Source organism: Humulus lupulus, chromosome 9 (assembly GCF_963169125.1).
Source record: "Humulus lupulus chromosome 9, drHumLupu1.1, whole genome shotgun sequence".
Taxonomy (NCBI): domain Eukaryota; kingdom Viridiplantae; phylum Streptophyta; class Magnoliopsida; order Rosales; family Cannabaceae; genus Humulus; species Humulus lupulus.
The window spans coordinates 33699572-33771660 of NC_084801.1; the positions used below are offsets into that span (position 1 = coordinate 33699572).

Sequence of the window (72089 nt, forward strand, 5' to 3'; positions counted from 1 at the left end):
GCATCAATACAAGTATCAAAATTACATAATACAGTTCATTAATTATCCTAGCAATGAAAAATTTAGGTCATAATCAATATCTCAAAAATACCCATAACAAAATAAATCATAGTTTAGAAAATATAAAAAAAAAATTAAGGAGAAGGGTAAGGGTAAGAGAATCAAGCCAAAAAGATGTTCCTAAAATGGTCCTCCTCTCTTGAATCCTTCTCTTTCTTCCTATTTTTCTTTTTCTTCATTCTCTTCCTTCTTCAATGGTGGCTTCCTTCTATTTTTCTTGCCTCAGTCGTATATCAATATATAAAGGGTAAGGAACATGATGATGATGGAATTAGGGCATTAATTCCCTAGTTTTTCTCAAGCCCACATTAAGGCTTTGTTTCCTTTTTCCTTCTTTTTGTCTTTTCCTACTGTTTTCCATATTTTCCACCAAGAATATGTGGCAGTGTCAAGTGGGCTTCACGAACCCTCAGGAGAAGCCAGGGCATAACCAAGGCCCAGCGAACACTGAGCAACCAGAGACATGAAGGCCCAGACCTATCCTAGGTCAAATGACTGGCAAATAATCCAAGTGTAACGAGGACCCGGACCTGAGATGAAGGCCTGAACCAACTTCATGAGTGCCTGTAACCTCCATCCTCCAGGAAATAGATTGTTGTGGTTGATATCCCAGTCCAAGGGTCATATCTCACCATGTGGGATCCGGATAAAGCCTCCAGGTCCATCCTCGCATTTCAACTCACTATCAGGATACACCCTTCGATCTGCCATTGCTAACTGATGTCCGCTTTGGTAAATGAACCCGGACCATACGCCCTGGTAGAACTAGACCAATACTCCTTCTGGATGACGTGTCCCCAAGAAACCCGACAGTTGGTCTCCTCAACTAACCTGCAAAAGGGATATGCACGAAACGTACAATGTTCCTGGGGATTGGTACTGCCACTACTCTGACAAATCCTGTCCCCAGAATCCCCCTGATGGCTCACGTGCACCAGTCCGTATCGGCATACAAGAGATAGTTGTAGTGCTCTACCATGCTTAAGCCGACCCAGTGGGCCCAGATTAAACACTATGTATTTATATTCTCTACTTGTATTATAGCTCCATTAGAGGGTAATATTGCTTATATCTTTATTGGGCCTGGATTATTTCGGCCCAAACTATATGGCCACCTATAAATAGGGTCATTAGTGCACAGTAGGAAGGATCTGATCCAATCCAACTTTTCATGCATGCAGAAGCGCTGCAAAACTTGCTGAAAATGACCACAATGACAAGATGTGCGCATTGGTCCAGACTCCAGCCCAGCGCCTAAAGTTGATGAATCTTCCAATAACATTCATGAAGGAAGATGCCCAGAATGTCCACTTCCCGCATCACGATCCCTTGGTCATTGACACCCAAATCGCCAACAAAAGAGCCTCTCGAGTGTTGGTGGACAATGGAAGTTTCATGAACGTCTTGTTCAATCCAACCTTTACCGCAATCGGCTTAATAGAGGCAGACTTAGCCTCATGTTCTACACAGATATACGGCTTCAATGGAGACTCATTGCTCTCGGTGGGCAAAATACAACTCCCAGTCACATTCATGGTGGTGGATTGTCCCACTGCGTATAATGTGATTTTTGGGCGTCCCGCTCTGGTCAATTTTGGTGCCATTACCTCCATCTGCCACCTATGCTTGAAGTTCCTGTGTGATAACGGCGGAGTGGGGACAGTACGGGGAGATCAGAATAGTGCCCGAAAGTGTTATCACGTGTTCGCCAGACCAATCTTCATGGTCTACGAAGAGCCCCTTGAAGAGGAGGACGACGCTCTAGTCCCACAACTACAGTCAGCACTGGGGGTGGTCCAGGAAGACGATGAATTGGATCCTGAGTATAGGCGAACAGGGCATTAGAACCAATGGAGGAGATAGAAGAGGTGTGCATCAGTGACATCGATCCAACCAAAGTAATCCGAGTAGGAAGAAATTTGAATCTGGAGGCCAGGGCTGCTATAGTTTCCCGAGTAAAACAAAACCAGGACGTCCTGGCCTGGTCCCACGTGGATATGACCGGGATTGGCCATAACATCATATGTCACACCCTGAACATTGATGAGAACGCAACTCCATTCTGGCAAAAGTGAAGGCCATTGGGCACGGAACGGGCAGAGGCCCTCAAACTAGGAATCAAAAAGTTATCCTCAATCAACTTCATCCGGGAAACACTATATCCTATGTGGCTAGCAAACCCAATTTTGGTGCCAAAGCCAAATGGGAAGTGGAGAACTTGTTTAGATTTCACGAACCTCAACAAAATGTGTCCAAAGGACTGCTTCCCACTGCCATGCATAGATCAGATGGTGGACACCACTTCTAGATATGAGTTGCTAAGCTTCACGGATGCCTACTCTAGCTACAACCAGATTTTGATGCATGTAGCAGACTAGGAACACACCAGCTTCTAGACGGAAAAGGGTGTATATTGTTATATTGTTATGCCTATCGGGCTAAAGAATATTGGAGCCACATATCAAAGGCTTGTTAACAGAATGTTTTGGGACCTACTCAAAAAGAATATGGAAGTCTACGTAGACAACATGTTGGTCAAGTCCAAAACATCGGCCCAACGTTCAGATGGCCTAGCGGAGGCATTCGCCATTATCTGGAAGTACGAGATGAAGCTAAATCTGAAAAAGTGCACTTTTGGTGTGGCATCCAGGACATTTCTAGGCTTTATAGTAAGCTCAAGAGGGATAGAAGCCAACCCGGATAAGATCAAAGCTTTGATCAACATGCCATCGCCATGGAAACACAAAGGCATTCAGAGCCTGACAGGAAGAATAGTGGCTTTGAGCCACTTTGTGACAAAGTCCACGGACAAGTGCATCCCATTTTTCAACATACTTTGCGAAAACTAGAGGTTCAAATGGACAGCTGAGTGTGAAGAGGCTTTCCAAAAACTGTAAGAGCATTTAGCTCAAGCACCAATCTTGTCGAAGTCGATGGATGGGGAACCACTGTACCTATATTTGGCCGTGTCAGAACATGCCATAAGTGCCGCCTTAGTGCGAGAAGAGGGAAAGGTCCAACTCCCAGTCTATTACATAAGCAAAAGGTTGTTGGGCGTGGAGTCTGGATACCCTTTGATTGAGAAGCTGACATTTTTCTTACTGGCCACTTCCAGAAAGTTAAGACCTTACTTTCAGGCTCATGCCATCAAGGTACTAACGAACCATCCCCTACGAGTATTATAGAAACCAGAATCATCAGGAAGACTTTTGAAGTAGGTGATGGAGTTGAGCCAGTTTGATATCGCCTATGTTCCCAGAATCTCCATCAAGGGATAGGCCCTGACCAACTTCATCGTAGAATGTACCGGTATCACTCAAGACGAAGAGCCAATCAATCTTGTAGTGCCCATGTGAAAAATCTTCATTGACGGAGCCTCCAATGAGAATGGGGCCGGAGCTGAAATTATCCTAATATCCCCCCAAGGTCACCAATTGCAAAGCGCCCTACGTTTCCAGTTTGAAGCGTCAAACAATGAGGTTGAGCATGAGGCCATGCTAGCCGGATTACGCTTGGCTCGGGAAGTGGGGGTAGAGAACATTGAAGCCCATAGTGATTCCCAGTTGGTGGTAAGACAAATATCGGAGGAATACCAAACGAAGGGAGAGAAAATGGCCGCCTGTGTGGCACGAACCCAGGAGTTACTTCAACCGTTCAAAAGATACATCACCCACTAGATCCCCAGGGAACAGAATGTGTTTGCAGATACACTGGCAAAGTTGGTTGCAGATGTTGAAGCTGAACTCTCCAGAGTAGTCCCGATCGACCATCTATCCACACCCAATATTCAAGCCCCCACAACCATGAATGTAATTGATTACACTACATCCTGGATGGGGCTTCTCATCCAGTATCTAACCAGTGGAGAATTTTAATGGATAGGGCTGCCGCAAGGAAGCACCAATACCAGACCCCTAGATACGTTATGATGGATGGAAGACTCTATTGCAGGGGGTTATCCATACTTTATCTTCAATGCATATTCAGGACTAAAATGAGCGCGATCATGCATGAAGTGCATGTAGGATTTTGCAGAGATCATACGGCCGAACTCTGCTTGTCCAAAAAGATCCTAAGGCAAGGGTACTGCTGGCTGACGATGAAGAAAGACTGTGTGGATTACGTCTACAAATGTGAGCAATGCTAAAGGTATGCAAAGATCCTGCGAGCTCCTCCCACAGAGATACCTTGATGACCAGTCCTTGGCCTTTTTCTATTTGGGGAATGGATTTAGTAGGATCCCTCCCGACCGGGAAGGGCGGATTAAAATATGCTATTGTAGCCATCGACTATTACACAAAGTGGGTTGAGGCAGAACCAATGAACACCATCACCTCCAAAAAGTCCCTAGACTTCATCATCAACAATATTGTGTGTTGATACGGCCTCCCTCATAAAATCATGTCCGACAATAGGAAGCAATTTGATAGCATCCACTTCACCGACTTCTGTGAAAGACATGGAATCGTCAAAAGCTTCTCCGTAGTCGCAAGGCCTCAAGAAAATGGGAAAAGGGAGGTTGTGAACAAGATTTTAAAGGGGACACTAAAGAAAAACTACCAGCCTGCAAGATCAGGTGGCCAGAAGAATTGTCTCGCGTCCTATGGGCATACCGGACCACGGAAAGAATTTCGATCAGACATACTCCCTACTCAATGGTTTATGGATGTGAAGCAGTCATCCCAGTAGAAACTACAGTCCCATCTCACAGATGAGACACCTATGATCCCATCAAGACTAATGCCTTGCTTTAAGAATCCCTGAAGCTCATCGAAGAAATTTGGGAAGAATCACAAGTGCAACTAAAGATGTATCAAGGAAAGATTGCAAGGCACTTTAATTCTAAAGTTAAGAGCTGAAGGTTCGGGACTATTGATCTAGTCCTAAGAAGAGTTTTCCCTACGTCTCAAGATCTGAGAGTGGGGGTTATGGGACCTAACTGGGAAGGACCATATGAGATTCAAAGTGAAGTATGTCCGGGAACATATCTCCTAAAGCGGCTAGATGAAACAGAGGTCCCAAGGGCCTAGAATGCTGAACACCTCCGCCAGTACTACCAGTAGTCAGGAGGATTTATCCATATCTTCTCTCTTTCACATTTTTATTTTCAAGTAATTTACGCCCCAGGGGCATTTCCTAGTTAATGAAAATGGTGTGAACAAAACACCATAAGAAATGTTTTAAGAAAAGAATTCCAAGTTCGTCTTTAATTTGACACGAACAAGTGACCTAAGACTACACTCTTTGATCACTTGGGGGGTAGGACCATCTACACATTCTAAGAAAAAAAAGGATGCAATGCTCAAAGCTTAGTCCTAATCTTGATTTGTGTGGACTAGGGGCTCCAAAACTCAACTCCCAAAAAACTTGTCCAAACCTAACATGGTCTAGGATAGTTTAATCCTCATTCATTGTTTCCTTATAACAGTCTAGACCGTTGGAACCCGAACCTTAGATTCGAGACAAAGCATTTAGATTCCATATGAAGTCCATAACGGTCCAGGACATTGGAACCTCAACCTTAGATTCAGGATAAACCAATTAAATTATATTTGGTAAGTCCAAAACGGTCCAGGTCATTGAAACCTGAAGCTTGGTTTCAGTATAAATCAATTAACTTCCACATTTTTCCCATAATGGTCCTGGCCATTGGAACCAGGGTTCCACATTTAAAAAATTCATGCTTAATGTTAAAACATTTGGTGAATTTTTAAAGAAATAAATTAATATAAAGCGGGAAATAAAGAGGTGCAAGGATAAAAACCAATATAATAACAAGATAATAAGATAAACAATGGTCTTAAGTGCATCTGCACCCATAAAAAAAATTATACCAAAAAAAAAAAGTATGATCTACAAAAAGGGAAGTCCTAACTAAAATTACAAAGGCTCAGGCCTGGGCTTCGTTTTGATTTGGAACATCTAGAGCGATTTCATCCTGTGGATCCTCCACAAGGAGCTCTGCGTCCTCCTTCTCCTTGGCCTCAAATTTGGCACTCTTTGCAACTGGATCCTCATAGATTTAGAGATTCATATTTTTGTCCTATATCCAAGCCATATAGATGGCTTTGTCGAAAGTGGCCGACAGTAACTCATCAGCCTGCTCTTTCTCCTTGCAAGCCTTCTCACTCTGCTCCCACTCCAGTTGAGCCCGGACCTCCAAAGCCTGGACTTGGGCTTCGTGAGACTCCACCTTCTCCTGCTCTTGATGCAACTGAGCCTCAATCGCCTCCAAAAGTGCCTTGATTGAGGCTTCTAAGCCGCGGGCACTGGACAACTCTGTCCGGAACTTCTCCAGCTCCCTGGTCAAGTTGTCCATTACCTTTTTATGGTTAGCATCTTTCTTAGACAAGGCTTCCTCGTGCTGAGCTTGGACCTAGGCAATCACTTTGTTGAGGGCCTCCTTGGAAGCTTCTCGATGGTTAACAGCCCCCTCCAGCTCCATCTGGGTCGTCTCTAGCTTCATGGCCATCTCGGCCACCAGGTCCGCATTCATGTGAGCTAGCAATGCATCCTGGACCAAAACAAAGTTAGAAACAACACAAATAAGAGAACAAGAGCGAGACAAACAAGTGACTTACTGTTTTGTCCTGATGACGAATGGCTTGGGAAATGAAGAGGGCATCATTGCTAGCCAGGGTGGCGTAGCATTTGAGCTGGAGACAGGACATGGAAGTCCCTACTTGGGCCAGGTCCTTCCCCAACTTAGGCCGAAATCCAAGCTCGGCTCCCAACCGATCCACGATCTGTTGGGGAGCATTGAAAGCCTCGGGATGCCCAGAAAACTCCATGTTCTGGCGAGTAGTCAAGGCCTGGGCCACTTCGTCCCTTTTGTCACGGCTCTCGTCCCAAGCCCGGGACACCATCCTCATCCTCTCCTATAGGACAACCGACTCATCTTCCCCAGGAAGAGGCAGATTGATGGAAAGCACAAGAGCATCTAGGAGCTCTAATGTCATAATGAGACCATCTCCGGGGGAGTGCGCCTCGATCACAGTGGAGTCCCCCGCTGTCTTGGCCCGCTCTGCAAATTCCATGGTAGCGACGTCCATCCTCCTTTTATTCGCCCTGCCTCCTACCGAAGGCTCCTACTCCAAATTTCTGACTTGGAAGGGAGCAGGTAGTGGTAAATGCTGCTCAGGAGATGTTGTGGTGACCGAAGTGGCAGCTTGAGATATCTCTGGATCCCTCGTAACCGGTTATGTGGGCTCGACCAACAAATTGATGACCTTCATCTTGGTCGGGCCATTGGTAGCCTTCTTCATTGTTGCCTTGGCCCTGATAGCCCTGGCCTCGATCATTTCTTTCATCTTGTCCACGAGATCAGCCATGTCTGTTTCACCTGAAGTAAGAACGAAGTAAAAATTAGAAATGAAACGGCAAAAGATAAATAAAGTAGCATGACAATAAAAGAAACATGAAAGTCTATGTCCTCCGAGACAGACCCTTATCTATGAAATGGGCCCGACTTAATTCTCCTAGGGCAAAAACATGAATTTGATCCCCCATGTCGTCTAGGCCCAAAAATATATCATATTGGAGGAACCAGGACGAATGCATCAGGGTCAACGTGTAACGTCCCAAAAATACCTAATAAGGCTTAGGGCCTTGATTAGGGGGCCAGGATGGTAATATATGGAGTTATATGCTTATTTGTTATATTTAATTGTAATTGTGTGGATTATGTGATAGTATGGCAAGTTATGCATGTTTAGAGATATTAAATATGAATGTGGGCCCGTTTCTTATTAGAAGGGCAATCTTGGTAATTTGGCCAGTTGCGGGCATTATTGTATATTTATGTGATATATATGCGAGACCACATTATTATGTGGGTTTATTTGAGTTACTCGGCACGAGGCGATCCTAGGGAGCAAGTTAGTGAAAAAGTCACAACGGGACCCAATACCCGACTCTGGGCGAGTCGAGGGGTATTTTAGGTAATAGGCATTTGATTGGGTTATCGGATAATGGAAATGAATAATTGGATATATATTTGAAGTTAGTGAGCTTAGGAGGGAATACTAGGGAATTTTACCATTTTTCTCTCGGGGATGTTTTTGGTACCCCGAGCCTCGGGATTAGCTTAAGTCATTTAACCTTAGGAAACTAAAGATAAAAACACAAAACACTTCTCCAAACAGACTCTTTTTCTCTCTCACCTCACTCTCTTTCTCTCTAAGTTACTTCAAGCTAGTTCTTGGGAAATTTGAGAAGGATTTTGGCTAGAAACACAAGAATTGAAGGCTTGGGATTGGAATTTGGAAAGCTCGTGGTTAGAGGATCATTATTCACAGCTAAGGTAACCATTTAATCTCTCTATTATAACTAAATTTCTATAGAGTTTATGCCTGCTTTAGAGTGTTCTTGAACTTTTAAGTTTGAGAATTGGCCTAGTGTTTTGGATGAGTTTTAAGGTTGGGTTTTTGTTGTGTTTTGTTGCTGGGAAGATGTTAAAGCTATTGTGGGGATTGAACTATGGTTTTGGGGTGAGTTTGGGTTAGTTTGGATTGGATTTAGCTACTGAAAAGTATGAAGATTCTGGGTTCGAGGGGCCAAGTCGCAACCTTGTTCTAGAGGGGCCGTGAATCAGTCTGAACTAAGAGCCTTGGGAGGCCTCTGTCTGGGGGGCGTGCTGCGACCCTCTAGGGAAAGTCGCGGCCCATGCCCTTTGATAGAGGGGAGAAGCCTTGCTGATAGGATGGGCGCACTGTGACCCTTAGGGCCAGGTCACGGCCCGCCTGGGAATTTTTGGCCTTGGGAAGCTTTTTAAAATGGGAACCTTTTCCTTAGGGCTCAGGATCGATTCCACTACCTGGTTTAGTGGAACTCGACGCCCCGGAGGCTAGGACTCGGTCCAGAAGCCTTTATTTGCTTGTTATTGATGGAATCCTATATTATGGTTGTGACTATGTTATCGCTAGGGGCTCAAAACCAGGATCGTGCTCAAGGTTCGTACTCATTTACGCTTACTCTGACCTGAGGTAAGAAAACTACGCCCAATACATGTTATATGTGATTAGGGCTTGGCTCGACTATTATCAATTATCATGACTAGGGCTTAGGCCCCAGGGACATTTATATTTAAGCTATTGCTTCACATGTTGATTGATATTTTCTTAAGTGCTTCATGATTGTTGTATAAATTCTGTGGTTAGGGCATAAGGCCCCGTAAAATAAGTGTTATTAGCATTGTGAGAATGATTATTCGATGGTGTTATGTGATTAACATGCATATGCACATATTTTTTTGGGATATGCCTATCCATATCTATTTCTGTATTGAGGTTTGTAATCCTGGATCAGGGCTTGACTAATTAGTCAAGGATGGCAATAGCACGCTGCGCGCTGGTCGAAAGGCTTAGGCCTAAACCGGTAACGTACTATTACGTTGGTCGAGTCGATGGTAAACCAAGGGGCTGGGCTTGCTTTATGGCTAGTGATTCAGAGCTAAGGGCGAGGGCCCCAGGTGACTTTATGGTCACGTTGCTAGGGCATAGGCCCCGGGGTTGGCTCTAAAGCCAACTGTTTAGGGAAGCAGCCCCAAGTTGGTCCAATGACCATTTTTTTGTAACTAAATAACTGTATGTGTAGGTTATTACTGCTGGACGTGCTAGATAAGTTCCTAGAAGTTTACATTATCTGTTTATGCATATGTTGGTTTTCTTGCTGAGCCTTGGCTCACAGGTGCTTTGTGGTGCAGGTAAGGGGAAGGGAAAGGTTGACCATCCATGAGTTGGAGAGCTTCGGTGGCGGCGTGTACATATGCAGCTGCTCGACCACCACGGCCGGGGATATCTCAGAGGAACTAGGGTTATAGCCCTGTTTTTGCCGCTCAGGCTAACTGAATGTAATTTTTGATGAATATTCACCTTTATAAAAGTTTGGTTGTAATATTTTGGGATCCCATAAATGTTTGAATCTTTTCAAATAAAATTCAATGGTTTATTTGACCAAAATTTTAACCTTAACCCTTGACATTAATTTTAGTTACACGTTTTAAGCCAAATGACTTGGTTAGCAAGTCTGACACAATTCAAAGTACACAGTGTAATAGTCCTTGATTAGGAGGACGTTATAACTTGGTATCAGAGCTGTCAAGGTTTAAGGGTTCCTGAAGACTGGCCGGGCATGTACACTCGCCACTAAAGACAAGCTCAACTCAGGGTCCAGTAACTATTATGTGTTTATATGTTTAAATGCTTAAACATGGTATGAATGCCTTATCTGTGTGCTTGTTTAGGAAGCATGAGATAATCTGATAGGGCATGGCCCTTGACTGCTGCATGAATGATAAAGAACGTGCTTATTAGCATCGTTACTGCTTGTGGATGCAAGGGAACCGCTTATTGGCGTTATTATTTGTATATAGGCCAGGAAATGCTTATTAGCACCGTTAATACTGGCAGGGATCAGAAGAACATGCTTATTAGCTATCTTAGACTTGTGTAAATGTTTTGATATGTTTATGTGTATTGTTAGTTACTGATGGATATCAGGAAGTGCTTATTAGCACCATGAATGAATATATTACATGATGGCATGCTTATTAGCATTGCACTTGTTTATTATCTGTTGATCTTGGACCGTCAGGCGGCAAGAGGTATAGTTGTTACTTACCTAACGACCGACTTGATCTCTATAAGGTGGATTAAGTAACAATATGAATCCTCAAAGTTCAGAGATATTGGCTGGCCAGGAGTTACAGGCCAGTGAAAGGAATGACCAGGACCAGGCCCCACCGCCAGCTCCAGAAATTGGCAACAAGAGATGTGCCTCTTGAGACAGCAACAGGTTCCAGCAGGGAACCTATAGCTCGTGGTATCAGCAATGATTCAGCCAGAGATTCCAGTAGTTGTACAGCCCTAGGCAGGGGGGAGATAGGTGGGAACCCCTGTATGAGAGGTTCAGGAAGCAACACCCTCCAGTCTTTGAGGGTGGTTCAGATCCACTGAAGGCTGAGTAGTGGATGACTATGATAACCACCATCCTGAATTTTATGAGGGTATGTGGTAATGAGAGAGTGGTCTGCGCCACTTATATGTTTCGGGAGGATGCCCGGATATGGTGGGAGGTGGTATCCCAGACCAGAGCAGTTACCACCATGGAGTGGGAAGAGTTCAGAACCTTGTTCAACGAAAAGTACTACAATGATGTAGTTAAAGCTGCAAAGGCTGAATAGTTCAGCAGGTTACTTCAGGGTAACATGATAATGACTGATTACGCCCTATAGTTCGACAAGTTGGCAAAGTTTGTTAGGGATCTAGTGCCCACTAATGGCACCAGAAGAGAAAGGTTTCTTCAGGGGCTATAGCCTATGATAGCCCGGGAATTTCGTATTACTATTGTGCCATAAGTGACTACCTATGCACAGGATTTGGAGAAGGCGCTTATAGCTGAGAGCGCCGAGAACAAGATCTGGCATGACAATGCAGCCAAAAGGGCTTCTAGGAGGCTGGGACCTGCATTCTCAAGTTTTGGTAGGGGCGGAGGCCCCAGGGATCAAAATAGGAAGACTCCAGACAAAGCTTCAGCTCAAGGGCCAGATAAGAGGCCACGGGGCATATAGATGGGCCGCCAGAGTGGCGGTGAGACCTGAAGAGCATTTCTAGAGTGTGCTAGGTGCAGGAGGCTCCATATTGGAGAATGATGGGTGAAGGCCTCTTTTTTTATGGTTGTACGAGACATTTGAAGAAAGACTGCCCAAGAGCTAGAAAGGAGGAGTCGAAGAAGGTGGATAGCGTGACGCCAACTTGGGTGTTCACCTTGACCCAGGCAGAGGCCGAGGCTAGCCCCTCGGTAGTCACAGGTTAGCTTTCTAGTGCTGGAACCTTCTATATTGTTCTTATTGATTCGAGTGCTACGCACTCTTTTGTTGCTAGTAGGGTTATAGATGGGTTGTGTAGACCATGCGACTTTTATCCTGTGGGGTTTGGTACGATGTTGCCTACTGGGGAGTTAGTAGTTTCCAGGAGATGGATTAGATCACTACCAGTTATAGTGGATGATAGGGAGTTATCATTTGACTTGGTAGAGCTAGAAATGACTGAATTTGATATAATTATGGGTATGGATTGACTGGAGAAGTATGGGCCAACAATAGATTGCAAGAAGAAGATTGTAACGCCCTGGATAGTCAAGACTGTTACACTGTGTGTTTATAAAGTGCCAGACTTGCTAATCAAGTCATTTAATTAAAATCGTGCTACTGAAACTGTAAAGGAACTATGGTTTAAAATGTTTTGGTCTCAAAAGCCACATTTTCACTAAGAAACATTATTTGTTTACACGGGATCCCAAAAATACAAGTTTAAAGATCGTTTACAAAAGTTATAAGATTCAGATACAATAACCAGCCATATTAAGGCAAAACAAGCAGTTAGGTAATCCCTGTCCTGATCCACTCCTCGACCATGGTGATCGAACGGCTGGCTATGTACATTCAACCCCGCAGCCCTCCATCTCAGGATTGGTCCAACCTGCCCTTGCCTTTACCTGCACCACGTAGCACCCGTGAGCCAAGCCCCAGCAAGAAAACACAACAACAGAGCATAAGCAATCAACAGTCAAGTCAACATCACATACTACTCCACATAATCTCAATCATGTAATCATTCAGTGTAGTCAAGTATTCAGCATACTAACATGTCATCTCATACCACATATCAATTCACAAGTGATAACTAGGGCTAGCACCCTCAGGCCGCTCCCTCCATTATCCCACTGATCCCAGCCCGCTTAAACCGAGCTCAGTGAATATCAAGCTGTCCTCGGCTACCAGTGGCCAAGTTGCGCCTTGTGCGCAAATATAATGTACGGCACTCTTAGGTCGCTTTCACATGTCCCATGGCATAATACCATCATTGACACGATACAAGCATCGGGAGCACTTAGTCCCATCACAAACATATAACCAGGTGCAGTTTTCTTACCTTTCAATTCAGTAGCTTTGATCCCTCGACTCCTTGAGCACGTTCCCCCTCGAGCCCTAGCGCTCACCTAAACACAATCATGGGCCAAAGTTATCATCAATCCTCAAGTCCAAAACTCAGCCCCGGGGCCAAACCCGAGCCCCCGGGAAGTCCTAGTTCCACCAAATAAGGTGGTGGAGTCAAACCCCAAACCCTAGGTCAAAAACCCTTGCAAACAACCCTAAAATCCCCTTCAGAAGGCAGGGTAGCGCTACAGCGCTCATGGGAGGGTGCTACAGTGCTACAAACAGAAGCAAAACCCCATCAGCAAACCTGGCCTAGCGTTACAGCGCCCAAAGGCTAGCACTGTAGCGCTAGTCACAGACTGGCCAACCCCAAATTTCTCTTCCTGCGACTTCCTCGAACCAACTTCAACCAAAACTCTTCCAAACCTTTCCCAAACTCAAAAAAAACCTTATAACCATCCTCCACTCATCCCAAGCACCCCAAATACCTAGAACTCAAGCACATGCATCCCCAAACTCAAAATTCACCATAACCACTCCTAGGCACTAAAACTCAATAAATACCAGCTGAACAACAATGTTAGAGTTAAGGGTTTATACCTTTGGTGGAATTTTGACCTCAAGGTGCCTCTAGACTCCCTTGGCTTGCTCCTCCTCAGCCTTAGGCCTGAATTCCCTAAAGTTCCATCCAACTTAACTTAAACACCATAGCTCAAAACCAGAAACAGAAACTGAAGAACTCCAAAGTCTTACCTCAAGTGTTGATGAACCCTTGCTAAACCTCTGCCAATTTCTCAATTCTAGGTTAGGATCTTTGATGCTTAGTTTATCCCAGCTCTCCTCTAAGCTTTACTCCAGAAATCCTCAAGAAACAGGTGAAGGAATATAAACCGACCTAGAGAACTCTCTCTGTTTTCTCTCCTTTCTTTTCCTTTCCTTTTCCTTCTTTTTCAGACTTCTACATTTCTCTACACTTCCCACTAACATAAAGCCTTGGTAATACTTAACTCCTGTAAGCCAAATGACTATTATGCCCTCCCTATTAAGTCTAAACCCTTTAATCCACTTAAGGGCATTCTAGTCATTTATTCAATTCCCGCTAACTCCTCGGGTGTCTCTAATATTTCCCGCTTAATTCCCAATACCTAACTAATCACCAATAATATTCCTCAATGTCAAAATAGACCACAGTATATTCCCTAATTCCCATTTATACCCCTAAGCTCACACCGAGCCGGGTATAAATCCTCGCCATGGCTTTTTCGCTACTTTGCTCACTAGGATCGTCTCGAGTCACAGATCACAGATATATCCACATAATAATGTGGTCTCGAAAATTATCACATATATAAAAGCAGTTATGCCCATAATGGCCAAAATTACGATTATGCCCTTCTAACCTAATCAGGGCCTATATGCATACTAATACACATAGTCATGCATCTCAAATATTCAAATAATCATATAACATGTTTTAAATCATAATCATGCATCTTAATCATTAAAACCACACATAATTCCCATTATGCCCTCCAGACACACTAATCAAGGCCCTTAAACCTTACTAGTGAATTTGGGTCGTTACAAAGATGGTAACCTTTGAGCCAGAGGGTGAGGACCCCTTTGTATTTGTTAAGACTGTGCATGGACCTCGCATACATATTATATCTGTACTTAGAGTTAGAGACCTATTGCAAGGAGGATACATAGGGTTCTTAGCTGGCGTGGTGGATACCAACCAAATTGTGCCAGTGGGACCAAAACAAACCCGATTAGTTTGTGAGTTTCTGGACGTGTTTCTAGAGGATCTGCCAGGGTTACCTCCACATTGGGAGATTGAGTTTCTAATTGAATTGGCGCTAGGGACAAAGCCAGTGTCTAGGGCACCTTACAGGATGGCTCCAGCTGAGCTGAAGGAACTAAAGGTTCAACTACAAGAGTTACTAAACTTGGGTTTTATCAGGCCCAGTTTCTCCCAATGGGGCACACCGGTTCTCTTTGTGAAGAAGAAAGATGGTTCTCTGAGGATGTGTATCGATTACAGAGAACTGAACAAGTTGACTATCAAGAACAGATATCCTCTGCCAAGGATTGATGATTTGTTTGACCAGTTGCAGGCCAGAACGGTATTCTCTAAGATAGATCTTTGATCTGGTTATCACCAGCTAAGGATCAGAGAGGAGGACTTACTAAAGACAGCTTTTCGCACCAGGTACAAGCATTATGAGTTTTTGGTGATGTCATTTGGATTGACTAATGCCCAGGCAGCATTTATGGATTTGATGAACATGGTGTTCAAAGATTACCTAGACCAGTTTGTGATCATCTTTGTTGATGATATATTGATATACTCTCGGACAGAGACAGAGCACGAGCAGCACCTCAGATTGGTACTATAGAGGTTGAGAGAACACAGGCTGTATGCGAAGTTTAAGAAATGTGAGTTTTGGTTGCCACATGTGACTTTCTTGGCTGACATAGTTAGTAAGGATGGAATTAAGGTGGATCCAGCGAAGATTGAGGCGGTCGGAGATTGGCCAAGACTAAAGAATGCTTCAGAGATCAAGAGTTTCTTGGGATCGGCGAGGTATTATAAACGCTTTGTGGAAGGGTTCTCCAAGGTTGCGTCATCACTGATAGAGTTAACCTGTAAGAATCAGAAGTTTGTTTGGTCAAACAAGTGCAAAGACAGCTTTCAGAAGCTCAAGAAGAGTTTGATCACCGCTCTGGTTTTGAGTCTTCCTACAAATTGAGACAAGTTTGTAGTTTACTGTGACGCTTTGAGGCAGGGTCTGGGTTGTGTACTTATGTAGGCAGGGAAGGTGATTGCCTATGTATCATGACAGTTAAAGGAATATGAGCAGAGATACCCCACACATGACTTAGAGCTTGCAGCAGTAGTCTTTCCACTGACGGTGTTAAGGTACTACTTGTATGATGAGAAGTGTGAGATATACACTAACCACAAGAGTTTAAGATACTTCTTCACCCAGAAGGATCTGAACATGACGCAAAGACGTTGGTTAGAGTTGGTAAAGGATTATGATTGTGAGATCCTCTATCACCCTGGGAAGGCCAACGTGGTAGCAGATGCCTTAAGCCGGAAGGGTCCGGGATAACTATATGGTGCCAGGCAGATATCAAGGAAATTGGCTGAAGATATGAGTAGAGCAGGGATTGAGTTGGTGATGGGCCACTTAGGCAATATTACTTTGCAATCAACTCTCTTGGAGAGAATCAAGGAGAAATAGTTAGATGACCCACAGTTGGGGCAGATTAGAGGAGATGTCCTAGCTAGAATAGCTAAGGACTATAAGGTGTCAGGTATGAGCCTGCTGAGATATAAGGATCGGATTTGCGTTCTGATAGACTCTGGGATCAGACGGGAGATTCTAGATGAATCTCACACTACTCCTTATTCTCTACATCCAGGCACCACGAAGATGTACTAGGATCTGAAAGCTTTATATTAATGCCTGGGATGAAGAGGGATGTGACTGAGTATGTAGCAAGGTACCTAACCTGTCAGCAAGTCAAGGCTGAGCATCAGAGGCTGGTGGGGTTGTTACAGCCTCTGGATATCCCAGAGTGGAAGTGGGAGGATATCACGATGGATTTCGTGGTAGGACTGCCCAAGACAGTGGGCCAGCATGATTCTATTTAGGTCATCGTGGATCGATATATGAAATCAGCTCATTTTCTACCAGTGAGGATGAATTACACGATTGACCAGTATGCAGATCTCTATGTGAAAGAGATAGTTCGCCTTCATGGGACTATGAGGTCTATCGTGTCTGAAAGGGACCCTATATTTACTTCCAAGTTTTGGGGAAGTTTGCAGAGGGTGATGGGTACACAACTGAAGTTCAGCATAGCGTATCATCCTCAGACCGATTGTCAGTCTGAGAGGACTATCTAGATATTGGAGGACATGCTAAGAGCATGTGTGTTGGACTTTGAAGGGTCGTGGAGTAAATATTTTCCTTTGATAGAATTTTCCTATAACAATAGCTACCAATCTACCATTGGGGTGGCACCTTATGAGATGTTGTATGGTAGGAAGTGTAGATCGCCCATTCACTAGGATGAGATGGGTGAGAAGAAATATTTAGGTCCTGACATAGTTCAGAGGACCACTGAGGCTATTGAGAAGATTGGAGCTTGGATGCTCGCATCTCAGAGTAGACAAAAGAGCTATTCAGACCCAAGGTGGATGAATGTTGAGTTCCAAGTGAGAGACTATGTCTTCCTTAGGGTTTCACCTCTGAGAGGGGTGAATAGGTTCAAGAAGAAGGGAAAGTTAAGCCCTAGGTTTGTGGGACCGTTTGAGATCCTGGAGAGGATCGGGCAGGTGGCCTATAGGTTGGCCTTACCCCCTATGAAGAGCAACCAATGTGCTAAGGTTGGAGTTATCCAGTGTTCACAATGTATTCTATATTTCCATGTTGAGGAAGTATGTGTCAGATGGAACTCGTGTACTGAGTTATGAGGATCTGGAACTGGAGGCAGACTTGTCCTATGAAGAGCAACCAATTCAGATTTTAGACAAGAAGGACAAGGTCTTAAGGAACAAGACTATACCTTTGGTTAAGGTATTATGGAGGAACATCAAGGTCGAGGAAGCGACCTGGGAGTGGGAGGTAGATATGCGAGTTTAGTATCCCGAGCTCTTCAGGTTAAAATTCGAGGACAAAATTACTGTAAGTAAGGGATAGTTGTAATGTCCCAAAAATACCTAATAAGGCTTAGGACCTTGATTAGGGGGCCAGGATGGCAATATATGGAGTTATATGCTTATTTGTTATATTTAATTGTAATTATGTGGATTATGTGATAATATGGATAGTTATGCATGTTTAGAGATATTAAATATGCATGTGGGCCCATTTCTTATTAGAAAGGCAGTCTTGGTAATTCGTCCAGTTGCAGGCATAATTGTATATTTATGTGATATATGTGTTGAGACCACATTATTATGTGGGTTTATTTGAGTTACTCGGCACGAGGCGATCCTAGGGAGCAAGTTAGCGGAAAAGTCACAACAGGACCTAATACCCGACTCGGGGCGAGTCGAGGGGTATTTTAGGTATTAGGCATTTAATTGGGTTATCAGGTAATGGAAATGAATAATTGAGATATATTTGAAGTTAGTGAGCTTAGGAGGGAATACTGGGGAATTTTACCATTTTTCCCTCGGGGATGTTTTTGGTACCCCGAGCCTCGGGATTAGCTTAAGTCATTTAACCTTAGGAAACTAAAGATAAAAACACAAAACACTTCTCCAAACAGACTCTTTTTCTCTCTCACCTCACTCTCTTCCTCTCTAAGTTACTTCAAGCTAGTTCTTGGGAAAATTGAGAAGGATTTTGGCTAGAAACACAAGAATTGAAGGCTTGGGATTGGAATTTGGAAAGCTTGTGGTTAGAGCATCATTATTCACAGCTAAGGTAATCATTTAAACTCTCTATTATAACTAAATTTCTATAGAGTTTATGCCTGCTTTAGAGTGTTCTTGAACTTTTAAGTTTGAGAATTGGCCTAGTGTTTTGGATGAGTTTTAAGGTTGGGTTTTTGTTGCTGGGAAGACGTTAGAGCTATTGGGGGGATTGAATTATGGTTTTGGGGTGAGTTTGGGTTAGTTTGGATTGGATTTAGCTGCTGAAAAGTATGAAAATTATGGGTTCGAGGGGCCAAGTCGCGACCTTGTTCTTGAGGGGCCGTGACTCAGCCTGAACCCAGAGCCTTGGGAGGCCTCTGTCTGGGGGGGGCGCCGCTTCCCTCTAGGGCAAGTCACAGCCCGTGCCCCTTGACAGAGAGGAGAAGGCTCGCTGATAGGAGGGGCATACTATAACCCTCGGGGCCAAGTCAGAACCCGCTTGGGCATTTTTGGCCTTGGGAAGCTTTTTAAAATAGGAACCTTTTCCTTATGGCTCGAGATTGATTCCACTACCCGGTTTAGTGGAACTCGAGGCGCAGAGGCTAGGACTTAGTCCGGAAGCCTTTATTTTCTTGTTATTAATGGAATCCTATATTATGGTTGTGACTAGGTTATCGCTAGGGACTCAAAATCGGGATCCTGCTCGAGGGTCATTCTCATTTATGCTTACTCGGACCTAACGTAAGAAAACTACACCCAATACGTGCTATATGTGATTAGAGCTTGGCCCGACTGTTATCAATTATCATGACTAGGGCTTGGGCCCCGAGGACATTTATATTTAAGTTATTGCTTCACATGTTGGTTGATATTTGCTTAAGTGCTTCATGATTGTTGTATGAATTCCATGGTTAGAGCATAAGGCCTCGTAAAATAGGTATGATTAGCATTGTGAGAATGATTATTCGATGGTGTTATGTGATTAACATGCATATGTGTGTATTTTGTTGGGATATGCCTATCCATATCTATTTCTGTTTTGAGTTCTGTAATCCTAGATCATGGCTTGACTTATTAGTCAAGGACGGCAATAGCGCGATGCGCGCTGGTCGAAAGGCTTAGGCCTAAACCAGTAACTTACTATTACCTTGGTCGACTCTATGGTTGATGGTAAACCAAGGGGTTGGGCTAGCTCTATGGCTAGTGATTCAGAACTAAGGGCGAGGGCCCTAGGTGACTCTATGGTCACGCAGCTAGGGCATAGGCCCCAGAGTTGGCTCTAAAGCCAACTGTTTAGGGCAGCAGCCCCAAGTTGGTCCAATGACCATTTATTTGTAACTAAATAATTGTATGTGTAGGTTATTACTGTTGGATGAGCTAGATAAGTGCCTGGAATTTTACATTATCTATTTATGCATATGTTGGGTTGTCTTGCAAAACCTTGGCTCACGGGTGCTTTGTGGTGCAGGTAAGGGAAAGGGAAAGCTTGACTAGCCATTAGTTGCAGAGCTTCGGTGACGATGTGTACATATGCGGCTACTAGACCACCACGGCCGGGGATATCTCAGAGGAACTAAGGTTATATCCCTGTTTTTGCCGCTTAGGCCGACTGAATGTAATTTTTGATGAATATTCACCTTTATAAAAGTTTGGTTGTAATATTTTGGGATCCCATAAATGTTTGAATCTTTTCAAATAAAATTCAATGGTTTATTTTACCAAAATTTTAACCCTAACCCTTGACATTAATTTTAGTTACATGTTTTAAGTCAAACTACTTGGTTAGCAAGTCTGACACAATTTAAAGTACACAGTGTAACGGTCCTTGATTAGGAGGACGTTACACAACATGTCCATGGTAATGGGGCGAGGAAGCCCCACGTTGCTAGTTTTTCTGGTTAAATAGTTCTAGTTTCATTGCCTATTCCTAACAAATCCCTCAATATGCGGGGCATAAGTCAAAAATGGAGGCGTTTTACCTTGCCCCAAGATGTTGGCTCCGAGTGCTCCAGTATTGGGTTGCCTCCCCTCGAGTAAGGCATCTAGCCCCTCGGACTCGGCCCGCTCCGCAAGGCGTGCACGTTCTGCCTTCAACCTCTTCGCATTTGCCCTGACCGCAGCCTCCATCGCCTCAATATGAATGAAAGCCAACTCTTCCCTCAGAGTAGGGTCCTTCTCACACTGCAACCCTCAAAGATTGGGGATGTCTATTGATTTATGGGTGGCAAGCAACCCGGCCTGTCAAAGATTCTCCATACTCACTAACCCCCCCCCCCCCCCCAGATCTTCGGCATTGAAGGTGGCATATTTTGTAATGCCCCGAAATCCCTAATGTGGTTTAGTGGCTAGATTAGTAGGCCGGGAGGGCCATAACTGTTTAATTATGCCATTAAATGAATATATGCATGTTTATGTGAATTATATTATAATATGATGTTATATGTGGGTCCACGTTTGAATATTATGATGCTTTGATAATTTGGCCCATTGAGGGCAAATTTGTGTATTTGGGTGCATAATGTGATTTATGAATGAGATTCCATTATTATGGAGATATATTTGAGCTATTCGGCATGAGACGGTCCTATATAGTGGATTAGTGGTTTTGTCATAACGGGGTCAATTATTGGGTAGTAAGAATGTTTATTTTATGATAAATTGGGAGTATTTGAGATCAGGATGAAATTCTGGAAGTTTTGACTATAATATCCCCGGGAGTGTTTTTGGGACCCCGAGAACTAGGTTTTATTTGAGGTTACTTAAGCTTGAAGTAGCTTGTCAAATAGAACGTACGTTAGAAAACCTCTCGTTCTTCCCCGTTAGCTCATTCTCACTGTTCGAAGCATTTTCGAAGATATCTTGAGTTCTAGGAGTCAGAATCAAGCGAGGATCGAGGCATAGCGATCCTAGGAAAGATTAGAAGCTTCTTGACCGAAGGATTTAACGAGAAACAACCCAATCTAAGGTAATCTAAGTTTAAAGTTTTGAGTTTTTAGAGTTTCTAAGCTTTGAATTAGACTTTGTGAATCGTTGAGTTTTTAGCTCGATTGAGCCTTGGGTTTTAATGGTTTTGGAGTATTGGGAAGCTTGGGAACTTGGATTTGATGATTTGATAATGTTTAGGCATGATTTTGGAGGCTTTGGGATGTTGGAGAACGAGTTTGGGCGTGTTCTGGGATGGGCGTCGCGACCCTGTTCTTGGAGTGCCGCGACCCTAGCTCGAAGAAGCAGGTGGGGGAAATTTCCTTTGCTGGGCGTCGCGACCCTTGCTTCAGTGGTGGTTGGGGGCCACGGCCCAAGGTGCCAGGGCCGCAGCCCTTGAGCAGGGTTGAGCCCGTTTGAGTGTTTTGGCCCCGAGAACTTGGTTTTAGGCCTCGGGATCGTTCCTACTACCTGGATTAGTAGGGATTGATGTCCTGGAGGCTAGATTTTGGTTTGGGAACCCTTGATTATCATTTTATTGATGGTGTCCTATATTTGGTTATGATTAGGTGACCGCTAAAGGACTAAAAGCTAGACCATTCTCAAGGGTCATTCTTCTATTCATTCTAGCTCGAATCAGAGGTAAGAAAATTGCACCCCAAATGTGACATGCATGGTTGTTCATGAGGCATGTTGATTGTGTAAATGTGGACATGGATTGATTATTGAATGCTTAGAAAATCTTGCTCATTTGTGCATGGTACTGACTAATTAGTCAGATTTGGCAAAGGTGTCAGTATCAACTGTGAAGCTGGGACTTATTAGTCAAGTTCAGCAGTGGTACAGGGCACTAGTCAAAAAGTGCTGACTCATAAGTTAGGACGGCCTTAGCATGTTCAACGCAAGCCAATAAAGATTAGATCTAACCGACATATGCATTGGATGACTCAAAGAGCATCAATGCCGGACCGACCTCAAGTTTGATGAATACTATAAGCGCTTGTGTGACTTACCCATCACTCACTCATCTGTTAAGTTGGAGACTTACCCATCAGTCTTTCATCTGTTTAAGCTAGTGACTTACCCATCAGTCACTCACCTATTAAGTTAGAGACTTACCTACCAGTCTCTCATCTGTTTAAGTCTAGTGGCTTACCCAACAGCCACTCTTCTATTTAAATTAGTGACTTGCTTGTCAGTCACTCAGTATGGTTTACTAGAACCTCAAGTGATATTCACTCATCTGTTTAAGAGCTATAAGCTCTGTGTGATTATAATGATAATCATTTGATAATGTTTATATTCAATATTGTGTTTTCTTGCTGGGCTTTGGCTCATGGGTTCTATGTGGTGCAGGTAAAGGGAAAGAAATGATCACCCAGCCTTGAGTGGAGAGCTTAGGTGGTGATGTGTACATAAGCGGCCGCTTGACCACCACGGCCAAGGAGTTCTCAGAGCCTAGGGGGTTTACCCTATTTTTGCCGCTTAGGTCGGCGGGTTTGTAATTTTGAAACAATAATGACCTTTTTGAGTTGTAAATAACTTGTATATGTTCTTGTGGGCCCATGAACAGTTTTATGTATTAAATAAAACATATCCTTTCCTTTTTGTTGGTTTTTCACCTTAGCCTGTTAATAACACTTAGAACACGTTTTTAACCAAAGGACTCGGGGCGGGTCAAATTTCCGGTTCACCGTAACGGTTCTGGGGTAACCAGGGTGTTACATATTTTTTCTTCCCCTCCAGGATGAACTTAGTCATCTGGGTCTGAGCATACGGACCTGTTCAAAGAAATGTGAATATCCGATGAAAGATAAAAAAAAATAAAAAAGACGAAGAGTGGAGTGGGACAGGAAAACTTACCCACACGCAGAAAGTCCATCACTAAAGTAGGATTCTTCTCCAGGAGGAACCCGGATGTCATAAACCAATAGTGACTGACATCCGGGGGGTGTTTCCAGGTTGTAGATGGAGCCGAACCGACATTACGACTCTTTAATCTGTAAAACCCATCCCACGTCTTATCCTTGGAATTCAAATGCGACTCCAACCGATAGTAGTATAGCACCTCCGCGGGGTTGGGCTCCGCCATCTTCTTCCAAGCGCAGAACACATGCCACCCCACGAGCAACTTGTATGCCCTGGGCAGGAGTTGGAATGGCGTAATCCCCACGAACCGAAGAAATCACACGAAATAGTCGCGAAGTGGGAGACTGGCTCCCGCACTAATATGGCCTGTGCTCCAAGCCCCAAATACACCCACTCTAGTGTGGGCCTTTTCCTCCTTCCGGGCTAGCCTATTGAAGAAGATTCCTGGAGTTAACTCCACCCCAAAGGATTTCTCCAACTCATTCAGCATCTGGTAATTTCATAACACGTTTGTCTCCGCATCCATTTCCCACGTGTTGCTAGTGGGAAGCTTATGCCCCTACAGGATGATTGGGCCTACATTTATTGCATCTTCCGGGTAAAGTGTGATGCCATGAGCCATGATCAGGGACCTAAAAGCGATAAGAAAAGCAAGAACTAAGCAGTTTGCACCAAAACTGAAGAAAGATGGTTAAGGCACGGGGATTCTCTTAAACTGCTTGGAGAGGTCCCCTCCGGATAGTGCTCCAAGAATAATTAAGGTCCGAGAAGCATAAGTTGGGAACTAAAAGTGAGATAACTTTGCAAAGGGAAACTAATTCACCCTGACGGTTTTAAGGCGTCTCAGTTCGTCAATTCAAAGCGTGAAACATTATTCATCACTATTATTCATCACTACTTAGAACCACCCTACACGGTAGTCACGGCCCTAACAAACAACATAATCACAGAGGCAACACGGTAATAGTAAACAATAAGGGAAAACAAAAAAGTGGCCAGGAAGACTTACTAGAAAATTTTGAACTTGAGATTTGTTGGTGAAAGGCGGGAACATCGGCAGAAACTCAGTCTAGAACTTGAGGAAGCGGTAGAACAACTCATTGATGCTCTCAAAAGGGTCGTCCGAGGTGAAGTTTTCCTCTTGATGAACGAAGAGCGGGTTCGATGGAAATAGTTAGGCTCGAAAATGCAGTAAACGTTGGAAAATTTTGTCTGCGATTTTAGACATTCAAGGTCTTTGCTCTCTAGTTTGTAAATTCAAGATCAGTAAAAATGAGGAAGGGAGCCCAGTGGCGTATTTATAGGAGAGAGATCTCATTTCCAATCCAATGATTCACATTGAATACCCCCAAAAAATTCACATCTGATGGTTCCGGATATGAAGGCACATTAACTAGCCCAATCAAGTGCTAAACCATCGATTTGTCAATCTGTGATCCACGCCTCTCTCATCTGACGGCCTACATTGAATATCCCAAGACAATCCACATGCGACGGTTTCGGACAATGCAGGTAGATTAAATAGTCCAACCGAGTGCTATAAGTGCCTTTTCACCTAGATGGGATGCTTCAGAAAACACGCTAACACCCATCAATCACCCATGACACCAAAGGAATTTCCCCACGTCTTTTGGGCGCGAGTGGCACCAACGTACCTTTCACCTGGAGACACGTGTCCAGATCATTGGGAATCTAAAAGGTTGGGGATTAATCAGTTGTCCCCCAAGGAAATGAACTGGGGCTTAGGTAAATGAACCGGGACGTAGGTAATTGATCCTAGACTCAGGTGATTGAACTAGGATGAAGAGGCAAGTCCCCACTGTGCAAACACGAATGAAGACTTGGGGGGTAAATGTTGTCCATATTTTCCACCAAGCACATGTGGCAGTGTCAAGTGGGCTTCACAAACCCTCAGGAGAGGCCAGGGCCCAACCAAGGCCCAACGAAACTAAGCAACCAGAGGAATGAAGGCTCAGACCCGTCCTAGGTCCAATGACTGGAAAATAATCCAAGTGTAACGAGAACCCAAACCTGAGATGAAGGCCCAGACCAACTTCATGAGTGCCTGCAACCTCCATTCTCCGAGAAATAGATTGTTGTGGTGGATATCTCAATCCAAGGGTCAGATCTCGCCATGTGGGATCCGGATAAAGCTTCTGGGTCCATCCTCACATTTCAACTCATTATCAGGATACACCCTTCTATCCGTCATTTCTAACTGATGTTTGCCTTGGTAAATGAACCCGGACCTTGCTAAATGAACTCGCACCATACGTCCTGGTAGAACTAGACCAATACTCCTTTCGGCTGACGTGTCCCCGAGAAACCCGATACTTTGTCTCCTCAACTAACCTGCAAAAGGGATATGCACGGAACGTACAATGTTCCTAGGGATGTGTACTACCACTACTTTGATAGATCTTATCCCTAGAATCCCCCAAATAGCTCACGCGCACTAGTCCATATCAGCGTATAAGAGACAATTGTAGTGTTCTACAACGCTTAAGTTGGCCCAATGGGCCCAGATTAAACACTGTGTATTTACATTCTCTACTTGTGTTATAGCTCCATTAGAGGGTAATTATGCTTATATCTTTATTTGACCCAGATTAGTCCGGCCCAAACTATATGGCCACCTATAAATATGGCCATTAGTGCATTGTAGCAAGGATCCGATCTGATCCAACTTTTCATGCATCCAGAAATTATGCTAAACTTGTTGAAAACCTCCATTGTTAAACTCTCTAAAACTCAATACAACCGACTCATGGACAAAGGCTCATTAACATCCCAACCCCGTAAAAACTTTGATATTGTTTATTTCATTCCTTTCTTACTAGCTCTGATTTATTAATATATTTATAGTATCCAAAAAACTCGATAAACACCTACCATGTCACAAATGGACCAACCAAATAATGAAGGCCCAAATCTCTTCATTTACTCTCCAGCCCAAGTCAAATGAATTCATGATTTATACTGCTAAGGTGGCAACTTCTCATGTTGACCCAATAATGGTTGTTGCCTGACACAATGCATCAGCGTAGCTGCAGCATCCTGAGAATTTCTACACAAAAAATTATCATTTAAATCACATTAGCTCATTTCCAATTCACTCAACTCTATTAAATTTACTAATTTTTTTACTTATTTTCCCTCATAAAATCAAAAATTAATTCTTAATCACAAATAAGAAGAAAATGACTATATTTTATACACAATAACACAAATCACTCATCTTTTTAATCAAATTATAAGTTAAAAGTATTAAAGATATTGTAGAGTTATCAACATGTTACTTTGGCTTTCTACAATGACAAACACCTAGCATAATCTTTTATGTATTGATTTCTTGAATGAAAAAATTCCATTTGCAAAAGTTTCATTTTTTATTCAAGACTTAATTTCCCTCATCTCATTCACTTTTCTCTGAATATTCCTCTCACTCTCACCGCCGCTACACCCCTTCTTTCAATCTCAGGACCTCACAAGAAAACATCAACTTCAATTGACACCATCTTCATTTTTTAAAACCTGAAGTTTTAAGTTGAGATTTTGTTGGTTGATAAGGATAGATGTAAACCCAATGAATGAAATTAGAGAAATGTTTATAATTTTTTGATGTTAAATAGATTGCAATCCTATGAATTATCATATAAATTCAAAAGCTTATGTCTTATGTTGCTTAGTTTTACTGAGAATCTAGATTTTTTATCTTCTTTTTTTCTTAGTTATGAATTGACGAAAGAGTGTGTAGATTATGATGATGCAAAGCCTGCAATTTAAAAGTTGAGAATAGTTCTTTTGGACGACTTGAAATTACATGATTTTTGTGTACAAGTATGAAGGATTTCTCCTTGTGGTGCACCAACCAGCGCGCAGTGGGAGGCCTCCACTGACTCATGTACGTACAGCCTTCAACTACTCTGTTTAACTTCCAGAAAATAGAGAGGTCTAATGTTTTTCTTCAAGCTTGTTGGCTCCACCGAGATATTCGACTGAATAGCATAATAAAAAGAATCAATTTGAGCTTGGGCAAATGTTGGCAATGTTTTTGGTCTAGTAGCTCGACAAGATCTTCTCAATGAACAATAGTTTTTCATAGATACCTCGGTTGACTCGTCGAAGAACAAATTAGGATGACCAAGCTGTAAAATTGAAAAAACAATAACAAAAGCATAAAAGTGAAAGAAAAAAAATACTCATACGACCATATAAATGAAAGTTTTTTACATAATCAAGCATTTTATGTAAATACCCTAAATATATATAGGGGAATTCTCTTATAGGGGCTTCACTTTAAGCCCTACCGGTAAGGCTCTCAGTGTTTACAACCCGTGAACAGTTTTCAGCATGATTTTTTTTTTATGGCCGTGTATATTGTAGCTATTTAGAGCATCCTGCAAATTTTCAGAAAATTATGAATAGTTTACAGTACCAAAAACTAGGTTTAAAGATGTTTACAGTACCGAAAACTAGGTTTAAACATATATATAGGAGAATTCTCCTATATATATATATATATATTGGACAATTCTTCTATAGGGGCTTCACTTTAAGCCCTATCGGTAGGGCTCTCAGTGTTTCTCAACCCGTGAATAGTTTTTGGCGCGACTTTTTTTATGACTGTGTATATTGTAGCTATTTAGGGCATTCTGCAAATTTTTAGAAAATTTCGAATAGTTTACAGTACCGAAAACTAGGTTCAAACATGTTGCACGCGTGACTAATTTTTTTTATGCGAGTGGAAAGCAACATGTTTGAACCTAGTTTTCGGTACTGTAAATTATTCGAAATTTTCTGAAAATTTGCAGGATGCTCTAAATAGCTACAATATACAAAGTCATAAAAAAATCACGCCGAAAACTATTCAGGGGTCGAGAAACAGTGAGAGCCCTACCGGTAGGGCTTAAAGTGAAGCCCCTATAGGAGAATTGTCATATATTTATATATATATATATGAGTGCACTCGTTACTACCCATGAATGATTACTTTAATATTAACCATTAGATTAAGATCAATGGTTCATATTTATAGTTGTTAATTAATATTTCTAAAAATAAATTTTAATTTTTTCAAATTTTTGGAAGGGTTACCTAATAAAAAACGTGTATTTATTATGAAAATATAATATTGTAAACTTTTCATTTTTCAAATGCATGTAAATTTCTAAATATAGCTAGTGTCTCTCATTGGTTGGAAACAATATTAATTATGACAAAAAAAAACTAAATTCGAAATTAATTTAGAAAAAATATATTTACTTGTTGGTGACTTGCTATACCAAGTCACTATGTTGCCACGTCATCATAATTGTTAGTACTCATTTATAGGTAGTAACCATTGAGAAGTCTTCCAAATATATATATACTAGTTTTTTTGTTCGTGCCTGAGACACGAACCTATGGAACCACTTTTTATAATAAAATAAAATATTAAAACTTAAGTAATTTAAAGTAAAAGTTTATTTTAATTATTAATAAAAATTTAAATATTTACTGCATATTTTAAAGAGTTTATATTTTTTTTATTCAGTGTTTTGTCTCATTACTTGTTTGGACTATTGTTTTGACAAATTACTTTTTGGATCTTGTTTTTTAAAAAAATAGTTCAAATAGACTCTGAACCTGATTTTGATGAAAAATAAATAAATATAACAATACAGTTGCTAGGAAAAATAATTGTGTTTTTATTATGAATTGTTATTTTAGTGAACTACTTATGACATATTTTCTCTCTTGCTCCTGGGAATTTTTAAAAAATATGGCTTTTATACTGATAACTCTACAAAATATGGCTTTTATTAAAATATGGCCAATTTTTCTACACATTTCACTACAAAATTCATCATAACACCCTAGAATTTATCCCTACTTGCCATATTATTATCAATTTAATTAATTTAAATTTATTATTTTAATAATCTCACTTTGGCTATAAATATGTAATTTCAATACCATTTTTGGGTGCTAATTTTTTTGTTACCATCATCTTTTCTACAATCTCTCTACATTTTCTCTCTTCCTTTTGGAAGACCATTTTGTGCCAAGTATGTATTTCTTTTGTAATATATTTTGGATTCTAGGTATGTGCTTCTAATTTTTTCCATAAGATTATTAAGATCATGATGAAGCAACTTGTAACTAGATAGTATTTATGTTGTATGTTGATTTCCCTTGTAATGCAACAAAGTTTATAGATTTTTCTTCTTCATATATGTCTTTCATCTTTAATATCTTATATTTTGGACTATTAGATAATATTACACTTTGTTCTTCATTTTTCAAAACATAATATTTTTTGTGTAAGATGTGTCATTAAATTGTACACAGTCAACGCTTAGAACAAAAATATTATGTTTTGCCTTATAAATAATGTTATTTGATTTTTTTTTCATTAGGTTGATTCACATTAAATACTTTGAAATTATATTTTTTGAAAAGTGAAGAAAAATCCTATCTTTTTTTAAATAATTTGTGCTTAAATTATAAATATATTTGGAAAATTATAGTTTGATTTATTTTAACTATCACTAAAACTTGGGAATCAATATGCTAATAAATATTATTAAACTTACATTTTGTGGATTCTATTATCTTAATAATCTTTCTTTTACAATTTATTTACAAATCATAATTGGTTTATTTTTCTATTCTTAAATAACTTTATTTTCAATCTTTTATTTTCTTGACATTAAATCTTATCAATCTTTAGAACTAAGTTAGAATTTATTTAATTTTGGTTTAAAAATAGTTTCTTTTTTATTTTAGTCAATTCCTTTGAGTTCGACATCGTGCTTACACAAATACTATACATCATATACGATTCATGCGCTTGCGAGTTATAAATACTTAAAACATACCTATTTTGGGTCCATCAAGTTTTTGGCGCCATTGACAGGGAGTTGCAAAAAAAGAAATGAACTTTTTCTCAAGGTTAGTGAATTCTTCTACAAATTATTTTAATTTTGCACTATATAAAAATATAAACTAAAAAAAATAAGAAGAAAATTTGGGACGATTCTACCACCCATAAAAAAAAATTACATATATATTTATACTTATACTTTTTATTATTTTTTTTTAGTTGACGGCACTTGTGCCTCCTAATTTATTTTTTTTATTTTACTTTTGTTGTAATATTTTTATTTTTGCTACATTTTTGTTAGTTGATGGCACTTGTGCCTCCTAACCCTTGTTGTAATTTGCTTTATTTATTTTTGTTGTTATATTTTTGTGCATATTTACTAATTGATGGCAATTTTTGCCTCCTAGTTTTTGCTTTATTTTCTTTATGGTTGATGGCATGCTATGCCTCCCAACTCTTGTTCAATTTTAGTTAACATCATCTATTTTGTTCTATTTTATTTCTCTTATCATATTATTGTGTAATTGTGAAAAAATACTTGAAAAAAAAAAAACCTAAATCTTGTCCTTTCACCATAAGCAATATTTGCTTAAAGGAAATTTGAACAAAATTCTCAATCTGCATCTACTAGTTAACATCGGGGAGTTGTTAGTAGTGTGCGAGTAAGTGGAATCAAATAGGCCTGAGGACAATTAAACCATAAAAATTATATTGTTATGAAATCTCTAAAAATTATAAGTATGCTTTGTGGTTGCGGTTTTAACTGATCTTTCACATCAGAAAATTATTTGCTTGAGATTATATTTGTTGTCTTGTTTATGTAAATTGTATGCATCATTGGGAACGTAGCTCTAAAAATTGTTTGGTAAAAAGACGTTTATCTTTATTTGAAATTAAAAGTGTTAGTAAAAATTTGAGCATCATGGAACCAATTGCTAATGTTAATAGAAATCTTGTTGATGAAAATGTTGTGCCTTAAAAAACATTGCTTGAATATTTTGCACCTATTTCATCTAATGCTCCTTCATGCATTGTTTTTCCTACCACTTTTGCTACCCAATTTGAGCTTAAATCATCAATCATTCAATTGTTTCCATCTTTTATGGGTTAGATAGAGAGGATCCTTACATGCATGTCAAAGATTTCTTAGAAATTTGCTCAACATTTAGATTGCAAAAAATTTCTGATGAGTCAGTCAAACTAAGATTATTCCCTTTTTCATTAAAAGACAAATCAAAAGCTTGGTTAAATTCCCTTCCCACGAGGTCTATAACTACATGGGATCAACTTTATAATAAATTCTTGTTGAAATTTTTTCCTATGTCTAAAACTGGTAGTCTAAGGAGAGAAATCTCTGAGTTTTTTCAAAAGGTTAATGAAGAGTTTTATGAATGTTGGGAAAGATTTAAATATTTATTATTAAAATGTCTTCATCATTGTTTTGAAAAATGGAGACTTGTAAAATATTTTTATGATGGTTTGACTCCCTCTAATTGTCAAATTATTCAATCTATGGATACCGGAAATTTTTTACAATTTCAAGGGCAAGATGCTTGGGACGCCCTTGAAGATTTATCTGTCAATTCACAACAATGGAATTATTTTGATCCTAGGTCTAGGTCAACTAATTCACCAAAAAGAGGAGGAAGGTGTGAAGTAAAAGATGAATTAGACTTAAGAACATCCTTAGACAAATTAGAGAGAAAGGCGGAAGCTTTAGCCATAAGCCAAACTATAGATTCTTCAATGCAACCCAGAAAAGATGTTTGTTCTATATGTTCTAATCCTTGCCATAATGCCCAATCATGTCCTTCCTACCAAGAGGCATTTTCTGAGGAGGTCAATGCTCTTCATGCTTATGGGAAACCAAATGATAGCCCATTTTCATCCACTTATAATCCAAATTGGAGAAACCATCCAAACTTTTCATGGAGACAAAACCAACCTTCAATTAATCAAGGGCACCAATACAACACGCAAAACCAAACTCATGCCCCACAAAATCAACCATATCCTCAACAAAGGAAACCTTCCTTAGAAGATACTTTACAACAATTTATACAATCCACTCAACAAATCCTACAAAACCAGTCTCAATCAATTACCAAACTCGAGACACAAGTAGGACAACTCGCTACTTCTTTAGCTGATAGAGAAAAATGAACATTTCCTAGTCAACCTATCCCAAATCCAAAAATTCAATATGAGATAGGAAAGTCTAGTCATAATGGGGAAGCCAAATCAATTTCAACTCTTAGGTCCGGAAAGAACATTGTCAAATCTGATTACATACCCGAGGTTGAAAAAGGAAAAGAAAAGAGTCAACATTCTAGTTCTAATGTCAATGACTCTTCAAAGGAGGATACTCCAATCCATCATTTCATTCCAAAAGCCTCATTCCCACAAAGATTACTTCCAATTAAAAAAGGCGGCCAATATAATGACATCTTAGAAGTTTTTAAGCAAGTTAGTATCAATATCATTTTCTTAGATGCCATTAAACAAATTCCCACCTACTCTAAATTTTTTAAGGATCTTCGTACTGTAAAAGAAACACTAATGTTCCTAAAAAGGTATTTTTAACTGAACAAGCTAGCTCCGTTATTCAATATAAGAGTCTTGTCAAATATAAAGATCCTGGGTGTCCCACAATTTCATGCATTATTGGTGATCATTTTATTAACAAGGCTTTACTTGATTTGGGTGCTAGTGTGAATTTATTGCCTTATTCTGTTTATAAGCAACTTGGTCTTGGTGAACTAAAAATTACTTCTATAACTCTTCAATTAGTCGATCGTTCTATGAAAATTCCTAGAGGCATTATAGAAGATGTTTTGATAAAAGTTGATCAATTTTACTTTCCTGTTGACTTCATTGTTCTTGATACTCAACTTGTGGAAAATGTGCATGCTCAAATTCCTATCATTTTAGGTAGACCATTCTTAGCTACATCTAATGCAATCATGAATTGTTATAATGGCGTTTGAAATTATCTTTTGGAAAAATGACTGTTGAATTGAATGTATTTAATGTTGCTAAATCTATTAAGTGTGAGGAAGTGCATGAAGTTAACATGATTGAGAATATTTTTGAAGATGATGGAAATGACTTGCTTGACTTTTGTGAAAAATATTTTGGTATGAGCTTACATGTTGATGATTCCATGAATGATGTGAGTTCTTTGTTAGAGTCTATACCCTTAAATGATACAATAATTGAACCTTTTTCACCCCTAGAGCATATTCAATCAATTTCTGAGTCTCCAAAGTTAGCCCTAAAACTTTTGCCAGTAAATTTAAAATATGTTTTTTTAGGAGAGTCTAAAACCTTACTTGTTATCATAGCATCTGCCTTAGATAAAGAACAAGAAGATAAATTGTTAGATGTCCTTAGAAAGCATAAAGAAGCCATAGGTTGCACCATTGGAGACATTAAAGGAATTAACCCATCCATATGTATGCATAGAATCTATCTAGAAGAGAACTCTAAAACCTCTCGGGAATGTCAAAGTAGGCTAAATCCAAATATGAAAGAAGTAGTTAGATAAGAGACATTAAAATATTAGACGTAGGTATCATTTACCCTATTTATGATAATCAATGGGTTAGTCCAGTTAAAGTTGTGCCAAAGAAGTCTGGGATCACAGTTGTTAAAAATGAAAAAAATGAATTAATCCCTACTAGAGTTCAAACAGGGTGGAGAGTGTGCATATACTATAGAAAGTCAAATAATGTTACTAGAAAAGACCACTTTCCATTACCCTTTATTGATCAAATGCTTGAACGTTTAGCTGGAAATGCATATTATTTCTTTCTTGATGGGTATTTGGGATATAACCAAATCCCCATTGTCCCAGAAGATCAAGAAAAGACTACATTTACATGCTTTTTTGGGCCTTTTGTCTATCGTCACATGCCTTTTAGATTATGCAATGCACCTGCGACTTTTCAAAGGTGTATGATTTCAATTTTTCTGATATGGTTGAAAAATTCCCTGAAGTATTTATGGATGATTATCCTCTGTTTGGATCTTCCTTTGATGAATGTCTGCACCATCTTTCTCTTGTCTTGATTCGTTGTAAAGAGAAAAATCTTGTGCTTAATTGGGAAAAATGTCATTTTATGGTTAAAAAATAAATTGTTTTAGGACATGGAATTTCTTCTAAGGGAATAGAAGTTGATAAAGCTAAGGTTGATCTTATTTCAAAACTTCCCCCACCTAAAACTGTGAAAGAAATTAGATAATTCTTAGGCCATACCGATTTCTATATAAGATTTATAAAAGACTTTAGCAAAATTTCTCGGCCTTTATTCCATTTACTTAGAAAAGAAAATGCTTTTGTCTTTGATAATGATTGTCATGTTGCCTATGATAAATTGAAAAATATTTTGACTACTGCACCCATTATTCCACCTCCTGATTGGAAAATACATTTTGAAATAATGTGTGATGCTTCTGATTATGTTATAGGTGTTGTCTTAGGACAAAGACTTGAAAAAATACCTCATATAATTTACTATGCTAGCAAAAATTAAAATGATGCTCAATTAAATTACTCCACAACCGAGAAAGAGTTACTTGCTGTTGATTTTGCATTGGAGAAATTTATGTCTTATTTGTTAGGGTCTAAAATTATTGTCTATTCTGATCATGCTGCATTAAAATATCTCTTGTCGAAAAAAGATGCTAAGTCTCGTTTGATCCGTTGGATCCTACTTTTAAGAGAATTTGACTTAGAAATACGTGATAAAAAAAGGGTCTGAAAATGTTGTTGCTAATCATTTGTCTAGGCTAGTTGTTAAAAATACTCATGAATTCACTCCTATCACTGAAACATTTCCTGATGAACAATTAATACATGTTTCTTCCTTGTCGTGGTATGCTGATATTGTTAATTATTTGGTTACTAATGAAATACCATCTCATTGGTCTAAGCATGATAAATCTAAATTTTATTCTGAGGTGAAAAACTCTATTTGGGATGATCCTTACTTGTTTAAATATTGCCCTGGTCAAATAATTAGAAGATGCATTCCAAATTGTGACCAACCTAAATTCATATCTTTTTTCATGATCATGCATGTGGAGGGCATTTTAGTGGTAAGAAAACAGTTGCTAAAGTTTTACAATGTGGTCTCTGTTGGCGTACTATCTTTCGTGATACATATATTTATTGTAAAGCTTGTGAGCATTGTCAAAAGTTAGGAAGTTTGACTAAAAGAAACATGATGCATATGAATCCTCTTCTTATTATTGATATATTTGATGTTTGGGGCATTGATTTTATGGGACCATTTCCTAACTCTTTTGGTAATCTTTATATTCTTGTTAGAGTTGATTATGTGTCTAAATGGGTTGAAGCTATTTCATGCCACACTAATGGCCACAAAGTTGTACTTCGTTTTTTAAAAGAAAATATATTTCCCCGTTTTGGTTCACCATGCACTATTATTAGTGATAACGGACTATAACGCCCTGGATAGCCAAGACCGTTACACTGTGTACTTATAAAGGTGCAGGACTTGCTAATCAAGTCATTATTTTGAAAATGCGTCACTAACATGTAAGAGCTAAGGTTAAAAAGGTTTTGGTCTCAAAAGACTCATTTCATATATTTAAACTGTAGTAAACATGGGATCCCATACCAAAAACAAAGTTAGAATAAGTTTACAGACTCCCAAAAGTACATGAGTATCCACTAGCCATACTAAGGCAAAACAGACAGTCTTCAGGTTCCACGTCCTTGCCTAGTCCTCAACCATGGCGGTCGAGCACCTGGCTATGTACATTCTGCTCGCTGAGCTCTCCAATCAGGGCTGATCTAACTTGCCCTTGCCTTTACCTGCACCACGTAGCACCCGTGAGCCAAGGCCCAGCAAGAAAACATCATAAACAACTCAAACAATAATAACAGACAAATAGTTCAATGTGCATGTATTCCCATCAGATAATCCTCAACAGATATTCAGCATATACAATCCATTTCAAGATACATTCTATCACACATACTACTCATATCACATATTGTTCAGGGCCAACGACTTAGGCCGCACCCTCTGTTTAACCCACTGACTCCGGCCCGCTTAAACCAAGCTCAGAGCATAATAAGTTGTCCTCGGCTACCAGTGGCCGAGCCGCGCCCTATGCGCTAGTGGAACCCTTGGCACCCTTAGGCCGTTGGTTCACTAAATGGCTTGCATGGCATAATACCATCTATTCAAGCATTTACAATAGGGAGCCCTTAGTCCCGTCACATATATTCAACCAGGTGCAGTTTTCTTACCTTTAGTCTGTGCAGTTATTGAATTACGAGCAACGCCTCTCAAGCACGATCCGATCCCGAGCCTAAGCTTTTATCACCTAGTCACAACCAAGGTATAGGGTTCCATTAATACTCCAATATAGGTTTCCAATTACAAAACTAACCCCCGAGATTCCAAATTCCACCAAGCACGGTGGTGAAACCAAACCCGAGCACACTAGACCACCTTCCCATGCCTAAAACCCTCAAAAACCCCTGTGTGCAACCAAGGGTTGCGGCCCCTGAAGCCTAGCCGCAGCCCTTCCCCAAAACAGAACCAACACCCACGCTGAACCACACACGCGCCGCGGCCCTTGCCTTGGGCGCCGCGGCGCTATCCCTTGGTCGAGCCTCCTTGGCTCTTTTGCATGCTAGGACCGCAGCGCTCTAGAACAGAGCTGCGGCCCTCCCTTTCGAACCCAGAATTTAGACCATTTCTAAGCCTGAAACCTCACCTTAAACCATCCCAAAGCTACCCCAACTCCTAACCAATTAATTCCCAACTCCTTTAGCATGATCTAAACAACATAACTCCTAAGAAAACACAACCTAGCACACTCTAATCTTCTCTTCTCAATCTCTTAAACCCAAGAGCTATAAACACCCAAACCAGCCATTCAAACCCAATTTAAAACCTCTAAACCAGGAGTTGAAACTTACCTTTGCTGTTGAATCACTTTACCAAGCCATAGCCAAGCTAAGTTCCCAAGTTTCCTTCTTAATTCTGCCTTAAAACATCAAAACCATATTTGTTTCAACACTTAACCAAAACCCAGCTAGAACTCAGAATTCAACCACAGAAAAGAAGACTAGATGCTTACCTTAATCCCTGTTTTAGTTCTTGATTTACTCCTGAGCTAAACCTCCAAATCCTCACCACCAAACTCAGAAATTCCAGCTTGTTCCCCTGTTTTTCTATGTTTTCTCTCCTTTGTTTTCCCTTGAGCGTGAAAGAGAACTGAGGTAAAAGCTCTTAGTCGGTTTGTGTTTTTTCTTCTAAAAGTTTCCTTATGTCTAACTCACACCTTAAGTTAATCCCGAGGCTCGGGGTGCCGGAACCGTCCCAGAGGCCAAAATGGTAAAATCCCCTAGTATTCCCGCCTAGACATCCTAACCTCAAATATATCTCCATATGTTTATTTTCATGACCCGATAGTCCAGATCACTACCCGCTATCTATAAATACCCCTGACTTCTCCAAAGTCATAACTTAAGTCCCGTTGTGACTTATCCCGCTATCTGACCCTGGAATCATCTTGAGTCGTGCTCTGCGAACCTGTCCACATAATAATGTGGTTCTCACTTATAACACATATTTATTTCATATCACATTACCACATAATATCATCAATTATCATACAAACTTTAATAATCATATAATTACTCATTTAATCACATTTATTCCATTAATGCCCTCCTGGCACGCTAATCAAGGCCCTTAAGCCTTATTAGCGATTTTGGGTCGTTACACGGACACACTTTTGTAATAAGTCATTTGAACATTTGATGAAACTATATGGCATTACACATAAAGTCTCAACACCATATCACCCACAAACTAGTGTCAAGTTGAAGTGTCTAATAGAGAAGTTAAGCACATTTTAGACAAAATTGTTAATCCAACTAGGAAAGATTGGTCATTAAGACTCACTGATGCATTATGGGCATATCGTACCGCGTACAAAACGCCCATTGGCATGTCACCCTACAGACTTGTGCATGGGAAGGTGTGCCACTTACCTGTTGAGTTAGAACATGGAGCATTTTGGGCTATTAAGCAGTTAAATTTTTCTTTAAACAAGGCAGGTGAGAAAAGAAAGCTTCAACTAAATAAACTAGAAGAAATTGGGAATGATGCATATAACTATTCAAAAAAGTATAAGGATCATATGAAATTTTACCATGATAAAAATATTTTGAGAAAAGATTTTTCTCGAAGTCAGAAAGTCCTTTTATACAACTCTCGGCTGCATTTATTTCTAGGAAAATTATGTTCTAGGTGGACCGGTCCTTATATTGTTCGAGTCGTTTTTCCACATGGGGCTATCAAAATTGAAAATCCTAATAATGGTGATATTTTTAAAGTTAATGGACAAAAATTAAAACCATTTTTAGAATTAAAAACTGATGAAGTGGATGAAATCCTCCTTGAGGATCCTATTTACCAAGTTATTTGATTGTGTGCAATTACTCTTGGTAACTTGTGTTTTATTTGTTTTGTGTGCTTGTTTTCATGTTTACTTTTGTGTGTTATACTTTTTGTTAAGTGTTTCTTGCTCTCTTGACGATGCACCACGATGAGGTACGACCATTTGTAAATTTTAATTTATATTTATATTTTGACACATTGAGGACAATGGTTAAATTATGTTTGGGGGTAATGAGTTTAATAGTTGTTTACTATTCATTATGTTGAATATGAGGGTAAAATTGTGTTAAGTTTGTTTTGAAAAAAATTTGTTTTATTATGTTTCGTACTGTTTTGTTTCAAAAAAAAACTTTATTTAAAAAATAAATAAAAGCTTTGGTGATATCTTTTAATTCCAATGATAAGAACCTTGATTGAGTATGATTGTAGTTCTCTTGAAAATATGAATATTTCTTAAGCTTTATTTCTAATTATTGGGTCAATTTTGCTTAAATTATATATATATATATATATAGATTTTTCATAATAGAATACTTCTAATTTTTATAAGTTTAAATGAAAAATAATTGTTCTTAAAAATATAATTTAGAAAGCAAGATTGACTATTTGATTAAATACATAAGCTTAATCTATATTCATAAGTTTCTAAGAGCTATTATCATTATGCAATTTTTGAGGAATTACTTAAGATATCACCAATAAAAAAAATTGTGTGTTCAAATTTTCTTTTGCTTGAAGACTAACAAAACTTTAAGTTTGGGGGTGTGATAACTCTACAATATAGAGTTATTTTACCACATTTTTTATGCTAGTTGTTGCTTAGTCTTTGAGTTTTTAAGTAACTTATTAAGTTTTTAAGTAATTTTGAATGTATTAGTCTTATTGTAATTTTTTAGATTTTTATGTGTTTTTATATATTTTTTATTGTAATATGTTGTAGTTTAATTATTTGAAATTAGTATTGTTAAGTTAGAAGTAAAAAAATGCACTTTTGAGCTTAAATGTTAAAGTGAATTAAGTTTTAATTAGTATTTTCATGGAAATGTTGTATATTTTATTATTGAAAATATTTAGTTTTAATTTAATTTATGTTTATTTTATAGGGAATATGTTGTATTTTTTGGCTCTTGAAAAACAAGAAAAATGAAGGAAAGGAAAAGAAGTAAAACTAGAAGAAATGAAGCAAATTTTGGTATTTTTTAGAGGGAAAATGAGCCCAGCCGCCCACAGTCCAGCCTCCAGCCTTCGGCCCATGTGCCTACCCCAGCTCTTGGACACACACCAACCCACGACCCAACCCGCCAGCCACACCCGCCTGCCCCAGCTCCTGGACCCGCTCTAGCCTTTGGCCCAGACGTCAGCCAGCCTCCACTCGGCCCAGGCCTAGCCCAGCCTTCAGCTGTCTCCATGCCCTCCTACACCTGCCACTAGCCCCACCTGCCATTTTTCTCTTTAGCCCATATTGTCTCCTTTTCCCCTTGACCCTCAAATGCCAATTGTTTACCCAATTTTTCTACACATTTCACTACAAAATTCATCACGACACCCTATAATTTATCCCTACTTGCCATACTATTATTAATTTAATTAATATAATCAATTAAATTAAACTAAAATGATTATTTTAATAATCTCCTTTTGGCTATAAATATGTAATTTCAAGACCATTTTTGGGGTGCTAATTTTTTTGTTACCATCATCTTTTCTACACTTTCTCTCTACATTTTCTCTCTTCCTTTTGGAAGACCATTTTGTGCCAAGTATGTATTTCTTTTGTAATATATTTTGGATTCTAGTTATGTGCTTCTAATTTTTTTCATAAGATTATTAAGATCATGATGAAGCAACTTGTAACTAGATAGTATTTATGTTGTATGTTGATTTCCCTTGTAATGCAACAAAGTTTATGGATTTTTCTTCTTCATATATGTCTTTCATCTTTAATATCTTGTATTTTGGATTGTTAGATAATATTACACTATGTTCTTCATTTTGCAAAACATAATATTCTTTGGGTAAGATGTGTTATTAAATTGTACACATTCAATGTTTAGAACAAAAATATTATGTTTTGCCTTGTAAATAATATTATTTGATTTTTTTTGTTTTATTAGGTTGATTCACATTAAATACTTTGAAATTATATTTTTTGAAAAGTGAAGAAAAACCCTATCTTTTTAGAAATAATTTGTGCTTAAATTATAAATCTATTTGGAAAATGATAGTTTGATTTATTTTAACTATCACTAAAACTTGGGAATCAATATACTAATAAATATTAGTAAACTTACATTTTGTGGATTCTAGTATCTTAATAATCTTTCTATTACAACTTATTTACAAATCGTAATTGGTTTATTTTTCTTTTCTTAAATAACTTTATTTTCAATCTTTTATTTTCTTGATATTAAATCTCATCAATCTTTGGAGCTAGGTTAGAATTTATTTAATTTTGGTTTAAAATAATTTCTTTTTTAGTCTAGCCAATTTCTTTGGGTTCGACCTCGTGCTTACACGAACACTATACTTCATATACGATTCGTGCGCTTGTGAGTTATAAATATTTAAAACGTACCCATTTTGGGTCCATCATATACCATAACTGTGCAAAAATATGGGAATTATACTTTTGCTAATTTGTATGGGAAAGTTTATTAAAGTAAAAGATAAAGTATGAGAAACACAATTACTAACTAACTAAATATGGAAGCTAAATTTAAAATCAAAACACATCAGCCAAACGGGGTACTATTGTAAAATTAGCATTCCACTCTTCTCTCTTTCTCAAACCCCAGCCACACAAACTCTTTATCTCTCCAAACCCAGCCACACAAACTCATTCTCTATCCAAAACCGAGTCGCACCATCCCTTCTAGCTCCAGCGTCCCCAACTGAACCCAACCGTTCGGAACCCCAGCTTCGCCCGAGCCCCACCATCCGAACCCAACTCCAACCGTTAGAGACCCCAGCTCCGCCCGAGCCCCACCATCCAAACCCAGGTGCGATTTCGCACCTCTGCAACCTTAAAGTAGAACCCAACTCTAGCCGAGAGCCCCATCTATCTGAGACCCCAGCTCTGTTCGAGAGGCCCATCTAAGCGTTGGCCCAAGCGCGACACCACCATCTCCACGGCGAACCACCTCCAGCTCCGGTCGTGGGGTCGATGCGCACTCAGATCCAAAACAACAGGGCTCACGTGCAGGGGATAGGGGGTTCTGGTGGTGGTTGGAGGCGAGGGAGGAAGTTTGTTCGTGGCCGGAGGTGATGCAGGGAGGTAGCCTAGACACGAACTTAGGCAGCGAAAATGCAGGCGGCGGCTAGGGTTCTTGGTGAGGGAAGAGAAGAAGATGGGAGAGAGAGAAAGGGGGTGGATATGATTTTTTTTTTTTTTTTCTATTTTCAAGTTTGTGGTAACTGGTTACCTTCCAGTTCTTTGTGCGTATATTTCTGGGCATAACTGGTTACCTTCATATTCTGATGTGTGTGTATATTTCTAGGTATTTTATGGTAACTGGTTACCTATATTACTAAAATCATAGTTACTTCTTCTTCCTTTTTTAATGAAGTATTCTTCCTCTTTTTCCTTCAAATTTGATGTTTTCTTTTCATAATTAATATGAGTAACTCGTCACCCCTCTTATGGTAACTGGTTACCCCTCTTATGGCAGAAGGTTACTCATCTCAGGGTAACTGATTACCCCTCCTGGTACATGTTATTTAACCTAGCTCTAGAATTTTTTTTGTGGAAATTAGATCATGTACCCATTTTAAATGATACACTTTAATTTTTACCCACTATTTTTAACTTTTATTTTAGTACCCAAATTTTCAATTGATGTACCCATTATACCCCTTCAATTACATGCTTTTTTTTTCTCCTTAAACACACTACAATTAGAATGTATTTACAATTTAACTATAATATGACACATATAATACACATTACAACAACACTTAAAATCATGTGCTCAAATAAGGGTAATTTGGGAAATCTCATGATAATAATGGGTAAAGTTCAACTAAATATATTTAGTGTCTAATTTTAGTTAACTACTCCTAAAAATGGGTATTTCTCAACTTTTCCCATTTTTTTTACATAACTGTCAAAGATCAATAAAGTAACAGATTACCTTACCCAAGATTTGAAAAAAAAATGTACAATCTAAAAAAAGGAAAAAAAAAATTTACAGTAAATAAAAAATAATAATAAACACAATTCATATTACAAAAAATAAATAAAAAAATTGCAAAACAACCAAAGAAAAATTTAATATAAAATCAGTTATATAAAAATAATATAAAAAATAATAATCAAATTACAAACATACCTTCCAAATTAATAAAACTTTATTAAGAGTAACACTATGACATAAACCAACTTTTATACAAAATATAGAAAAATAAACCCATAAAAGTAAAAATTCTTACAAAAAGCCATAGACTAATTTTTTTTTTGAAAAAAAAGAACCATATTTTTACACTACTAAAATCTCATATAAAATGTAATTTACTCTTAAAATATTATGTAACCTACAATAAGACAAAATAGTTGATGGTGCTAATTTAATTTTTTTTAAATTAAAAAGATATTTACACTCACTTAAAAATAATAAACAAATTTCTTAAAAATAAATCCATAAGATGAGTAACTATAAATTGAATTTTGAATTAATTTAATAGGAATATTGCTCTTGTACTATTATCAATATATAATATAAATGTAGAAACAATAGTATTTAAAAAGTACAATATTACTACATATAAGTAACTATAATTTTAAAAACATATTTTTTTTTAAAGAAAAGTCGAGCTGAAGTAATTGATTACAAGAGAGTTACTCAAGAAACCCTGCAAAAACATTGATTCTTGTACTACTAGCCTTGTTTGTGCTTAAATTACATCAATTTCTATATTTGGCCTTCAAAGTTTTTATAAATAAATTGGTAATTTTTCAAATTCGTGCTGTAAAAGTTCACTTTAAGAAACTTTAAAGAGTAAACTATAACCAGTAGTTTAACAAAAGGCTACAGCATCATATACCTAAAAATGATCTAATTCAAAAAAAACAAAATTAGTATCGCAAGCTAAGACAACAGAAGAATAAAATAATAACCAATCAAACGAGTCCCTGGCACTAAAGTTACATAATCTGCTCCGCACGTAATATGGGACTTTAGCTATAAGATTACACTAACAACGAAAACACGAATGACAGAGTCGAATTAAACAACATTCTAATATCCAAACAAGAATGACTATTGTACAATCATTACTACCAGAGAAACTGCATGCTGAAAATAAGAGTACGACTCTAATTGCGGCCATACCCATGTGCAGGAGGTGGTCTCTTATTTGCTCTCTGGTGCAATGCAGAGTATGGATTACCTGATTGGTGTGGCTGACCATACCCCCTGGCAATGTTCGGTCCAGCTTGTGCTGGTGAAACCCACCCACCACCACCACCGGCTGTCCATTGCTGTTGATGGCCTGTCGCTCCAGCTGATTGGTAGTTCTGATACTGGTTGTAACCACCAGGATATGTGTTGGCACCAACAAATCCAGGTGGAGTTTGTGCCATATGGCCATTAGGGTACATGGGACCAACATTAGGCGGAGTTCCTGACTGGTACAGTACGTGGCTAGAATTTGTGGAATGCTGAGGAGCCATACGGTTATTTCTCTCATAGTATTGGGATTGAGATCCATTGTGGGGATGGCGGCTACCAGATGATGTGTGTCCGTCATTATACCAACGTCGATCATTGTAATGATGATCACTGTGAGGACTACTTCGGTTTGATGATTGGTACTGACCTTCAGGAGGGTGAACATCTCTAGGAGTAGGCATTCTAGGATGTTCCCGATCATGGAACCTGTGAGTCCTGTAGGAAGGCTGCGGCGTATGGTACTGAGCCCCAGCATAAGATGGTGAGCGACCATGATTTCCATATCCATTGTAGTCTGCCTTCGCCTGTAGGCTATTAGAAACCAGCCGATGAGCTGCTTCTCCTAGTTGTCGTCCGGAATTGGTTCCAGGATGATTATTATACCTGAAAGAATATAGTGATCCCAAGGTTGATATCATATAATAGAAAAAGACATGATTGACACAAAATAGAAGATACAAAAGGTTATACATGATTGACACAAAATAGAAGATACAAAAGGAGACCGGGAAGTAGAATTTCCCATAAGATGTACAAGTGCATAGCATCTCTATCAAAATGATCAAGAATAAATACCTTCCATTATCCGGACCCCTTCTCCCAGAATCTTCATGCCATAACACAGGTTCAGGTTTGAGATCTCCCAATGAAACAATCTGAGAACAAAACATCTCGGTGAGGACCATAGCAGCCATGACATTAAGCCATTCAAAATAGCATAAAATAATACGATACAAACTACAGTACTGAAATACAAGACAAATTAAACTCTGCAATTCCCTAGACATTGCCCACTTCTCGAGACATGGAAAGAAAAATCTTCCAAAATACAGTACTAAATAATTATAAAAAAACTAAATAAAAACAGCATATTTCTTGTTGTAAAAAATTAAATTCGTATTCCTTAAGTAACTCATTCACAGATGAATATTTTTATCAGGAAAAAAGAAAAGAAACATTTGAGCCCATTAGAATAGCAAACACAATACATGAACCAAAGTTTGCATCTTGCTTGGAGAGGGAGAGAGAGAGAGGGGGAGAGAGAGAGGGTGGTAAGAGGAATTTGGTGTCTATCTTAATATTAATTTTGTGTATCAGGGACAAAGGACTGCAGAAGCAAGTAAACACCCTGGTTAACTTTAGCGCTCCCACGGCAGCAGAATTTATATGGTGTAAAACCATAAGTCATTAACTTGAAAGCAAAATGAAAGTACTTTAGGAACTGCTGATGTATTACCAAATTTCAGTAAATCCCTTTCAAATCAACATCTTGTAATTAAAATGTTCCAACGAGAATATTAGATTATACAACAACCTCTATAACAGGCTCTATTTGTATGTGAATTATAGATTGGGTTTGGAAAGGAAGACGTTTTTCATTCACCTACAGCCTATGTATGTGACGAACAATGTACCTTCTTTGGAAATGTAACACCTGCAGGTGGTCGAGTTATATGCTTATGCGGATCAGGAAGTATGTATATCGCACATCTGCAAAGAGGAAAAAGGGTAAGCAAACAAGCAAATTGTAGCGCTTCAAAACTTCACAATGCGACGCTAATAGTCATTGCTTAACAGCTTACATGACTTGGTTATCCATGATATCTTCCAAGCCCGATACAGGAGACCGAAAAACAGGTGGACAGGGTTCTCCACCACATGGAGATAGATATCCATTCATCCCTTCACTGCACGCAGCCCTAAACCAAATCAGAAGATAAAGCCATAGTTTACAGAGACCATAAATTATTTGCATACATTAAGGAGCAAGAGTGAAAATATATATTGTTTAAATCAACATATATCTGAATAAAATTAAGAATTAGAATTCCATCGAGTACCTATTTTGATGAAATTATTAGGTCATGAAAGATTTTGTGCAATATAGAAACGATTGATACTCCAGAACTATGAATTACATTACTGACCTATTTTTGGGATCAATTTTTTCTTTAAAATCAGCTCTTTCGCTGTTTGACAATTGCTTACAGCGGTTGTCGAGAGAGTAAATAGACACAGAAAGAGGATGAGATGATGCAACGAAGAGCATGTCAAACATGATGCTGTTTCTCCGGACTTCCTCTGCCTATAGCCAGGGACAAATGAAGAGAAAAATGCAGGCAAGTCAACCAAATAAAATGCTTAATACTTTGGGGGGAAAACAAATAATCGGGAAGGCCAATGTGGGACACAGTAGAGTCAAGTAGAAACCATACCGTCAGTGTATGTTCAATTTTTTCAACCTCGGAAAGAAGTCGTGCTTCATCAATGAAAGGCAGTTTTGCAATACCCTTGATGATAAAAATAAGGATGTTAGAATTTGTTCACACTACAGCCAAAAGCAATTTATAACATCAAATAAACAAACAGAAGTATCCACCTGCCAGGAAAATCTCTTCCCATTCATATCAACTTCAAAATCTGTAACAAACAAGATTCAGAGAAATGTCTTGTTTTAAAAGTAAAGGAAACAGTATTTGGATAGAGGTATACCAGTAGGATAAAAATCAATGATAGGTGAGTTTGGATCAGTCATCAATTTCCTGTACGGCTCTGGAAGAGCATGAGAGCTGCAATTGGTGTAGCTAGTATTTAGTAGCTGAAATTTTACAAGGGAAAAAAAAAGGTAAGAAAAATTAATACAATACCTTGCAGCTGGAAAAACTCCCAAAAGCTGATTAAATGGTTTGAAGGGAGAACCCAATTCAAACTTTATGCTCAGCTGACTAAGATCCTTAAGATCAGAAGCAAATGGAGCATAGTGATATGGATAAAACCTGAAATTAGAAATGTTCCATGGCAGGAAAGTCAACAATTTGCCCTGATCCATTATTTGATTTTAGTGGAGTCAATGAAAGAAAACTCACCACTGCCAGGAACTAACCCCTTCATAGTAGTAGTGCATAACCCAACACAGGCCCTCCGTGTATTTCAAAACCTAGTAAAACATAAGCACAAAAGGTAAGACATACAACAAATATGATGAACTCAACATCAATTAAACTTTTACCATTAACTTACAACATCTTTCCGTATTGCCTCCCGTTCCTCCGGAGTTTTGGCAGAAAATTTTTCTTCGTAATATCTTTCTTTCCAACCTGGTACCCCCAATTTAACCTAATGAAATAAGATAGAGAGATAAACAATACACAATAAATAACCCAAGTGGCAGAACATTGCTTATATTTCTGGGGTGGCAAATTCAAGCTTTTGCATTTTGAAAGAAAATGTCACAATGTACCGAAAGGAAGAAACATAAAATGTTGTGTCATGAGTATATTCACTAAAAACAATATAAAATTAACGTGATATTGTATGCACAAAAGCAAAATTGTAACACCAAAATACAGGGTATGTTTGGCATTATTCTAATGTTGTGTTTTGAAAAACAAAAGTAGAAAATATTTTTTGATGTTTTCAAAAATAAAGGGCGGCTAATAATTTCTAAATATTTTGGATTTTTCTTTAAGTTGAAGTAAAAGAAAACAAATATAATTACAAAGTGAAAGTTCATGCCAAAGAGAATGATGGGAGATATTATATGGAACGATCATACATGTGAGAAAATGAAAAGATAAAATAATGACAAAGAAAATGACGAGAAATAGTAATGTGGAGAAGGTATCTAGAGAAATGCAATGTTAAACAAAGTGGTGAGATGAATGATTACAGAGAAATCGAGATGTGATAATAGAAATTTAGGAGAGAGAAAGTGATGAAAAGTTTTGATGAGAGAAAGACTTGAGAGATATGTGAGATAATAGGAGAGGTGAAAAAAATTTAACAATTTTTTTAAAAAAATAACAACGAACATTCTTTTTAAAAAAAATTCTGTTTTTTAACCATATTCTCTAAGAACAATGCCAAACACCCTTAAGTTCAGAAAATCATTTTTTATTCTTAGAAATAGAAAACAGTGTTTTAGTATCAACCCCAAACAGCCCAATTACCTTGTGTTTCAACAAATGATTAGTAACAAACTGAAAACCCTTGTCTACCAGTTATATATCATATCAATAACAGGTAGAAAACTAAAATTACCTTGTCTTCTTCAGGATTTTCAGAGTTAAAAGCATCGGACTTCCCACGAATTATCTCCTTCAGCTTTGCTTTTAATTCTTCTTTATTTTCATTTTCCTGAAAACCAAAAGATTACAACATTAGTATTTGCCTTTTTTACTAAACAACAGATTATTCCAGTACTTTCTGAGATTAAATTGTGATTTATGGCCTAACTCATTCCCTAAAGAAACCTATTAAAAGATAGCAAATCATCAAGCCCTCTAATTAAAAACCAGATTTGTACTTGCATCATGCAGGGATACAAGTTACTCCAACTCCAGCTAAAAGCTCTGACTATCATCTAAACGATACCAAAAACTTCAGAAGGCAACTTTTAAAACAACCGTGACAAAAGGTGCATAAAGCTCCTGATGAAGAAAAAATACATACGTCTGCTTCAAGATTGTTCTCAGCTTCAACGATGGCGGCACCAACAGTAGCAGCAGAAGATGAACGAGCAACTTTGCCTGCCTGTGAACTTCCTTTTCCACTTAAATCCATAACCTGTCTGCTCTTAGAACTGTAGCCAGATCCTGATTCTTGATATGGAGAAGGTGAAGGACCAGAAGCAAGACGAGAACCATGAAACCGAGAAACTGGAACAAGAGATTCTGGTTGAACCTGAGGTTGTGCATCATCTCCTCTTCTTAGTTGCCCCTTTTCACGCTTTATTCTATCTGCTTGTCGCTGAAAAAAATAATGCAGTAGCAGCAATCAGCTGCAGTTAGAAGGTATATCTTACTTCCCTTGGCATTGATATATAGCACCACTCAATTGTACAACAATATTTTCCCTACAAGTTCAAAATGTAGAAGTGACAAAACAATATTTAAATAGTGGAAAGAGAGAGCTATGATACTTCAACCAAGCTAATGAGCTATTACACATTTCTCCATCCCTAACAAAATTCTAAACTACTAAGAAATGCATGACCAGTAGACAAAAGCTGATATCGAAAAACAAACCTGATGCAATCGAGCTCTTTTCTGGAATATTTTATCTTCATAAGATCCAACTGCTTGAATGAAATGCTCCACCCGATCTAAATTAGGCTGAGAAATAAAACAAGTCAGTAATTAACATCAAAAAAACAAAAAATTACACCCAGCTTTCTCTATCCAGAAGTCTTACACACCAATTAAATAAAATATACATGCTATTAGTACCTGACTTGAGTCAGTCAAATATCCACCCATTGCCTTAAATTCCTTCTTGTAAACTGCCAAAAGCAGGTTGATTGCTCCCTGAAATAAAAATAGAAATTGTACTTCTCTCAAACAGAAACTACAAAGTCTTAGATAAATAGATTTACTTCAAATAATAACAAACCTCGCGAATCTCGAGTGTGGGCATATGTGGTAAGAAATCATTCCCCACAAAGAAACATATAAATATAAAATCATCCACAATGCGCTCCAAATCTATCTCAAAAGGAGGATTAGGAATTCTCAGCTCATACTCCAAATATTCTCTAAGAGTCCAAATATTGAGGAACTGTGTATAAAAGAAAACAAAGTAAATATGAAAATAAAAATAAATAGAGGGAAAAAAAAGATATATCATAATCAAATATAGCTGCTTATGACTTCAAAATAGATGATATAACAAGGGAGACAAGTTTAAAAGTCTCTTTAATAGTAGGAGCTCTAGTAAACTTTTAATATAGAAAACACAACCATCCTCAAAATTGTAAGGTCAAATTTTGTGCTTTCTAATCAATTTAAATCATGGTCAGGCAGTTGTGGTTTGGTAAGCAATAAAATGAAAAGAAAAACGTAATCTTTTTTGAAGGAAACACCAATTTCTGGTTGCAAGTAACTTTCTGTAAACTGACCTGATATGGTTTCTTGACAATGCTTTTATCGCCTTTTTCGTCAAACTCTCCAGCCTTTCTCTTTGCCTTTCCCTCACAATCTGCAGCTAAATGACCCATCTGACCACACATGAAGCATTTGTCTTGCTGTCCAGGGGTGAAAACAATCTGAAATGCAACAACGAAAATATAGACACCTATCAGTAGATAAGACAAACCAAAAAACATTGTAATTATTCTGGTGAGGGGATGAGATGCATAGACCCCAAACATAAGATACCAAGTAATTTGTATCTATACATATGAAAACTGAAACATAGGAAATAGAAACCTCTCGCAGTATCGAAAAATGGATTTCATGAGTTGCCAAACCCAGCATAATTAGATCAGCATCCTGCCAATAGAGACACATTAATAAAACAGTTTAAATTACTTAACTTTAAATATATGTGATGTTTAAAAAAAAAAGTTGAAATGCAATATAAATGGAAGGAATAAATATACCAAACCATACAGGCAATGGCGTGTATTTGGATCGTGCCCAGGAAGATTTCTTTGAAGACGAATGTACGACATAATCTTATGTTCACCCTCACCCGGAACATTTGCATCAGAAAGAATAACCTTCAGCCAATTGAAATGTATATATAAGTGCTCTCGCAAAGGTTAGATACGCAACATCACTGAGAACCACCAAAGCACAACTGTGCAAGTAGAGAATCCCAGCTGCAAAACACATATAACAAAAATAAATGATCAAAAAGCTTGATAAAAAAATAACCTTAACATTTTTCCACCCAGGGTCATTGTTTAATCTTAGATGGACATAGTACTGCAATGCAATTGACAATACAGCCATAAATTCAGTTCCAGGAGTGATAACATTAGAATCAAAAACTTGTGATTCTGATTTAGGAGGAAGCTTTCTCCCCTCCCTCTCAAACTCCTCACGCAGGCGTTCTTCTTCAGCTGCCTACAGAAATAACAGCCATTTATATGTGCATACATATAAATATAATTAATATATATATGTAACATTTAGCCTCATATAATTAAATAGAGAGCCATCTTTATCTACAACAAAATGTCAACCTAATTTGATGCAGTGCCTTCTTCATCAATAACTATACAAACCAGTCAATAAAAAAGCAGCAGAAAGATATTTCAAATTAGTTTGATATGTATTGCATATGAAACAAATGCCAAAGGAAATAGACTGCCAGCATTGTCAGCCACGAGATATTTAAAGAAAAGAAAAACAGGAGAACATAATTATATTGATTAAACAAAAGGTATTAAAAGCCCCTCAAGTGCAAACACATGAAGGACCCACCTAGCATCCACAAGAGAACATACCGCATCTGTTGCATCTTTTGCAGCTCTGAAACGTCTACTTCTTTGTTGATTCATTTTTGCCCTGGGGGCAACACCATCTACCAGTTGTTTCCACGTAATTAGTACATAACAAAAGTAACAGATATATCGGTATTACAAATAGAATAAGTCAAATTAAATTACTCGCTCACCAATTGCCATGTACAGAACCTTTCGAGGACGCACCATCACAAAAAGCCTGTCAATGTAGTCAAACATGCATTGAAACACCTCATCAAAAGTTGTTGGGGAAGGCTGCATAACAAAACAATACGGTCAAGGAAAATATTGCATAACAAATATATATTAAATAGATGATAAAGACTGGCATACATAAATTTGTAGAAGGGGAAAAAATGACACTCAGAATGAAATGTAAACCTGCAGTAGTATGATACATAATACAAAAGTGCCTCTCGCAATTAATCATATGACCTAAATCACCTAAGATTACAAGCCCGCAAATATCTCACCACAGGTAGGGGTTAGTCACATGGGAATCTTAGGGTTGTTAGTAACTTGGGGGATACAAAAAGTGTAAATAAAACTAATAGTTTTTATTTCTAAAAATCGCTATCTTAAAGTCTTCTGGGTAAACTTAGTACGTGAAAAGGAGCACTTTTTATTAATTTCACTTAGAAGGGAAATTTGTCTTATTTATGCTAGTTTTTAAAAAACTCTTAATACCTTCAGCATTATTAAGGGAATAACTCGCATAGAGTAACTCCTAAATGGCGATAGAGTCAGAAGTAATAATTTGAGATTCTAAATATTTTCTAAAGAAACAAAAATCAGACCTAATTGTTCAAACCAGTTTCCAATAAAAAGATAAACAGACAAACCTCCTTAACTACTTCCTTCTGTATGTCCATTGACAGAACAACTGATCCAGAAACAGGAATTTTGAATTCCAAATTATATACTAAACTAATCTAATGAAATGTCAATCAAAGCAAAATGTTATAGTTCAATTTCAAAACATTTTCCTGGAGGTAAACAATAAATTAGCACTGAACATGAACATCAAAACCAAGCTTAAAACCTAAGTCTCCCCCATTCTGTGCACATTCATCAAAATTTCACAAAATACCAACTCAGTTCCTCCGTCAGATAATTAATTAACAACTAAATAAGGCTTTCAACTATAAGAAATCACTGCCGGCATCTTCCCTTGCATAAATATTTAACATAAATGAACCAACATCGTCAAAGGTTCACTACCAAAAACCCTAAAATAACACATTGGGAATTCCAAAACTACGACAAAGATAATGAAATTGGGGTCTATGAAAACGTACCCTATCTTCGGGATGAAAACAAGGGTGAATGATTCCATTCATGTCGAGATAGAGATTATCGAATTCGAGGCCATTAGGATTGGGCTTACTGGTGTCAACCGGAATGGAAACTCCCTCGATTATGACTGGTTCTTCTTCGATGACATCGACCACCACTAGCGGAAACTTCTCCGCTAACCACCGATAAAAAGCTGGAACTCCCATTGCTGCAAACAATAGCTCCCCTTGAAAAAATCTGTATTCTTTGTTCTCTTTCTAGAAAAAACACGATGTGCATAAGGGTATATGTATTCATTCATCATTCAGGTCAGACTAGATTGAATAGATATATAGGCTTTCAACCCAAATTAAAATTAGTAAAAATTACATAAAATCTTAATTTTCGCAAAATAAAATTAAATTTTTGCAATCAAATATTTTTTTTATTTTACGATTTTAATTAAATTTTTATATTTTTATAATTTTGTCTTTTTTTTTTCCTGATTTCAAGTTATTTTCAGGTTGTTCTTAGATTTTTTTTTTTTTTGTTTTCAAGTTATTTTTAATTTTTTTTTGTTAATATTTAGTTAGTCTAATAAGTTATTTTCAAGTTAGTTTTTTAGTTGTTTTTTCTAAAAATTATATTTTTGTAATTATAAAATTTTGAAAATTATATTTTTGAAAACTTAAGTACATATTTTTGAAAAAATAATAATAAAAATTATAAAAATTAAAAAAAACAAAAAAAATATATGTATTTAAAGAAAAAAATCTCTTAAATAAAATCAAAATAAAATATTATTGAAATTTTAAGTTTGGTTATTTCCTCTTTAAAAAAAAATTGGTTATTTAGAAAAATACAATGTTTTTGCTGGAAAAAAAATTAGACAATGTTTTAGCAATAGTCAAATCACACATAGGGTTCAAAAAAAAAAATCACACATTAACATGCATGGAGTTGTATTGTGTCCTTACCAATATTAGATTTTTGTTATCTATCTTTTAAATATGTCTTCTCTGTATAGCATAATGGTAATACTGCTTATTAATTACCTAGATATGTATAACAAATAAAAAGGTTACTTGGTTAGAAGAGATTTCATTATGTATAAAACAAGTATACTTAAATATTCAAATCAATAAGTATTGGGCCTTAAAAAAAATCACATAGCAACACAATATATATATATATTATGTAAAATGTGTTTTATCAAAAATACAAACTTTGTATCGATAGCCTTAGATTATTTGGTATCCTTGATGAGCCCAGATTTCTAATATTTCTATGTTACTCTTAATTTTAATAATTTATTTGATTTTTATTTTGTTTTGTTATTTATAAATAATATAAGTAATAGATACAAGTAATATGTCATGCATATTTGCTTAGTTTATTTGTAGAATTTATTAATTATTGTATTAAATTTATATGATTGTTATATAAACTTCAAATAAATAAAAAATTAAATCAAAACATTATTAATGATTTTTTTTTAAATATATATATAATATGATAATTTTTTTAAACATAAATAATCATTTTTATTAAAAATTAGGATTATGTATTATATGTTATTACAATGATATTTTATAGTATTTAAATTTATATTAATATAAGTATCAAATATCTAGTTTTGTATTATATATTATTATACTAATATTTTATGATATTTAAATTCATAAAAATATAATTAGTAAAAAATTTGGATTATCTATTATTATCATAATAATATTTTATAACATTTAAATTTATATTAATATAATGATTAAATATCTATTTTTGTATTATATATTATTATAATAATGATATTTTATAATATTTGAATTTATATTAATATAATTAATCAATATATATTTTTAAGTAATTTTAAATGTACATTTTGTTAAATATTTAGAATATTCCGTTAAAATTAACAAAACAAACGGCTAAAATAAAGAATTTCAGTTATTTACATACTTTTTAAATATAAGAGATATTTTTTTAGGGACATTTAAATATAATTTTGAATTAATAAAATAAAAACTAAAATAAAAAATGATTTTTTATAAATCAAGGAAATTAAAAATAGGATTTATAGAACTTAAACCATAAAATAATCAGAATAAAAATAAAACAAATAAATTGATTAAAAAATAAAAAATCAAAATCCCTAAAAAAAACTTATTCACTTTCTTCCCCTTTTTTTTCTCAGGGGTTGGCATGGTTGGGGAGCGAGGAAGGACAATATCGTCGTCAAGCTAGAGAAGGATTTCTCGGGGTTGGGAATGCGATGAAGGACTTTGAGCTAGAAAAGGACGTCGAGGATATGGTGTTGAGAGAAGGACTTCGTGCATCTGGGCTCGAGCTAGAGATGGCTTCGTGCATGATCTCGTGAGATGGGTACGGTGACGGCAAGGACTCCACGAATGGGAATGGTGTTGTGGTTCGGCGAGGGCGATGTTGTGCTTGTACGAGGGTGAAGCTTCATATCGGCTCTATTTTCAAATTTGATCTATAGGTATCAAAGCTTGGTTTTCTTATTCTATCTTTTTTGGGTTGAATTTTTTTTACACAAATCCTCTTGGTCAAATCTCTTCTCCATCTTCTTTCTTATGCCCTAATTAAACCATAATTTATTTGTAATCTCATTTTATTATCAATAAAAAATAGGAATCAATTTTTGACTTGGTCAATCACTTTACTCACATGTGTTTGTTTTCATGATTATTGGTTTAATATAAACTTCTATTAAATCTCGAGCATATAGCTAATCATATTTATAGTGATGTAATCACAGCGGAATATAAATATGATTATATGTTCAAAAATAAGTTAGTCCTAAAAATAGTCAGTGCATAGGATTTACACTGACTTGTCAATCTACGATATGATCTATTTACATATTGCAGTATTATGTTATTTCCAGAACATTAGCAAAGTAGATAAGATCATATGTATTTGTTACATCGGACTAGGCCGATATTGACAGTAGATAAGATAAGAAGAGATATTGTTATTATTAATTTTAGTCATATCATATAGTTAATCATAGGTCGATTCAATCTCAATTCTGAGTGGTTAATATTCTAACTTATTGTATTATTTGAGTTCTTTGACTTGTTCGTTACCAGCTTACCCTATGGACTAAAACATCCTTACATCTTGAGAACTCGGTAGAATAATTGAGTAGGAGTGTTAATCATAGATATGAACATCTATAGCTTCTAATGAAGAAGTAAAATGATGGTTTCCTTTTAGTTTGGTTCGAGGTGCTAAATGATAGAGATCTCATTTCAGTAATTAATATTAGTTTACTGAAATATCATTTATAAGGAACTAAGTGTTTTAAGGATAAAATACAATGGGGGGTAAAATGGTATTTTAATCTCATCTCATTGTAGACCATCTATAGAGGATTGAATAATAATTATGGTTGTAATAATGGATAACTAATAACGTATCTATATTGCTTATAGAACGTTCTATGAATTCAAGAGTGCAATTACGAGCATTTAGTGGAGTCGCGAGGAATTAATAAGTTAGTAAGTTTATTTGTTAAATTTATGATAACTTATTGGAGTTTGATTTCATATGCCCATGGTCCCCATGGTACCTTTGATAAAATCATCTAAATAGTCTCAATTAATTAATTTAATTATCAATTAGAATTATCAAAGTTGACCAAGTCAATTTTGGATAATTTCACATAATTATGCAATTTAGAGAAGAAAAGTGATTTTAAGGCAGATTTATTAATTAAGACAACTTGGTGTCTAAATTAATAAATAAGTTTAAATCAATGTTCAAATTATAAATAATTAATTTGATAAAAGATTTAAATAATTCATTAATTAATAGAAAATAATACGAGCCTTGAATTTAAGTCCAACGGACTTATAATTAAGTGAGAAATTTTACGGGTCTTTAGCCCATGAGAATTTCGACCTAATGACTGATATTACCTATTATTTTATTGATTTTTTAATTAAATAAGTGAACTAATTGAGTCTTTAAAAGGAATGCTAAGTGAGAGATGAAAATAAATGATCATAAGATATAGTTTTAATACTTTAGGGTTTTAGACTCTCTCTACAACAAAAGTCATTTTATAAGTCTCTATATTCTATTCTCTTATTCTCTCTCTGTATCCATCTCATGTGTTGAGAATTTTCCACTCTAGTCTAGGTGATTCTAAGGATATTGTGGAAGACTATGAATAAATTTGAAGATCAGTTCAATTTCTTAGTGATACTCTGCGATAGAAAGGATACAAGGGAAAGAGAAACTGAAGGAATTACTTATTTATTCCACTGCATATAATGTATGGTTCTTATCATTATCTCTGTTTAAATTCAATTATAGAAACATGTTCTAGGTTTTCTTATATTAGTTTGTTTAGTATATGATTTACATGAAAATAAATTAGATCATGTATAAGTATTCCCAACAACTGACATCAGAGCCTTTGGTAATCTTTATTTGCATGCATGAACAAGGTAAAATTGAATTATTTGATGTGTAGAGTAATTTGATGTATTTCATATTTTTTATGAAGCATATTGAATTTTATGAAATTATTAGCAAATTTTTGTTATTTTGTTGTGTTTTCTATGAAATTAATTTTTATAAATAATTTATTTAGTGTAAAATATTGCAAAAACTATTTAGAAAATGTTTTTGGTTGAAAAATTACCCAAAAATTTTTTTTTGGCTACAATGCGCACCTGCGTGCGTCGCCCCTGCCGTGCGTGTGCACCCTCGACGCAGCCCCCACCCGCCCTCGGCGTCCCTCGGCAGCCAGTCTCGCGCGCGCGTCTCCCTTGTACGCCCAGCGGTGTTATGGGTACTGTTCATCCAGATTTTTTATTTTATAAAATTAAATATAATAAAATATGAAATTGATTTTTTGTAATAAACCCAAAAATATCATATTTATTTTATCATTTAAAGTTGTTTTTTAAATAAGATATTTTTGTTGTTTGTTATTTAAAAATTAGATATTTTCTACAAAGTTTCAAATTCAAATTTAAAAATAAGTTAAATGATTAATTTTAAATTTTTTAATATATTGAAATATTATAATTAAGTTATTAGATATTAAAGATATTTTTTTAAATACTTGTTATTTTTTATATCTTTTATTTGAAAATATTAATATCTAATTATTTTATGGATTTTAATATTTAAATTATTTGAAATTTGAAATTTGTTGACTTGATATTTTTATGGATATTTGAATATGTTTAATAGGTTTGTTATAACTATTAATATTTTATATATATATATATATATAAATGGTTAAGATATTTGCTGATAGTTGTAACAACACGAGGTATTTTTTGAAAAACAGTTAATCATATTTGTTTTAAAAATTTTAAATTAGTTAAATTTTAACAATATCACATTTTTCAAACCAATTAACAAAATATTAATTTTTTTGTTAATAAATGAGATTTAAATTAACTTTAAGTTAATCGTTACTAAATCCTAGTTAAATTAAATTAATATTTTTCAAAATAACCTGAAATAAGTTGATTATTGGTAAATGAAATTTAAATTAACTTTTGTTAATTGTTGATAAATTTAATTTAAATTGATTTTTTTTTTACAAAAATTTAATTAATTCGAATTTTGGATAAATTCTAGAATTGTGATAATTTTGCTAATAAAATAAATTGTGGTATTTTTGCATATATTCATAGACTTGCTCATATAGTAATATAATTAGGATCATCCAATTATAATATGTCTGTTTACACTATATGTGATATTTTTGCAATTAGGCTTAGATGCATATAGTGGCTCATATGTTTGCATAATATATTGTATTTTGCTAAATAAAATATTCATAAAATGATAAGTTTTATTTGGGTCCATTAGAAAATGTAAAGTTTAAATTCATCTCTTGTGGGTGATTCAACTTGTGAAGACCCATTTGCTTTGCATGATTATAGTGGACCTAATCAATTAATAACAATTAATAAAACAAAAGTTTAAATTTCTGTCTTTTGGACCTTGTATGGAAGTTTGGGGGCCTAGTAGTGGGAACGACATACTGGACACATCCCTCCTCCATACAAGCCCAATTGTTAATGCCTATTTGCCTTAGTTGGACTTGACTGTACATGTTCATTATAATAGTTAAATATAAATATTGATTAGCAACAAATTAATTATAATTTAATTGAATTTGTTTCGATGTGACACTTTAGAATTAATAGAAAATTATATGACTTTGGTTTTAAAATTTTAATTTTATAATTTTTTGGAAAACCATAGTCATTAATTTTTTAAAATTAATAATAAAAAATACTATTTTTAATAAAAAATGAGCTTATTTTAAGAATTATATTCGAGCTTCACTGTTAGTTTAACAAGGTCAATAACTTAATGGGGCCTCGAGATGTTTCGATTCGTCCTCCTATGGAAGGTGTTCATTAGTTATTTTGACAATGTTAGATTTTGAAAGATAGATAATTATATGTCAAATTCTAATAGACTCACCCATATGGTGACTGCTATGACTAAATCTATGATTATCGAAACCATGGGTCTAGCTCATAAAATAAGAAAATAATAGATTTCTTTAGGTTTCTTATTTTGATCGAATAATAGGTTGTTAATAATAGTGTCCATTATTAAATGAGTTTACAACTCTATCTAAATAATTATATTTTTTTTTACTTTTGCCAATCGGTACAACAATATCATAGAATAGTTAAAAACCTAAAGAAATATAGATATGATTATTTTGGTATTTTTTCCATATTTTACATATTTATGGTATATGTTGTGTTATTTCTTGAAATTTGAGTGAATAGAAGTTTTATTGAGCAAATGTGATTGATTTCTATTTTATTGATAATAGGTAGTATTATTATGGTTGTGTCTACTCCTATCCTTTCTAAACTTTCAATATAGAAATTCACTGGAGAAAACTTCATTAAGTGGAAGCAGAACATCACATAGTGTTGATTGGTGACAACTCCAAGTTCCTCATGACTGAAGAATCCCCAGAAGTTCCAGCTGAAGGAGCTACCAAGTCTGTAAGAGACAAACATGAGCGTTGGTAGGCAGCTAATAACAAGGCATAGTACTACATGTTGACTAGTATGGTCGACACTCTTAAGAGAAAGATGGAGAATGTCGAGACAACCTATGAAATCATGGACTAGCTCCAAGACATGTTCGGGGCAAAGTCTGTCCAAACTCGTTTTGAGGCCACCAAGAAATAAGCCAATACTTGGATGGTACCGTCTCAGCATGTTCGTGATCACCTGATCAAGATGACCAACTACTTTCAGGAAGCTAAACTGCATGGAACAATAATAGACGAGGAGACTCAAGTCGGCTTAATCCTCAACAATCTCTCTCCAGCTTTCCTGGCGTTCACCACCAACTATGGTCTAACGCAACTCATGAACGAGCTTTAGACTTTCGAGTCAATCATGGGTAGACCATGTAAGGGAGGAGAAAAGAAGACTACTACTGCTACTGTTGATCCAGCTAAGGCTAAAGCTAACCTAGCTTCATCTTCGAAAGATGGAAATAAGAAGAAAGGTGGACAAAACACCAACCCCAGGCCTGCAAAGGCTACAAAGACGAGTGCACAACCAAGTGCACAGATGCCTAAGGGGAAGAAAAAGAAAAACAGGAAAGGTAAAGGTAAGTGCTCTCACTGCAAGGAGAAGGGGCATTGGAAATAGGATTGCCCCAAGTTTCTAGCAGCGAAAAACAAAGGTAATGATTATAGCTCATTCGTCTTAGAAACATGTGTTTTAGAGAATGGTAAATCTATTTGGATTATTGATTTTGGATCTACTGACCATGTTTGTAACTCTTTACAACTTCTTGAATCGTGGGAGGAAGTGGACGAAGGCGACTTAAAGCTTAGAGTTGGGAACGGAGCGTTCGTTGCGGTCCAAGTTAGAGGAAGAGCTCGCCTGAAGTTCGGAAATAAATATTTAATCTTAAAATATGTATTTTTTATTCTGGATTTTAGTAGAAATTTAATTTCAGTTTCCATGTTGCAATTAGAATAATTTGTTATGACTTTCACAAGTTCTAATATATCTATTCATTCAATGGATCACAATTGTGTATTGCATGTTTGGAAAATGGGCTTTATATTCTACGACCTAATGAACCCCTCGCTCTTAATATTGATTTATTCAAATTAGCTAAACCTAGGACCAATAACGTCAAAAGACTGATAACGATAACGTGGCATATTTATGGCACTTGAGACTAGGTCACATTAGCTATGATAGAATTCAAAGACTTACAAAGGATGGGCCTTTGAGGGAACTCACCTTAGGTGAATTACCTATTTGTGAATCTTGTCTAGAAGGAAAATTGACCAAGCATCCATTCTTTGCAAAGGGTGATAGGGCCAAAGAACCACTTGGACTTGTTCATTAAGATGTTTGTGGACCTTTGAATGTACAAGCCAGGGGTGGTTTTGAGTATTTCGTCACTTTCATTGATGATTACTCCAGATACTCATGTCTTTATCTAATGCATAGGAAATTAGAAACATTTTCAAAGTTTCAGGAATTCCTAGTGTAACGACCTAGATAACCAAGATCGTTACATTGTGTATTTTAATATAGTGCAAGACTTGCTAATCAAGTCGTTTGAACAATAATGTGATTCTAAAGTCAATTATCAGGTTAGGGTTAAAATATTTTTGGTCATAAACGGTTAATTTTCATTAAAACAGATGTTTGATACATGGGATCCCAAAAACAGGGTATAAGTGGCAATTTACAATCTCAAAAAGTTAATACAACCAAAAGCCACTCTAATGGCAAAATACAAGTTTTAGGGCTATGTCCCTGTACTTTCCCTCAGCCGTGACAGACGAGCGGGTGACTATGTCGCCCCCAGAGTTCTCCAACTCATGGTTGGTCCAGCTTCCATTTGCCTTTACATGCACCACGTAGCGCCCGTGAGCTAAGGCTCAGCAAGAAAACCATAAACAGCAAGCACATATAACAACTGTAGTATTCAATCAATCTTAACACAACCAGTTCAACTATATAACATAATACAAGCATTAAACTAACCAATGGTACACATATAATCTCAAGTTCATATCTTAACCAGTTTCACAAGTGTTCAGGGTTGGCACACTTAGGTCGAGGCCCCTATTTATCTAGCTGACCCCAGCTCGCTTAGGCCAAGCTGCGTTCAGTACGCTTATCATCAGCCCCGACACTCTTAGGCCGTTCATACTCATATACATAACAATCGTACAATCACATAGTACACATATTCAATTATTGGGAAACTCAGCCCTGTTCACAACCACAAGGGTGTAGTTTTCTTACCTCGAATATAAAGAACGGTCCTGAGCACGATCCTTAGTTCTGAGCCTTAGTGATAGACCTAATCACAGTGTTAATGGGTAACCATCAATTCCTAATCCAAATAAATATTTAGGAAACAAAAACTAGCCTCCGGGGCCTCGAATTCTACTAAACCAGGTAGTTGAATTCGACCTGAGCACTTAGGTTCGAACCCCCAAGCCTAAAAACTATCCTAGGCTAAAGTTCCCTAGGCGGGCTGCGACCTAGCCCTGAGGGTCACAGCGCGCCTCAAGTTAGAGGCACAGCCACATGCCTCTGGGGGGAGGCGGGCCGTGACTTGCCCCCTAGGGTCGCGGCCTGCCCTCTAGTCAGCATGCCCTCCCAGGGCATTCTAGGCATGTGGCCCGCGGTGCCCAAGAACTGGGTCGCGGTGCGCCCACGCGTACCCAGAAATCCCTGGTTTTCCAGCAGGCTTCCCCAACCTCTAGCCCAAAAATCCAACTAATTATGCTCCCAACTTCCAACCGAATTTCAGGAGCGAGCCCAGGACTCCTAACCATAAATTTTAAGCATATTATATCATAGAAAACTCTACTAAAACTTCCGATCCAACCATCAACAATTCACTACCTAAGAACCTAAACCAATTGATCATAAAACATGAATTCTTAACAGAAACCAAACAAAATCCTTACCTTAATGGCAGCTAAACCCTCAACTTTAATCCTTTAATCATTGAGCTTAAATTCCCAAGCTTCCCAACTGAATTCCCTAGTTTTATCCTTCAGTTTACCAAGAATTCTTCAAGCATAAGAGAGGGGGAGGGAAATCGTGTAAGAGGAAAGGGAGAGAATGTTTGGGACTTCTAGTGTATTATGATACATTCCCAAGTCTTCTCTATGTATATCCTTAACCCATAAAAGATCTTTTTGCCCCTTTAAGTATATTGAGCCCTCTAATGGTTTCTAAGGGTAAAATGGTCATTTTCTCCTGATTCCTGCTAATTCCTCAAGTGTTCCTACTATTAACCAATTAATCCCGTCACATCCAATTAATTACCAAATAATTATTCATTATTCAATAAATCCCAAAATATTCTCTAAATTCCCAAAATACCCCTAGGCTCCCCCCGAGCCGGGTATTAAACCTCGCTGTGATTATTTCGCTAATCTGCTCACTAGGACCGTTTAGCCATATACTGCAAATATATCCTCATAATATATGGTCTCAACCATTTATCACATATAATCACATTTATGCCCTCAACGGGCCAAAATTACAAATATTTCCTTATGAACAGTAAATGGCCCACGTGCATATTTAATACTCACATAATCATATTAATCATGCATGTCACATAGTCACACATTTAATCACTTACCATACATATATCCAATTATGCCCTCCTGGCACGCTAATTAAGGCACTAAACCCTATTAGCAATTCTGGGTCATTACAATTATCCCTTCCTACTGAGAATTTTGTCCTCAAAATTTACCTGATTAAATCAGGATACTGATCTCGCATAGCTAACTAGGGCTCCCAAGTCACTTCCTCGACCTTGCTATTCCTCCATAATACTTTGAGTAGAGGAATCGTCTTATTCTGTAGAACCTTGTCTTTCCTGTCTAGGACCTGAACCGGTCGCTACTCATACGAAAAATCTGTCTGTAACTCCAAATCCTCATATTTCAACATGTGAGTCGTATCTAAAACGTACTTCTGAAGCATAGAGACGTGGAATACGTTGTGAACTCCTGAAAACGATGGTGGCAGAGCCAATCTATAGGCCACCTGCCCGATCCTCTCCAAGATCTCAAAAGTTCCTATGAATCTAGGGATCAGCTTGCCCTTTTTCTCAAACCTCCTCACCCCTCGCAGTGGTGACACTCACAGAAATAAGTGGTCCCCTACCTGGAACTCCAGGTCCCTACGCTTAGGATCAATGTAGCTCTTTTGTCTGCTCAGCGAAGCGAGCATTCGAGCTCGGATCTTCTCAATAGCTTCATTAGTATTCTAAACCATCTTTGGTCCCAAATACTTCCTATCACCAATCTCATCCCAATGAATGGGCGATCTACATCTCCTTCCATATAACATCTTGTATGGAGCTACTCCAATCGTTGATTGATAGCTGTTGTTGTATGAAAACTCAGTCAATGGGAGATACTTACTCTAAGACCCATCAAAGTCCAATACACACGCCTTAAGCATGTCTTCTAACACCTGAATTGTCATCTCAGACTGTCCATCCATCTGATACTATAGATTTGGGAACCCCATGGAGACGTACAATCTCCCTCACGTACAACTCCGTGTACTGATCCACAATATAGGTCGTTCTCATTGGTAGAAAGTGAGCTGACTTGGTGTATCTATGTAACGACCCAAATTTGCTAATAAGGCTTAAGGGCCTTGATTAGTGTGCCTGGAGGGCATAATGGGAATTATGTGTGATTTTAATTATTAAGATGCATGATTATGAGTTAAAGCATGTTATATGACTATTTAAGTATTTGAGATGCATGACTATGTGTATTAGGTTAGAAGGGCATAATCGTAATTTTGGCCATTATGGGCATAACTGTATTGATATATGTGATAATTGTCGAGACCACATTATTATGTGGATATATCTGAGATCTGTGACTCGAGACGATCCTAGTGAGCAAAGTAGCGAAAAAGTCATGGCGGGGATTTATACCCGGCTCGGGGTGAGCTTAGGGGTATAAATGGGAATTTAGCGAATATACTGGAGTCTATTTTGACATTGAGGAATATTATTGGTGGTTAATTAGGTATCGGGAATTAAGCGGGAAATATTAGAGACACTCGAGGAGTTAGCGGGAATTGGGTAAAATGACTAAAATGCCCTTAAGTAGACTAAAGGATTAGAAATAAAGGGGAGGGCATTAGGGTCATTTGGCATGTAAGGAATAGATATGCTGAGGCTTAATGTTAGTGGGAAGTGTAGAGAAATGTAGAAGTCTGAAAAAGAAGGAAAAGGAAAGGAAAAGAAAGGAAGGAAAAAACAGAGTGGTTTTCCTTTGAGTCGGTTTGTGGTTCTCTTACCACTTTTCTCCATTCTTCTTGAAGAAAAATTTAGAGGAGAACTAGTTCAATTAAGCCACAAGGTTACTGAGCTAAGATTGAGGATTTGACAAGGGTTTAGCAAGGTTAGGCCATCACTTGAGGTAAGGTTCTATAATTTCTTCAGTTGCTGGTTTGGTTTCTGAACTATGGTGTATAAGTTGAGTTTGATGAGGAACTTTGGGGAAATTCAGGGCAAAGGTTAAGGAAAAGCAAGCCAAGGAGGTCTAGAGATAGCTTGTGGTCGAAATCCTATCAAAGGTATAAAGTCTAAACTCTAACTTTGTTGTTCAATTGGTTTCTGCTAAGTTTAAGTGTTTAGGAGTGGCTATGGTGAATTCTGAGTTTGTGGATGCATGTGCTTGAGTTCTAGGTATTTGGGGTGCTTGGGATGAGTAGAGTATGATCATAAGGTTGTTTTTGAGTTTGGGAAAGAGTTGGAAGAGTTTCGGTTGAGGTTGGTTCGAGGAAATCGCAAGAAGGAGAATTGAGGGTGGTATCTGTCTGTGACTAGCGCTACAGCGCTAGGCCAAGTTTGCTGATGGGGTTTTGCTTCTGTTTGTAGCGCTGTAGCACCCTCCCATGAGCGCTGTAGCGCTACCCTGCCTTTTGAAGGGGATTTTAGGGTTATTTGCTGGGGCTTTTGACCTAGGGTTTGGGGTTTGATTCCACAACCTTGTTGGGTGGAACTAGGACTTCCTGGGGGCTCGGGATTAGCCCCGAGGCTAGGTTTTGAACTTGAGGATCGATAATGACTTTGGCCCATGATTGTGTTTAGGTGAGCGCTAGGGCTCGAGGGGGATCGTGCTCAAGGAGTCGAGGGATCAAAGCTAGTGAATTGAAAGGTAAGAAAACTGCACCTGATTATATGTTTGTGATGGGACTAAGTGCTCCCGAGAATTGTATCGTGTCAATGATGGTATTACGCCATGGGACATGTAAAAGCGGCCTAAGAGTGCCGTACATAATACTTACGCATAGGGCGCGGCTTGGCCACTGGTAGCCAAGGACAGCTTAACATTCACTGAGCTCGGTTTAAGCGGGCCGGAGTCAGTGGGATAACGGAGGGAGCAGCCTGAGAGCGCTAGCCCTAGTTATCATTTGTGCAGTGATGTATGCTATGAATTGATATGTTTGGCATGTTGAATACTGGGCTATATTAAATGGTTATGTGGTTAAGATTATGTGATGCAATATGAGATATTGATTTGTTTGTTGATTGCTTATGCTCTGTTGTTGTGTTTTCTTGCTGGGCCTTGGCTCACGGGTGCTACGTGGTGCAGGTAAAGGCAAAGGCAAGCTGGACCAATCCTGAGTTGGAGGGCTGCGGGGCTAAATGTACATAGCCAGCTGTTCGATCACCATGGTCGAGGAGTGGATCAGGACAGGGATTACCTAACTGCTTGTTTTGCCTTAGTATGGCTGGTTATTGTATCTGAATCTTATAACTTTTGTAAACGATCTCTAAACTTGTATTTTTGGGATCCCGTGTAAACAAATAATGTTTCTTAATGAAAATGCGGCTTTTGAGACCAAAACATTTTAAACCCTAGTTCCTTTATAGTCTCAGTAACACGATTTTGTTTAAGCGACTTGGTTAGCAAGTCTGGCACTTTATAAACACACAGTGTAACGGTCTTGGCTATCCAGGACGTTACAATCTATTTACTATCACCCATACCGAGTCATGCTGCCCCACTGTCCTGGGTAAACCTCCCACAAAATCCATAGTAATGTCTTCCCACTTCCATTTGAGAATACCCAAAGGCTGTAGCAACCCCGCTGGTCGCTGATGCTCAGCCTTGACCTGCTGATAGGTTAAACACTTGGCCACGTACTCAACTATGTCCTTCTTCATCCCAAGCCACCAATATAAAGTCCGTAGATCCTGATACATCTTCGAGGTGCCTGGATGGAGTGAATATGGTGTAGTATGAGATTCATCAAGTATCTCCCGTCTAATACCCACATCTATCGGAACACATATCCGACCCTTGTACCGTAGTAATCCTGTCTCTGAAACGAAATAATCCTTAGCCACTCCAGCTAGGACATTCCCTCTAACCTCCTGCAACTGTGTCTCATCCATCTGACCCTTTCTTATCCTCTCTAGAAGGGTTGACTGTTGGTGTTGACGCGGTTCTTCGCCAACAGGTAATTAAGAGAAGAGAAAGGGATTAGTACTGAAAGTAGAACCGTCACAGATATGAAATCTTAGAGAGAGAACTAGGTGACTCAAGACACATTTTTTAAGTGGTTCAAAGGTTAAAATCCTTCTACTCCACTAGTCAATATTATTCATATATTCTGGGTCTTTGGCTTGCAAAGTGTATGGCTCTTCCGAGACTATTTTTCCCAACCCTTATCAACTCCCAGGGTCCCCATATTTATAGGAGAAGGCACCTGGAAGTTGGTAGGGAGGTCATCCCGTGACCTTACTATTAGTCATATAAACTCTGTGACATTTATGATTAATTCCTAAACCTGACACATAAGTGTAGTCTAATCAGTATGTAAGGAGAAAATGGGCCGCGCGGCCCAACCCAGCCGTGGGTGTCTGAATGCGCACGTTCCTGCTGCGTGTCCGAGAAGCCAGGGGGATATCGGACACGTGATGTCAGATATATACACGTTTATCTTGCGTGCATTGACTTTATAAAGGGTCAGAGATCCATGGCCAGCTCGTACCACGAGCTGCTTCCCTGAACCGACCTTCAGCCTTCAGGCCCTCTGACGCCCTCCTCCAGTCTTGGGGGACCTTGGTGAGCCTTTGAGAAGGTACGATCTGGGAGCAGGATCTCCGGCCTGGGGGAGTCCTCAGACTAAACCATGATTAGTCCGAGGCTCGACCTTCTAATCAGCCCGTGGGAAAACCAGGGCGTACATCTGCCCCCCAAGCTCCTACTCGTGGTATATGACGTCATATATAGAAGACCATAGTAGGGGCTTTTAGACTTCCCCACAACCCTTCACATTCCATTCCTTGTGTAGGCGCTTGACACGTGGAACGTCGTGGGTGGCGACGGTACGTTTTACGAGAACCGCATTTAATGGCCTAGCCTATTGTCCAGCTGTCGCTTCATATTTCGAGTGGGAGGCCTCGGATCCCTCACTAGGGCCATCCAAGAGCCTTCTTCACGTGATCCTTCCCTTATATAAAAGGGGGTGGGCACCCCACGCACGGGCCACCCCTTCATTCAAAACTTTCCCAAATTTCTCTCCTTCTTCCTTCTCCGACTTTCAGAAGAACGAAACCCTCGACTCTACTGCCACCATTTTCCTTGTTCAAGAAGCTTAGGCGCACGAGTTTCTCCAAAGCTTTGGAAGCTACCGCACCGACGAGGCTCCTACCAACGCAACACTCTCATTTACCACCCAGCCATATACTGTAAGTTTTCTGACCCTGTTCATTTTGAAAACATGCCACTGTAGCTTAAGTAAATTTTTTTACTGTAGCCGCATGCAGGGGTTTTCTGGGGTGCATGGGTAGGAGGGTGACAGCCCCTTTTAGGCCAGGGCACACTTGTTGCAGGAAATCGCCTTAGAGTATGGGCTTCAAGATGCTTCTTCATGAACAATTTCTGGTTAGGACCTTTAGGAACATTAGGTGCAAAACCGGGTAGCTTAGGGGATACGTCTCAAGAGCGGTTTTGCAACGTTCTGCCTGTTGAAACTTTCCCCCTAAGGCAAATTTTTACTCTGAACCCCCTGACACATGAATTCCGAGTAATCTGGGATCTGTTGGGAGCATACGCGCGTGTTCATTGAACTGCGTGGTTCCACTCTCCACGGGCTGGGCTTACCTCAGCTCGTGTAAATAATAATTGCTTCGCCCTTCTGCTTGGGTCGCCTTTTCTAAAGTGTTTTCTTTTGTTCGATAGGCGACCAGATGGCTCCAAAAAGGAATCTGCCTCAGAAGAACGTGGGAAGCTCGGTCTCCCAGCAAGAGAAAGGAAAGGCAGTGACGTCAAGCTCGCCGATCCCCCACTTCGGGCCGGCCGTGGAGAAGCAGGTCGAGGTGGCCCCCGACGCATTCTTTGAGGCGGAGAGAATCGTCTCAAAGATAACCGACCAGGCGAAGATCAACAAACTCTTCCTCACCCACAACATTCCACTGGGGAAAGCCTCCGTGATCGCTCGACCTGCTGCGGAGGGCGAACAGAGCTGCACGCCGCTCGACGAATCGTTCGCGGCCTGGAGCGGCGAACACTTCAAGGCGGGGGCCTTCCTTCCCCTGGATCAGTACTTCGCTGATTTCCTGAATTATGTGGGGTTGGCCCCATTTCAGCTCCCCCCCAACTCCTACCGTCTGCTGGCGGGGTTGAGGTATTTATTTAAGAAGCAGGAGTGGGAGGTCCCCACTCCTGCGGATATTCTATATTTCTTCTGCCTCAAAGCCAGCCCGGACCAGCGGGGGCGAGATGACGGGTTCTACTACTTAACCCGTTTCCCTAATACAGCGGCGGTCATCGAGCTTCCAAGTCATCCAAATGACTTCAAGGACCAGTTCTTCATGTCAACTGGGTTCCAGAATTGCGAGCACCACTATTTTAACCCCCCTCGTAAGTGATCCCTGACCTTAGCTCGCCTTTTGGGTGTGGTTTCTTTTTTATTTTAGCTCCTCCCGTATTCCATCCTGACTCCAGCCAATCTTGCAGCCATCTACGCAAGGACCGAAAAGTCTGCGACCCTCGGGGGTCAGTATGACACATTGGCGGGCTTGCCCCCCAGCGAAAAGGACTACCGCGTGCTCGTGACGGACGAGACGATGGTGTTCTGCAAATTGATCTTCCCAAACCAAACTCTAAACCTGAAGAGGCCTCGGGGGCCGCCCCCAGCCCGCAACAACAGGCCTAACACCGTGGAGGAGGTCGCGGCAGAGGAAGACGAGGAGGACGAGGTGGCTGAAGTCCCGCTCGTGAGGAATAGAAAGAGGACCTTGGAGGTTGCTCAAGGGATGGACGAGGAGAGGATCCAAACCGGAGTAGCCGCGAGTCCTTCCAGCCAAGGTAACCCTTATTTGTTTAAGAATGTAGATAGGGCCACTGCAGACCCCTGGCTGGTTAGGTTCAATCCTAGGCAGATCGTCCATCGTCATGGGAGGAACCCGGACCTGAATACACTCCTGCTCCACTGTGTTGACCGGCTCGTGCTGGATCACCAAGAGAGCCGGCCTAGGGGTACCGTAGTAGTAAATAACACCCTAGCTTTTAGGTCGATCTTTTTTTAGGAGTATGGGACCAACTTACGCACATGGCCATCACTTCAGAGGGGTATCTATGCTCCGGGGCTTAGACAGTATGTAGAAGAGTCCAGTCCCGAGTCAGAACCGGACCTAGAACCCGTGCCAGTTCGTGAGATAATTGTCCTAGGCTCCTCCAGCTCGGGGGGTAGGGCTCCCTTAATATTCGTATACTTTTTGCTTTTAACCTCTGCATGATTGCTAATCTTGTAATAACCATGTTTTTGTTTTTGGCAGAAGAGATGTCTCAGCCCGGGGGTAATCTGCGGGGTGTAGTCTTCGGCGGGAATCCCCCAGCAGGGCCAAGGTTGAAAAGGCTCCGAGAGTCTAAGAGTGCGGCCGGGGCCTCCACCAAATCCCCGGCTAAGGAGAAGGAAAAGACCCCGCCATCCCAGGTCGTGGGGGCGATCCTTCCTGCTGCTGGAGCAGGTCACATGCCCCCCCCCCCCGCCCCAGCGATCTCCATTAGCCACCCAGGACGTGGTACTGGAGGTCGGGACTCCGGCTGCAGCAGCCCCGGATGTACGCATCCCGGTCGATCCCCAGGATCTGGGAAAGATCCCAGAAGCATTCCGGGGGACGTTGTATGAGTCGGCGAGCTATGTCGTCGGCCGCTTCTACAAGCTCAAAGAGAGGGATCTCCGGGCTATCGAAGCAACGAGCCCGGTCCGAGTCCTAGAGTCTTCGATGGACATGACCCTAACGGTAACCTGCCCCACTCTTTTAAAGCTTTAACACTTACACAATGCCTTGTTTTTCCACTTAGCCAACTTATCCTTCCTTTCTTGCAGGGCATTGCTGCCGTACATCGAGGTATCGCCAGGACCAAGGCTCAGCTCGAGGAGATGGAGGCTGAGCGCCAGGCCGCCCTTCAGGAAGCTCAGGCGGTGAAAGATGCACTGGCGGCTTCGAAGGCCGAGCTAGAGAAGATCCACTCAAAGAACCGAGAACTTAAAACCTCCCTTCCCACTTCGCGAACAGACCTCGAGGCAGCGAAGACCGAAGCCCAGGCCGCCCAGGAGGCCGCCTTGGAAGCCGAGCGGGCCATCTCGGAGCAGTCCATGCAGGACCTGTTCTATCACTGCTGGGCCCATAACCCGGATGCTGACTTCTCTTTTATGCCGCCGGACCTCTGGGCTATTTTGCTGCCGAAGCTCCAAGCCCGCCTAAACAAAGAGGTACCGCCCTCGGAGACTGGGGAAGCCTCTGGTGCGGCGGAGCAGGGCGAGACCGCGACCTCCAAAGGACCAGCTGATGGGGCTTAGGGAACTTATGCATTTTTTATTATTTTATTTTGTCTTTGTAACCTTTTCATGAGGTGTTTCACCTCGAGATGATTTACTTGGCAGTCTTCACTTATATATATATATTTTTTATAAGCTTGGTTCATGCTAACCGTTATTTATATCCCGAGCTCTTTAAGAAAGAGCCATGACCAATAAACTTAAGTTAACTTCCAAGTTTTATGACCCGGTTAAAACCAGGAACTTATTTGAAAACTTAGTCCGTGTTAACTTTTATCCATATCCCGAGCTCTTTAAGAAGAAACACGATCAATGAATTTAAGTTAACTTCTAAGTTTTATGACCCGGTTAAAACCAGGATAGGACTTAGTCCGCGTTAACCCTTATCCATAGATGAGTGTCAACATCTAAGTCGTTAAGGAGACCTGGTTACATCCAGGTACCATATGCACCCCCAAGTAACTGGGAAAGGGTCTTTTCGTGGTTACTTTAAGATCACACTTACAAACTAAAAGAAACACTTGATTTTTATTTATACATAGAAAGT

The 72089-nt window shown here is 38.5% G+C and overlaps 1 protein-coding gene and 1 non-coding gene across 6 annotated transcripts; both read right to left on the bottom strand.

Moving 5' to 3' along the window:
- Positions 1 to 31368: 31368 nt before the first annotated feature.
- Positions 31369 to 31475, bottom strand: LOC133802813 (small nucleolar RNA R71). The gene has a single exon (XR_009877560.1). It is a non-coding gene; the product is annotated as a small nucleolar RNA R71 (small nucleolar RNA).
- Positions 31476 to 43495: 12020 nt separating this feature from the next.
- LOC133801392 (5'-3' exoribonuclease 3-like) lies at positions 43496 to 52991 on the bottom strand. Of its 5 annotated transcripts, none has more exons than XM_062239582.1 (23): positions 52697 to 52990; positions 51551 to 51653; positions 51381 to 51457; positions 50806 to 50997; positions 50529 to 50648; positions 50356 to 50418; positions 50046 to 50192; positions 49541 to 49705; positions 49378 to 49455; positions 49177 to 49263; positions 48602 to 48898; positions 48191 to 48286; positions 47171 to 47266; positions 47017 to 47087; positions 46798 to 46926; positions 46643 to 46719; positions 46530 to 46570; positions 46366 to 46440; positions 46078 to 46235; positions 45733 to 45837; positions 45565 to 45640; positions 44726 to 44805; positions 43496 to 44533 (listed from the first exon to the last, which is right to left on the bottom strand). In XM_062239582.1, exons 1-23 carry the CDS (start codon positions 52898 to 52900, stop codon positions 43795 to 43797), a joined length of 3276 nt encoding a protein of 1091 aa, XP_062095566.1. In that variant the 5' UTR covers positions 52901 to 52990; the 3' UTR covers positions 43496 to 43794. The 5 variants fall into 5 exon arrangements, with proteins under 5 accessions (XP_062095566.1, XP_062095564.1, XP_062095563.1 ...); XM_062239580.1 differs by having other exon boundaries at positions 45733 to 45849; XM_062239579.1 differs by having other exon boundaries at positions 46643 to 46926; positions 52697 to 52991.
- Positions 52992 to 72089: the final 19098 nt, after the last annotated feature.

Excerpts from the sequence above, each read along its gene's own strand:
- LOC133801392 (XM_062239578.1), bottom strand. The coding sequence starts at position 52,900 with ATGGGAGTTCCAGCTTTTTATCGGTGGTTAGCGGAGAAGTTTCCGCTA. Across the intron at positions 50,998-51,380 it reads CAAAAGATGCAACAGATGCG|GCAGCTGAAGAAGAACGCCT; the intron begins GTATGTTCTCTT and ends TTATTTCTGTAG. Across the intron at positions 46,927-47,016 it reads GGGGTTAGTTCCTGGCAGTG|GTTTTATCCATATCACTATG; the intron begins GTGAGTTTTCTT and ends TTCTAATTTCAG.